The sequence below is a fragment of the Phragmites australis genome, chromosome 7 (genome assembly GCF_958298935.1).
Source record: "Phragmites australis chromosome 7, lpPhrAust1.1, whole genome shotgun sequence".
Lineage (NCBI taxonomy): Eukaryota > Viridiplantae > Streptophyta > Magnoliopsida > Poales > Poaceae > Phragmites > Phragmites australis.
Genome location: NC_084927.1, coordinates 2,849,796 through 2,921,884, shown reverse-complemented (window position 1 = coordinate 2,921,884; position 72,089 = coordinate 2,849,796). Strand labels below are relative to the sequence as shown.

Sequence of the window (72,089 nt, the reverse complement as noted above, 5' to 3'; positions counted from 1 at the left end):
AGATACCCCTTCTTTGATGTGAATTCCTCTGCCTGTGGCCACTTTGCGGACTCTCTCACCGCTTGCGTGCCCACTCCCACTATCCTCGGAATGAGTCGGTGCTCTCGCCTCTTGAGCGCGAGGATTACTCTTTTGTTTCTTCTTCCTCTCAAATGTGTGACCCTTCACAAAGCGATCTCCGGCCATTGCAAATAACCTGAGAGAGATAGAAAGAGTCGGTGGATATGAGGGAACACTAATGAATAGAGTGTTGCTGAAAATCAGGCAGACACCGGAGTATCCGGTGAACAAAAGTTGGATCTGATTTAGGGATAAGTTCTAGGAAGTATATGGAGCTATTCTACCAAGAGAAATCGATCCTAGACAAGGGCATTGATAGATCGGAAAGATTTGGGAAAAAGTACCTTTTGAGCAAAAATACTTTGGGGATTTTGATGAATAGAGATTTCTGGATATTCCGGCCTTGAATCCAAATGAGGAACTATGAAAATCTTGAAGCTCCTTGGTTGTTCCTTAAAAATCGCGGAGAGAGTAAGTTTGGGAGAGAGGAGATGAGAGTAGATGAATATGAGAAATTGTTCGGGCAAGGGGTTATATAAGAAATCTGGAGACACCGGAGACTCCGGTCCTAATACTATACCGGAGACTCCGGTGAAAACCGGACTGTCCGGTAACTGGAACCTGGACAGGAATCAGCTTGAGCAGTGAACAGTGTCAGGTCCGGATACTCCAGTGTACACTTGACATTCCGGCCCCTGGAACTGTTACAGAATAGATTGAAGGCTGAAATTTGGGGAGGAGTTTTCGGGAGAAAGCCGTTGGACATAAAGGACTAATTTGCTAAATGTGATCAGCTAACAAGCATCATTACATAACTATGATTACAAATTGCAAATCATGATCGAGAGATCGAAGAACCAAATAATTTTGAGAAAACCACTCAAAAATGTAGTTTTTGCAAACTCCTAGCTAAAAAAGCTACAAATCTATAACAAGCAAATGTATACAGCAGTTCAAGCCACGTTTCGAGAATCTAGGATATTTAATTCACTTCTCAACTCGCAAAACATTTGCTCGTCTAGTGGCTTAGTGAGAATATCGGCTAGTTATCTTTCGGTTCTCACATGGTGAATATCGATATCCCCTTTTGTTGCATGGTCTCTCAAGAAATGATGTCTAATGTCTATGTGCTTAGTTCTTGAGTATTGTACGGGATTGTTGACTATTTTAATGGCACTCTCATTATCACACAAATGTGGAATTTTGGATGTTTTGTGGCCATAATCTCTTAGTGTTTGCCTCATCCATAGGAGTTGAGCACAACAAGCTCCTGCGGCAACATATTCGGCTTCGACGGTAGATAGGGCTACGAAGTTTTGTTTCTTGGATGACCAAGACACTAAGGACCTACCCAAGAATTGGCAAGTTCCTGAAGTGCTTTTTCTATCTACTTTGCAACCGGCATAGTCGGAATCCGAATAGCCGATAAGGTTGAAGGATGACCTTTTAGGATATCATAAGCCAAGGTAAGGTGTATGAACTAAATATCGAAGAATCCTCTTAACGTCTATTAAATGACACTCTTTTGGAGCGGCTTGAAATCTTACACTCATGCACACACTAAGCACGATATCGGATCTAGATGCACAAAGATAAAGCAAAGAACCTATCATGGAGCGATATACCTTTTGATCCACGCTTTTGCCTTCTCCATTGAGATCAAGATGTCCATTAGTTTGCATAGGTGTCTTAATCGGTTTGGCATTCTCCATGTCAAACTTCTTGAGCATGTCTTTGATATACTTTGTTTGGCAAATGAAGGTTCCTTCCTTGAGTTGTTTGATTTGAAATTCGAGAAAGAACTTCAATTTCCCCATCATAGACATCTCAAATCTCTTTGTCATGATCCTACTAAAATCTTCACAAAATTATTGATTAGTAGAACCAAATATAATACCATCGACATATATTTGGCAAACAAATAAATCATTATCAACATTCTTGGTAAAAAGAGTAGAGTCGGCTTTGTCTATTTCAAAGCCCTTTTTGACAAGAAAATTGATAAGATATTCATACCATGCTCTAGGAGCTTGCTTTAGCCCATAGAGCGCCTTATGGAGTTTGTAAACATGTGCGGGATGCTTGAGATCTTCAAAGTCGGGCGGTTGCTCCACATATACCAATTCGGAGATTGGTCCATTGAAAAATGTACTCTTCACATCCATTTGATATAGCTTGAAATCATAGTGAGTAGCATAGGCTAATAATATACGAATTGACTCAAGCCTAGCTACGGGAGTATAAGTCTCACCAAAATCCAAACCTTTGATTTAAGTGAACCCTTGAGCAACCAATCGAGCTTTGTTCCTTGTTACTATCCTATTTTCATCTTGTTTGTTGCGGAAGACCTATTTTGTGCCAATCATATTTTGCTTTGGCCTTTCCACCAAGGACCAAACTTCATTTCTTTTAAAGTTGTTCAATTCTTCTTGCATGGCCATCACCCAATCCGGATCATCAAGAGCTTCTTCTACCTTCAAAGGCTCTAAAGAGGAAACAAAAGAGTAAAATTCACAAAAATTTGCAATTCTTGAACGAGTAGTTACCCCCTTTTGTATATCACCAAGTATGTTGTCAACAGGGTGATCTTTTTGGATGCTTTAATGAACGCGTGGATGTGGTACTTGAGATTGATGTTGAATATCTTCCACTTCATCATCCAAAAAGTTATTTGGGTCTTCGTAGTCTTGATTTTGGTCTTGTGGTCGTTTATCGTCTTGATCTTGAGTTGATGTTGATGGTTCCACTTGTATTGATGAAGATGGTTGATCTTGATCATTTTGAGTCTCTTGAACCTTTTGTTGCTCTAAAGGCTTGATTTCACCAATTGACATCTTCTTGATTGCTTCACTTGGTATTTTTTCGTCACCTAGCACATTAGGATCAACTTGCTCCACTTGGGAGCCATTAGATTCATCAAATATCATGTCTCTCGCAATTTCAACGCAACCGGTGGTTTTGTTGAAAATACGGTAGGCGTAGGCATTTGATCCATAACCAAGCATAAAACCTTCATCTACTTTTGGAGCAAATTTAGAACTTCTTGCCTTCTTGTTTAAAATAAAGCATTTGCTACCAAAAACTTTAAAGTAGGAAACGTTTGGTTTGTTACCGGTTAGAAGCTCATATGCAGTCTTGTTCAATATCTTGTGTAGATACAACCGGTCTTGTTCAATATCTTGTGTAGATATAACCGGTTGATGGCATGGCATGCGGTGTTGATTGCTTCCGTCCAAAATTGATCCGATACCTTGTATTCATCGAGCATTATTCTTGCGGACTCAATTAGAGTCCTATTCTTCCTCTCGACCACTTCATTTTGTTGAGGGGAGTAAGGAGCTGAGAATTCATGCTTGATTCTCTCTTCATCAAGAAACTCTTCAACTTGTATATTCTTGAACTCACTTCCGTTGTCGCTTCTCACACTCTTGATCTTCACTTCGAACTCATTTTGGGCTCTTCTTACAAACTTCTTAAAAATAACTTGTGTTTCGTCTTTATCATGCAAGAAGAATATCCAAGTGAAACATGAAAAGTCATCAACAATAACTAAACCATATTTGTTACCTCCAATACTTATGTAGGCAATCGGCCCAAATAAGTCCATGTGGAGGAGTTCCAATGGTCTTGCAGTTGTTATCACATTTTTCACGGGATGAGATGCTCCAACTTGCTTTCCCGCTTGACAAGCACTACAAATTCTATTTTTCTCAAAAGAAACATTTGTTAGTGCTAGGATGTGTTCGCCCTTTTGAAGTTTAAACAAATTCTATTTTTCTCAAAAGAAACATTTGTTAGTACTAGGATGTGTTCGCCCTTTTGAAGTTTAGACAAATTCCTCATGCCAACATGAGCTAGTCGGCGATGCTAAAGCCAACCCATGCTAGACTTAGCCATCAAGCAAGTTTTAGGCTTTACTTCATCCGTTGAAAAGTCAACAAGATAAAGTTTATCCTTCAACTTACCGGTGAAAGCTATTGCGGCGTCTTCCCTTCTAGAGACAATCACACCCTCATTGGTAAAAAGACAATTATAACATATCTCACATAATTGAGATACGGATAACAAATTGTAGTTAAGAGATTTAACTAACAAGACATTTGAAATAGAATGATCATTTGAGATGGCGATTTTACCTAGGCCTATTACCTCTCCTTTTCCATTATCGCCAAAAATGATGTTTTCATGAGGTCCTCCATTTTCTTCGAAAGAGGAAAACATACTCTTTTCTCCGGTCATGTGATTTGTACATCCACTATCAATAACCCAACTTGATCCACCGGAGGAGTATGCCTACAAAACAAAGTTATGCCTTTATTTTAGGTACCAAATTTGTTTGGTTCCTTTAGCGCTAGTCACAAGCACTTTTGGCATCCACATATTCCTTTTAACAATTCTATCTCTTGTGCGGGGACCAACATAGAGAGCAACCACTTTATCACGGTAGTCTCTCTTGAGCATATATGAGGCATAGAATGAGCATTGAGGAGCATGAGCCTTCGGTTGTCTTGTTTGAGCCGTATGATCAACTTGCTTGCCTCCTTTGACAAACTTGAGGCATTCCACTCCATTCAATAGCACACGACCATTTGGTTTGCTTGTGTATTGGTCAAATCCAAGACCTCTCTTTAGCTTGTTATCCTTGGCTTGGATGGTCTTGTAAAGTGCATCTTTTGATTTATAAGTTTTAATGCATCCATATTTGATCAAGGCATTTAGCCTCTCATTTTCCTTTTGTAACGCTTGCAAGGATTCAACATTAGTCGTACAAGCATTTATATCAAAGTTGAAACAACGAGAGCATCCATTGCTAGTAGATGCACTAGATAGTAAATTAGCTTCACTAGAGTTGGATGAGCCTTTCTTAAGAATATCAATTTGTGTTTCAAGAGTTTTATAATTTTCATCTAAACAAGATAATTTCTCTTGAAGCAAGAAATTGTTACTCTTAAGGTCGGCAATTGAGGAATTGGCCAAATCATAATCATTTGATAATTTCTTAACTTTTTCTTTCTCTTTAGCAAAGAGCTCCTCGAGTTTAAGGTTTCTCTCCTTTTCAAGGATGAGCAAGTCCTCTTGTCTCTCGAGGGTCTCTTCATGACTATCTATTGTATTCATTAGCTCCTTTATTTTAGCCATGATATTTTTATTCAAACCTTTAAATAAGCTATCACAATCATTATTATATTCACTATCACTATCTAAAAGCTTGGATTGAGATTTTACCTTACGGCTTTTAGCCATGAAGCACTTTGGGGAGTCGTCATCATCATCACTCATTAAGAGTGATTTTCTTGGTGTTGGCTCATGGATGGCAATGGTGGCGACTCCTTCATCATAGGAGTCGGAGTCGGAGTTTGAATCCCACTCTTCTCCAATGTGTACTTGGCCCGAATACTTCTTCTTGTATATCTTGTTCTTGTCCTTCTTGTATGGCTTGATCTTATTGTCTTCTTTGTCCTTTCCTTTCTTCTTGTTCGGACAATCGGCTATGAAGTGATCAACTTCGCCACATTTATAGCATGCCCTTCTTGATGTTCTCTTCTTGGGTATGCCTCTCTTATATTTTGAATAGCCTCCATTTCTCATGAACTTCTTGAATCTTTTCACAAAGAAGGCCATTTCTTCATCTTTGGAGCTTTCCTCTTCACTTGTACTTGATTTTTGAGCTTGTTTGCTTTTGCTTGCCTTGAATGCAACCTCCTTATTCTTTGAGGTTGAGCTTTGTTTTGCATGAATCTTCACTTCAGTTGCTTCTTCTTCCATGAGCTCATGAGCAAGGATCCTTCCAAGCATATCGCTTGGTGTAAGCCTCTTGTAGTCCCTTCTCTCTCGGATGAGTGTCACCAAAGTGGGGTTTCTAGGAGCAAATGCTCTAAGCAATCTCTTTACCACTTTGTGATCATTAATGTCCTCACTCCCGAGCCCTCTTAGCTTGTTCACAAGCACCATCATCCGATCATACATGGTTTGAGGAGTTTCATGATCTTCCATCACAAATCTTCCTAGCTTGCCCTCAAGCAGCTCTATCTTAGATTCTCTTACACTTGTTGTCCCTTCATGAGCAACTTGAAGAGTATCCCAAATTTGCTTGGCTTCTTCAAGTCCATCCACTTTATTGAATTCTTCCAGACTCAAAGCACTAAGCAATACACTTGTGGCTTGAGCATTGCGGTGCATATTTTGTTCTTCTCTTGAGGTGAGCTCTTGATCTTCCTCCGACAACTCAAATCCTGTGCAAACAATCTTCCAAATACTAGGATGAAGAGAGATTAAATGCATTTTCATTTTGTGTCTCCAAGCGGCATAATGTGTACCATCGAAAAATGGTGCACGCCCAGAAGGCACGGAGATATAGTTGTTTGAAGAATTTAAACGATCATAATTGAAAGGAACTTCACTTCCCTTTCCTTTACCATTACCGTCATCATTCTTCGATGGATCATCTTTAAAACCCCTCGGACTTCCTGATGTTGACATTATAATTTCCTCCAACCGGTGAAACCTTGTAGGAGGTTAGACTCTGATACCAATTGAAAGTGCCTAGAGGAGAGGTGAATAGGCTTTTTTGAAAATTAAAACTAAAACAACAGATTAAATCTGCCGGATACTCCGGTGAAGATCGGATACTCCAGTCTGGTCCGGAGTATCCGGTCTAGTCCGGAATCTCCGGTCTATACAAGAAATCAAGAACAACTACGAATTAAAGCGAGCAGCTAGAATCTAAAGTTGTAGCTAGGTCTACTAGTTATCACAGAGCTAAAATAACAATTAATACTAGTAAGATGATCACTAAGGCAATTTATATGAAAAATCACAAATTCACACGATTGAGTAAATTGCACAAATAAGAACGCGAGAGATTATCCTGGAGTTCGGCCACCTCACAAAAAAGTACCTACGTCTCCGTTGAGGAGCTCACAAAGAGCCGGGTCTTTTCCAACCTTATCCTCTTCTAGCGACCACAAAGATCAAGCTAGAATTTCCTTACTCAATTTGAAGTTGATTACAAACTTTCCGTGGCACTCCACAAAGATTGGGTGCTCTACGGGTGACGCCTTACAGTCTAGAAGCACAAAGCTTCAAGAGTAAAGATCACAGCGAATGCTCGAGGAAAAACTCAATGCTCAAGTGGCTTAAACTCTCTCCAAACACAAACTCACTAAATTTTACAAACTTTGCACTAGAGATGGTTGGAGGGACTTTGAATCTCTTAAAGTCCTCAAGGAGTCTAGAGTTCACCAGCAACAACAAGCCTTTAATGCCATAGGGTGTGGGAGTGTTTATAGCCCTCTCTAAAAAACTAGCCGTTACTGTTCTGTCAGACCTGACCGGAGTACCCGGTGAACACCAGAGTATCCGGCCCCAAATCCAAAAACGACGTCAGAACGGTCACAGAACGTGTCAGAAGTAGCCGTTACAATTCTGTTAAGTTACCGGAGTCTCCGGTGAACACTGGAGTCTCCGGTCCTGACAGGGCTTTCGAAATGACTAAGTCCGGAGACTTGCCGGACCCTCCGGCCTCCCCAGGTACCGGAGTATCCGGTGAACACCGGAGACTCCGGTCTTTTTATCAAAAAAGAATAAATGCTAACTGAGATACCCCTACCGGAGTCTCCCTCAGAAACTCCGGTTAAAACTTTTTCTCCTACCGGAGTATCCGGTGAACACCGGAGACTCCGGTCTTTTTAAATAAAAATAAATGCTTAACCTAGACTCTCTGGCGGAGTCTCCCTCAGAGACTCCGGCCTTAAAACTCACCAACTACCGGAGTATCCGGTGAACACCGGAGACTCCGGTCTTTTTTCAACAAAAATAAATCGGAACCGAGCACCCTCTGCCGGAGTCTACCTCGGAGACTCCGGACTAAATACTGAGTACTGGAGTATCCAGTGAACACCAGAGTATCCGGACTCAGTGAACTTTGCAGAACTAATCCGGTGTCTGTGGGTGAGTATGTCTCTCAACTTGTTGGTTCTAAAGGATATCTTGAGCATTGAGACACTAATCAAGCAATCAAATGCAACCCTCTTAATAGAGCGGTTATCCTAGACTCAATTTCAAAAATAAAAAAATTTAAATCCTATTGAGTACTCTTAGTTGCTTCTCCTTTCTTTTCGACGGGCGTCAAACGTCATATGTCTTCTCAACTAAGACTTCAACCTGTTCATAACTTAGATAAATATATTAGATCCTTAATCGTTTTGTCATTAATAAGCCAAAACCCACTTAGGAGGCCTAGATGCACTTTCACATTGCGGTGCTCTTCTTTGTACTCCAGCAACGAAGCAAGCCTCCTCCATCTCGACTCCTCCTATTGCCTCTCCCTCCGCGTCTGGTCCCTCTCCCTCCCTCCCTCCCCCCCTCTCTCTATCTCTCTAGCGACGACATGAGTACTCTCCCCCTCTCCCTCCCTCTAGGGTTTCTCTGCTCACACTTTTTTCTTTTTCTCATAGATCTTGCTGGGGAAGGGGAGCACACGCATATACGAGGAACACAAAGGAATCCATAGCTACATCAGGGTCGAAGGCTGCATCGGAGATGATTTTATTGTGCTAATCTTTTTTTTCTTCTTGTATAAAATCCTCTTTGCACGTTCACTTGAGCTTCGCATCTGCTCATATAAGCATATCATTAGCTTTCAGAGTAGTATATTTCATTTGGCACTTGGAATTATGATTCATGATCGGGTGCTTCATAGATGCATGCATACAAATTTTATTCCTGTAAATTATTGGTTCACATTTTTCCCTTACTTCCATTGTATGAAGAGCACCTACATATACATATTACAAATTGGTCCGTGGAATAGCCTAGTAATATTGGTCCCTATGCCCATGCTCATTACTGAAAATTTAAGAGGATAGTGACCATATATAGAAAGATCATAGTCCCTTAGTGATTCCATCGTATGCCCTCTTTAACTTTGTAAGGAAAAAAGGGAAATATCTGTTGCAATTAGTTATTCTTTCATTTATTGTATGATAAATGTTTAGCTCATTATACTATTAACATTATGATTTGTGTATACTAGCTAATACATTCTTGAGCGGAGTAGAGTTTAAATGTTTTGGTTTTGATATAAGATGGTATGATTGTCATGTGTGGGAATATTTGAAAGAGATATATTGCTTCTGAACTATACCCTGGCGGGTTGCAAACCTAGTCAGTGTATGATGTATTGTTCTATGTAATACACATTATTGTCTAGCTTTCTGGTTTTGTCCTTGTATTTCTTTCTCAGTGAAGTTCCATTTTACTATTAACTTGGCGATATATGATAGTAAGAATGATGATCAAAGTGATTCATGTTGTTGTAAACTGTAATCACATTTGATGATAATCGTATGACGTGATGGTTATTTTGTAAGGTTGTACACTTGTATATGAAAGTGCATCTAGGCCCTCTAAGTGGGTTTTGGCTTATTGATGACAAAATGATTAAGGATCTAATATGTTTATCTAAGTCATGAACAGGTCTTAGTCTCAATTGAGAAGACTTATGACGTTTGACGCCCCTCGAAAAGAAAAGAGAAGCAATGAGGAGTACTCAATGGGATTTAAATTTTTCTATCTTTGAAATCGAGTCTAGGGTAGCCGTTCTATTAAGAGGGTTGCATTTGATTGTTGGTATAGTGTCTCAATGCTCAAAATAACCTTTAGAACCAATAAGTTGAGAGACACACTCACCCACGGACACCGAGAAGTTAGACATAAGTTTACTGGGCCCGGAGACTCTGGTGTTCACCGGATACTCCGGTGTCGGTGAGTTTTTAGGCCGGAGTCTCAGAGGGAGACTCCGCCAGAGGTTGCTCGGCTAAGAATTTATTTTTGTTGGAAAAAGACTGGAGTCTCCGGTGTTCACCCGGATACTCCGGTATTTGACAGATTTTCAGCAACAGCCCTAACGTCAAAACATCTTCGCATCTTCCTAAATTCTTCTTTCTTTCTCAGGTGGTTCGTCATGGTCGGAGATCGTTTTGTGAAAGGTCACACTTTTGAGCAGAAGAAAAACAGAAAAGCGATCCTCGTGCTCAAGAGCCAAGAGCACCGGCTCATTCGGAGGATAGTGGGAGCGGACATGCGAGTGGTGAACGTGTTTATGGAATGATTTCCAAGCGGATTTTTACGAGACAGTGATTCTCTCAAAGAAGAAGCCTATTACCCACATGCAATGGATAGATTGGAACTACGTGGCACAGAAAAATGACCCTGTGTTTAATGAAGTCATAGCTGCATGTGAGAGCAAGAAGGTAAAGAATATAATGGCATTCAAATATGATTGGTGCGAAGAAGTCATCGCACAATTCTATGCCACAGTATGGTTCGATGGATCGGAGAATCCATTCATGCATTGGATGACCAAGGGAGAACAGTACAAGGTGAGCTTCAGAGGCTTTGCTCATCATTTCCGTTTTGATACTCGTGATACACATAAGGATCAAATTCACAACGAGCATCAACTCACCTTGGAAGAGCTCGGGTTCATGTATCTTAATCATGGAAGAGTTGAGTTTGGAAAACTCACCGGTATGAGGCCATTCTACAGATGCCTGAACTCTCTATTTCAACTCACATTGGCACCTAAAAGCGGGGATGCGACCATAGTGCAGAGCATCTCAAGGAATCTCCTTGCTACTATGTCCAATGATCATGCTCCTTTTAGTGTGACATATTTTCTTTGGGAAGAAATAGTGTTCAAATCAAAATCACCTTTCAAGAGTTGTGGATACGCTCCATACATCATATCAATCATCGAGTGTGTATCCAAGAAGACATTCGTGAAGGAAATCAAATATGAACCATATCGAATGAGGCCTCTAAACATCCGAGCTCCATCTCCTTCGCCATCTCCTCATCATGTTCCCCCGAGCTCAAGGAAAATTGCCTCGAGACATGCTCCTCCTCGAGGGTCATCTTTCATAAAGAGCGCTCTCATAGCTATCTTTAATGTGTGCACTCACAATGCGACACAGATCAAGGAGCAGAATGTCCGTCTGAAGAAAATGGAGAAACGCCAAAAGGCAATGTATGCCTCAATGAACCTTGAGCCGCCTTGCTCTCCTATCACTTCGGATGAAGCAGAGAGTGCACCCATTGAATTTGAGAATCCATGGGCTTGGTATGATGAAGCCCAAGCAGCTGCCGAGAGCTTTCAAGCTCAACCTAATGATGACTCCTCCGATACCGAAGACATTCCTGCAGCAAGCTCCTCTCCTGACGGCAACAATGATGGAAGTGAGGATGATGATGACGACGACGATGAAGAAAGCAGCGAATAGTTCCTCTCCTCTTTTTGGTGCTTGATGCCAAAGGGGGAGAGAGATCAGATTCTTAGTTTCCTTAGTTTCCTTCTTTTCTAGCTTTGGACTCTCTTTCTTTTCATCGCTGTTGGACATTGGGACTTATCTTTTGTGTGTAATGAACTATGTGCTTTATTCAAAATTTGTAAGACTCTTCATGTTAGTGTGTTGCCTGTTGTATTTATTAAATTAAGTGTGGTACATATCTTGTCATATGCATCTTGAATACTTGATATTGCATCCTACGGATCCTAGGATATAGGGGGAGCTCTTGCAAAAATTTTCTCTTGAATATGTGCATTTGAGTTTAACTCAAACCTAAATCAATGCACATATTTAGGGGGAGCTCGCCATATCTTCTAGAATTCAAAATCATTTTTCAAATATCTTTTGTAAGTTTTAATCGTGTTATCATCAATCACCAAAAAGGGGGAGATTGAAAGTGCATCTAAGCCCCTAAGTGGGTTTTAGCTTATTGATGACAAAACGATTAAGGATCTAATATGTTTATCTAAGTCATTAACATGTCTTAGTCTCAATTAAGAAGACTTATGACGGTTGACGCCCCTCAAAAAGAAAAGAGAAGCAATGAGGAGTACTCAATGGGATTTAAATTTTTTTATCTTTAAAATTGAGTCTAGGGTAGCCGTTCTATTAAGAACGGCTGCATTTGATTGCTGATATAGTGTCTCAATGCTTAAGATAACCTGTAGAACCAATAAGTTGAGAGACACACTTATCCACGGACACCGGGAAGTTAGACAGAAGTTTACTGGGCCCGGAGTCTCCGGTGTTCACCGGATACTCCGATCCTCAGTATTTAGGCCGAAGTCTCCGAGACAGACTCCGCCAGAAGGGGTTCGGTTCTAAATTTCTATTTGTTCGGAGTCTCCGGTGTTCACCGGATACTCCGGTGTCGGTGAGTTTTTAGGCTGGAGTCTCTGAGGGAGACTCCGCCAGAGGTTGCTCGGTTAAGCATTTATTTTTGTTGGAAAAAGATCGGAGTCTCTTCGGTGTTCACCGGATACTTCGGTAGGATAAAATGTTTTTACCGGAGTCTCCGAGGGAGACTTCGGCAAGGGTGGCTCGGTTAGTATTTAGTCTTTTATTAAAAAAGACCGGAGTCTCCGGTGTTCACTGGATACTCCGGTACCTGGAGAAGCCGGAGAGTCCAGAAAGTCTCCGGACTTTGTCTGAGTGGTAGCCCTGTCAGGACCGGAGACTCCGGTGTTTACCGGAGACTCCGGCTACTTAACAGAACAGTAATGGCTAGTTCTGACATAGTTCTGTGACCGTTCTGACGCTGTTTTGGATTTTAGACCGGAGACTCTGGTGTTCACCGGATACTCCGGGTTAGGTGTGTCAGAACAGTAACGGCTAGTTTTCGAGAGTGAGCTATATATACTTACACACCCCCAAGCATTAATGGCTTGCTGTTGCTGCTGAGCTCCACACTCATAAAGCCTTCCAAGAATATTCAAAGTCCCTCCAAACATCTATAGTGCTTAGTTTTGCATAAATTTAGTGAGATTGTGTTTGGAGTGAAGTTAACACTTGAGCATTGAGTTCTTCATCAAGCATTCGCTGTGATCATTTCTCTTGGAGCCTTGTGTTCCTAGATGGCAAGACGTCGCCCGTAGAGCACCCAATCTTTGTGGAGTGCCACGGGAAGTTTGTAGTCGACATCAATTTGAGTAAGGAAATTCTAGCTTGATCTTTATGGTCGCTAGAAGATGATAGGGTTGGAAAAGACTCGACTCTTTGTGAGCTTCTCAACGGAGACGTAGGTACTTATTTGTGAAGTGGCTGAACTCCGGGATAATCTCTTGTGGCTTCATTTGTGCAATTTATTTAGTTGTGTAGGTTTGAGATTTTTTTCATACAATTAGTCTTAGTGATCATCTTGCTAGTGTCTATTGTTGTTTAAGCTTTGTATTGTTAAGTAGATTTAGTATCTCCTTTTAGATTCTAGCTGTTCTCGTTAATTCTTAGTTATTCTCGAGATCTTGTATAGACCAGAGACTCCGGACAGACCGGAGTATCCGACCTTCACCGGAGTATTCGGCATCTGTTTAATCCGCTATTTAGTTTTAATTTTCAGAAAAGCCTATTCACCCCTCTCTAGGCACTTTTAAGTACATTCAGTATAGCATGACAAAGTTAATTCCTGAATGTGTTTGCTGCAAGGTGATTTTTTCCTAGTGACTGCTCCTGCTTCCTTGTATAATTTCTATTGCTCGATTTTCAGGTTGTTTCATCTTGATAAATGGAGCAGAAGAGAAGTAGAATGTGGCTAGATCTATATATGGTGAATACTGGATCTTCCGGAATCAAAGTACTTGAAACATGAGTTACTCATGTTTCCTGATGTGAATTATCTATGATATGCTCATATGCGAATTCCATATTGACAGGATGTTATACATGATATAGTTTAACTTTTGCATGAATTCAACTCATGTCTAATTTGATTTTAATTATCTATCATGATGTAGGAATGGAGAGAACCTAATTTGAATTTTGTGCAGATTTTAGTTACTCTTTTCTCAAAGTATTTATAGATAGAGAGAGCAATAATTTGAATGTATGTATGATATTATAACATTGGTGTAGATTTTTAATTTTTAATGATCTTGCAATGAGTTTCTCATATTACTATTTTCCTTGAATTCTCCTATTTTTTTTTCTTATTTTCTCAAAACTATTATTGTTTTCTGAGATTTTTATCCGTTCCAGTCCCGAACAATGGTAGGGAATGTGCGGGATTCCGCTAGGGAAATGAAGTGTCATCTAATATTATTCAATAAACAAATCAATCATCACATGCGAAAGAAAAGAAAAAACTGATACGGCCATTTACCCTGGTCTTTCTCTTTTTTTTTTTACCGTGGCGCCGCTCTGTACCTCTCGCACAGCTCAGGTCGGGGGATTGGAAAGGTAGAAAAATATAATGGCCAAAAGGTGAAGGAAAGAAAAAAAGAGAGATTCTAGCGTCCGGGTATATGATAGGCCGGATGTTTCAACTGTCCGTTATAATATTGAAAATTGAAGTCTGCAATATCTAAAACTAAAGTTTGCAATATTAAAAAATACACAAAATAGCACAAAAATATAGACTCAAAAAATTATTTAATTGAGTTAATTTCTATGTTTCGTATCTCTAATATTCAGATATTTAAATTTAATATTTTAGACATAATAAAAATTGGTTGCAGAAATTATTTTTATTTGTTGCACTCAATTTATGCATCAAAATAGTATACAGATCTAGATCTGAAAAAATTATTCATTCGGAGTTAATTCCTGTATTTTCGTATCTCCAATATTTCATATGTTTGAATGTAATAATTCAGATGTTATAAAAATCTATTGACATAGTTATTTTTATATTTATATTCAATATCCATCGTCCGTTTTTTATCCTTACACGTTTGGAGCAAGAGCATTACCGAAGGAAAAACCACAGCGAAGCAGGCAGGCAGGCAGGCAGCGTACAGCACAAGCCCAGCGAGGCATCGCATCCGCCGCTTTGCTTTGCTTTCCGCCGCGGCGCACGGCGACCGAAGAATTCTAATTCCTCCTCCCCGAAAAGCGAGAGGCCGAAGCAAGCATACAGAGGAGGAGTGGATTCGCCGGCGGCGGCGGCGGCAGAGCGGTTCCAGGGCCTTCCGGAGGGGACCCGCCGCGGCCTCGGTCGGGGCTATATATAAATGGCGGCCGAGGAGAGCGGCAGCGGCGTTGCGGGAGTGGGAGGAGGGGAAGCGGCGGCCGCTGCCAACGGAGATCGCTCCGGGAACAGCCCCTCCGCCGCCGCCGCGGTTGCGTCGTCCTCCGCAGGTGATCCCTGGCATCCTCCCTTCTCTCGCCTCGTCGGCTTTTGCTTTTGCTTGTGTTGGTGGGGTTGGGGTTCCGCGCCGCCGCCCTGGGGTGTTGTGCGTGAGGCAGGTGGGCGGGCGGGCGGGAGTTGGTTCGGTTTCGTCTCCACGGATAGACAAACCACCTGCTTCGATCCCTGCTCGTCCTCGGCTCCTCGCCGTCCGGGCTTGAATCTCTTCTCTGGTGGGCTGCCCGCTCGCTTTTGGGGAGCTCGTCTTGGCCCTCACTGGGGTTCTGGCGAAACAGTTGATCGTGATTTGTGCGTGCGCAGTGCGTCGTCTGGCCGTGGATCGTGGTTTGCGATGTGGGAGAGGAGGAGCAGGAACCCTATGCCGTATGGCGTGGCAAGTCTTGCTGTGCAATGTTGCATGACAGAATGATTTCGGTGCTGAGGAGTTGAGGTGTCGTTACTTTTAGTGCCAGCCCTGTCACCGATGGGATGATGTCCTGCGCGATGCAGGCTTTTCCCCCTTTGTGGCGGGTGGAAATTGCGTGTTTTGTTGGCTGCTAATTTTAGACATTGGCACGCCGACATCAGTCCCGGATAGTGGTCTTAGTTTCTGGTGGCCGTTTGTGCTGTGCTTTTTTTTTCTTTATGTAACAATGGTTTCTTGAACCTACTTGAAATGCTAGATTATGCTGAAACTGCTGTTACTGAAGAGATAAGGTAACCAGTTAGCCAAATCGGACGAAATTATTCCAATTTCATTTACATTGGTAGACAATGTTGCGATGGATTTGTGGCTATACAAGAAAGGATTAGATCCGAAATGATGATATACGTGATAGGGCAGGGGCAGGGGTAGCGTCAAGCTTGTCCAATATTGGTTGAGATGGTTTGGACATATTCAACGGAGGCCTCCAGAATCACCTGTGCATAACGGGATACTAAGGCGCGCTGCTAACGTGAAGAGAGGTAGGGGTCAACCAAACATAATATAGGAGGAGTCTGTAAAGAGAGATTTGAAGGAATGGAATATCCTCAAAGAACTATCCAATGGATAGAAGCATGTGGAAGTTAGCAATCCGCGTGCTAGAACCATAATTTATGCATCAGTCTCATTGTACCGTTATTACTTTTCCTATTTTCTACTATTACTAGTACCTTTATTATTATTATTGTTTGCTCAATGCTCATCATCTTTTTAGATGGATCTTGTGGGTTTCATCTCTAGCCTACCCCAACTTGCTTGGGCCAAAGGTTTTGTTGTTGTTGTTACATTGTTAGACAGGTCTGCACTTGTGTGTTGTAGCTTCTTTGATGGTGTCTCTGCTGGTTGCACAGTTTAACAGATGCAACATATGGTGATACTGCTTAGCTGAGACTTGCTTAAAATTTTATGACTTACTGAAACATGGCTGACATATAAATGTGGCATTTACCATGCTAGTCTTCTTAGAGTTGTTGGGATAACTTCATGATTTGTTGAAATGAAGTCAGTGGTCTAGACGTTACTTACTCCATGGTTTTAAACCAGCACATTCTTTTGTGACAGTATTGAACGATTGCTTTGGTCAACCAGTGTAAATTTAGTGGTTTGTGAGGAATACCGTCTTTTGATGGTATATGTTTTCTGATAAAATCTGGTCATTGCAAGCCATTTTTCTTTCTGCTGGCATGACTCTCATTTTTTTTTCAGTAGATGACAGAAGCCTCCCTAGATCAAGCACCATGCCAGGGGTGATTAACAATGATGAAATAACCAATGAACCTGCTGGCCCGTCGAATTTGGAAAGGTCAAGAACTGAGCGCCGTCGACAAAATCATCCAGCTGATGATCCCACTAAACAGTTATTTGATGAAAGGATTCCCATAAAAAAGAAGGTGCATATATGTTGGCCCTCATATTTATCTGTTGCTTCTCAGAAGCTTGTTTTCTTTTTTGTCATGAGGGCATCTAAATCACTTATTTATGTATGGACTAGTCATTACTAGTTGCATAACTTCTGTATGTAAGTGATCATTTTTAGAATTATATTTCTAAAAAACACACAACATCTATTTGGAACGATCAGTTACTCCATATTTCTAGATTTTAGGAATATATTTGGATACTTTGATGCAATGTATTTATGTAAAAAAAAAATAGTTTGACGCAATATGCTCAGGGAAAAAGTTAAAGGCTTCTTGGTTGGAAGATGCACTTTTTGGAGCATCTTCACTCTTCAGTGTAGTGGGTTGATTCATTGGCTGTCTAGTTGGAAGAAGTTACTTATAAATCTTCTAAATAAAAACTACCTTGTACTTCTAGGGCTGGTAATGGTAGACCTAAAGCTGAGCTTCGAGGTTTATGGGAAAACCTTAAGCTTAGATGAAATATGCTCATTCGTAGTAGGATCCTGTAGTTCAACTATAAATCCTTTTGTTTTCGTTGTCTCAAAATTGAGGATAATCTTGCAATCACTGGATACAAGGCTCTGAATGGAACACAAAGGGAATATGTGGAACTTATTACTGAAATAGTAATTATATGTCAATATAGATTGTTATGTGGGGACCGGCACAAGAAGAAGACTAGCACGGCTTGAGCCATTAGATAAGTGATTGCCAATTTACTTTCCAATCAAGATTGTTATGAAAATAGTAATTATGTGGGGTTGTTAGGAGTTTCTTTCATCTAACCATCTCTATATAAGAGAGGCGGCATTCATCAATAAAGGCAAGCAAGAAGATTCAATCTAGTTTTCTAGTTTCCTCTCTAAACTCCGTGGAGATGGGGCCTAACCTCGTCCTCCTGTGAGCAACGCTCCTCCATCCCATAACGCAAGTCTTGTTAAAATGTTACCTTACGCAATACATCCTATTTGCAAACTCTTCGTTTGATCCCAGAGTCACGTGTCTGACTTGCTGAGTCTCGAGTTAGCCTACTGCCTCATTTAGTCAGACTTCAGGAGGTGGAATCACTCGTTCATATATTTCCAGCGTAAGAGGACACTTTGTGTTTCAGTATGTTGCGATACACCATATGGTATAGCCTGAAACCATCAGAAGTCTAGATGATAAGTGATTTGTATTTGACTGCTGGAATTCTTAATATTTTTGCCACCTTACTTTTGACCCACCTTATGCAGCTCAAGATGTTAAATCGGCTTGCTACAGTGAAATGTGATGGAACTGTGGTTGTTGATGTGCCAAGTGGTCTGGAATCAGCTCCAGTTGGTGTTGGAACAGAGGATGACTATGGCGAAGTCGCCGTTGAGGACTCATTGGATGGAGCAGACATACCGTACAGGCCACCTATGCAAATAGTTATCCTTATCGTTGGTACACGAGGAGATGTGCAGCCATTTGTTGCTATAGGAAAACGCTTACAGGTTAGTCCTAGTCTAAATTTTTTGTGAATCAGATTCTCTCTCTCTCTCTCACACCCCTTTCTTTTGTTAATTAAGGTTAGCCTTTGTGTTTCTTCCAGCTACATGTCAGCGCATTTGTCATTTCTGACTTTTGTTGCAGGATTATGGACACCGTGTGAGATTAGCAACTCATGCCAACTTTAAGGAGTTTGTACTAACAGCTGGCTTGGAGTTTTACCCGCTTGGTGGAGATCCCAAGATACTCGCGGAATGTATGTCTTGTTTTTTGAAAAATTGATTTCCTTGTTTTACATAATTTGAATATTCATGTGTTTCGTACATTCATAACTTGAGCAGACATGGTGAAGAATAAAGGATTCCTACCTTCAGGGCCATCAGAAATTCCTATTCAAAGAAAACAGATTAAAGAAATTATATTTTCTTTGTCGTCTGCATGCAAAGATCCTGATCCTGACACTGGCATTCCTTTCAATGTGGATGCAATTATTGCGAACCCACCTGCGTATGGTCAGTATATCTTGTTTACTTTAACATAACTCTTTATGCTTTACTCTGTTTTTATTTTCTCTTATCGAAAGCAAATTCATTTGTTTAGATTGTACTCAACTACTCAAGACTAGGGCCAACTTGAGCAATTTTTTTTTGTTCCTGAGATAAATTCAGTACACAACCGTTAGTTAGTTTTACTTTTTTTGACTTGCGATTTATTCGACTGCAGACTAATTATTCTCTGTGTTCATCTTCATCACGCTAATCTTCCCCCTAGTCACACGATTTAGTAATACGGCATCTGTGAAGTCATGTTTCCTTTTCATCTTTCTTCTAGAGTTATGTCCTTTCATACAATCATACTATGGCTTGATTTTGATTTGGAATTATGGAAATATTGACATGCTATTCGTTTCACTTGCGAGACAGTTGTGTATAATCTGAAAGTACTTATCTATAAAACAACCTAAGCATCGCAAGTGGATGTACTTCCTGCTAGTTCCGCTTCGGTCAAGCTTAATTTTGCAGAGACCTGAGTATAAAGGAGGCTGTGCTTTGGCCAGGGCTAAAGTACAGTTCAGTTTGGGCCAAAACACACTGCCAAGGCCTAGCCTGTTAGAGGCATCAGCCCTCACCACAGTACAATTTTTTCAGCCAGGCCTTTTTTTCTTACAGATTTCTTATTTACTTAGCTGCTCAGTCCTGGTCTTATAAGGCAATTGGTCATTCCGAACTCCACTGTAGTACAAGCAAACTCTTATGAACTTGCAAATATATCTGAAATAATGCAAGCGAGATCCGATTGTTAGCAATAAGCCTTGATGTGTGCAGATTTTCAGCTAGCAGATTAGGGAGAATAATAGCTAATTAAAAGCAGTAATTGCTGTAGTTATTAGCTGTTTGAACCAGAGATTTTCAGCTAGCAAATTAGGAAGAATAATAGCCAATTAAAGCAGTAATTGCTGTAGTTATTAGCTGTTTGAACCAGGCCATATTGTAGTGATCAGCAATGTATAAATAGAGAAGAAAACAGAAAAGGCAGCAAGTCATTGCAGCACAAAAAATACCACTGTTAGTGTACGTGTGTCTTGGATGAGTTCCTGGGCTACCTGTGAGGCTGTAAGCCTTTCATCGATACCAGTCAATAGTACATTTAACGCCTCAATCTGCTACTTGATTACCTCCTCCTTGCATATTTTTATTTCTTGTGATCCAGACCTATATTAGTTCACTAGTATGAACATTTATAAGCCTGTTTATCCTGCTGACCTCAATATTGTTCAGGACATACGCATGTGGCTGAAGCACTAAAAGTACCCATTCATATATTCTTTACCATGCCATGGACGTGAGTCTCTGTTATCCTGCTTCCTCTTTGAAGAGCACAAATTAGCTGAGGAATATTGTCATTTGGGGATCTAACTTATGCTGCTTATTCAGGCCAACTAGTGAATTTCCTCATCCTCTTTCTCGTGTGAAGCAATCTGCTGGATATCGAGTAAGTTTACATTGTTTACTTATTTGCTTTGGAAAATCTACTTCCTCCCATCTCCCAACAGGCGTTTACCTTCCTAGATGATTGGAAAGTTTGTGGGAAGGATAAACGTGATACACAACTCAATAATCTATCATGCGAATTTCATTTTCTTGGTTAATCCGCAGATCAAGAAACCAAAATGGATCACTTTGGAAAATAGTGAGGAATTGCTAAGCAAAGTAAATGAAGTATTTGGGCATCTAATATCATTTATCTTCTGTACGTGATCTGTTAATCCTACATTGTTAAAAGTGGTTGGCACGACCAGTCTTAGATCTATCGGTGTGAAGCTACACGCTGATAAAGTTTTGGCTACAATTGCATCATTTATTTTGATGTGATATCAAAAATGAGATAGTTGCTCTTTATTCATGTCATTACAGTAACATTGTAGTTTTGTCGTTGTAGCGTTTTGCTTTTCATGGCTAAGAACATGTGCACAACCTTGGTTGCATTTGGTATGTATATTTGGAGATCTGCGGGGCCAACTTAATGAATTGCATGTCTCTCATGTAAAGATACTGAGTTCATCTTGTCAGTAGTTAAAGTGCACAATGCTATTAGCTTCACTCTTCACCTTTTGCGTCAGAAGCGACCCCAACCTTGTTAGCCCAAGGCATCTTTATGAAGATCTGTTCTTGATTTAGATGCTCTTTATAACATCTGATTTGATGCTTTGCCTTTACCATTGTTTCTACATTTGCAGCTTTCATACCAAATTGTGGACTCTATGATTTGGCTTGGAATACGGGATATGATCAATGAATTTAGAAAGAAAAAGTTGAAGCTGCGTCCCGTAACATACCTAAGTGGCGCACAGGGTTCTGGCAATGACGTTCCTCATGGATACATTTGGAGTCCTAACCTTGTCCCGAAACCAAAAGGTCTGTCATACTTATTGGCTGAGCTGAAATTTGCAACATTAACCTTGTCATTCTTTTACTGCATTAGTTGCCGAAGCATGCAGGTCTGAATCTGTATCTTTGATTTCTTTTCACCCCTTTTTCTGGTAGCAGCCAGTCATTAGATTGACATGTGAATCTTGAGATCTATTCTGAGATTCTGCATGTCAAAAATGACTATGTTTGCATAAAGTACATCTTAACGTGCATGGTAAAGTGATGTTAATACCAGATCCATTTGTCATTGGTTTGTAAATTTGGCCAAATAAATCTCCCTTCTCCCTTTACACATGGCGATGTGGACCAACCATTGCTACAGATGCATCTTTCTTTGAACAAAGTTAGCAATCACCAGTGTTAGACATATATTGCTATGTGCAATATCCCCATAGTATGAGGGTTTCTTTGCATATGGTAACCTATATATGTATATATATTGGTCCAGGCTCTTCAGGTAATACAAGTTGCTATTCTTAACATGGTAACAAAGCCAAAATTAGGGTTAGGTATCATCTTCTCCTTGCGTGTTGCAACTTCACACATATATTCTTTCTGGATACTACTCATCTACAGTAAATGTCGGATACCTCCGCCTCTCCCGTTGTCACCAGCTGCATGCTCGGGCGCCTCTGGATCTGTCGTCGACGAGCTGTTGACTCCTACGACTCTTTGCTCTGTTTCCTCTAACAGAGTCGGTCTCCTCCTGCCTCGAGTCATGTGTGTACATCTGTTCTAGAACAGACGCTAGGTAAAACAAAAAAAACGAAAAAAAGTAAAAAAAAAGAAAAAAAGAAAGAAAAATTGTAGCAGCATGTTGCTTCTTTTGCGCTCTCACTGTCGACTGTCGCTTCTTTTTTGCACTATCGCCGTCGCTTGTCGTTATTTGTTTGCGTGCTCGTTGCTTCCTTCGCGCTCTTACCATCACTCGCCGCTTTTCCCTTGCGCTCTTGCTGTTGTTTGTCACTTTATCAGGATGTTGTCGAGCACCGTTTCCGTTCCTCAGTGATCTTTGATGGTGCCAACTACCGGGACTTCGCGCAACATATGCGCATCCACATGTGTGCGCTTCATCTTTAGGGTGTTCTCTGTGGCGATGTTCCTTGTCCGCCTTCTCTAGAGCTGCCGACGGAGTCCGTACAACCATCTATTGACAAAGGAGACAAAGCAGCTATTGACATCGCCACCACTGCTTATGAGAAGGTTATCTCTGTTTATCAGGAAGCTTTGGAGCTGTACCGTGATAGGTTGTTTGACTGTGCTCAGTGGATGGATGTAGATGCTCGTGCCACGTCTGTTCTGGTTGCTAGTGTGGAGCCTAGGATGTCTTCTAAGATTGTTGGTTTCTCTACTGCACTTCAGATGCAGACTCATCTTTGTCAGATCTATGAGCCTTTTAGGGATGCTCTCTGTCTGTATGTTGTTCGCCAGGAGCAGTCTTTTCAGTAGGGTAATGCCACAATTGATGTGTTCTATGCTCAGATATCGGTTGTGTGGCGTCAGTCAGACTCTCTGTGTTGTTGGTTGTCACTCTTGTCAGTGTTGCTTGGATCTGCATGTTGAACGTGATTTTCGACGCCTCTACGAGTTCCTAACTCGCTTTGTCCTGAGTTTGAGCAGCGTCAGGCTCAGCTGCTTGCACGACATCCTCGTGTCACGCTTGTGGAGGCTCTTACAAAGATGCGCTCGTAGGAGACTCGTCTGCGTGGTTCTGGATTGTTTCCACTTTCTTCAGTGTTAGCTGCTCGTCCACTTGTTGTGCCTATGTCTTCGTCTACATCGCTGCCTGCTCCTCGTGCGACTCCTTCGCCTTCTACGACCTCTTTAGGTGGTGGTGGTTGCCCTCGCTGCGCCTACTGCAGCAAGGAAGGCCATGTTGAGGCGAATTGCTACCGAAAGAAGAAGCATCTTTGACGTTCCTCTAGTGCTTCTACCTCAGCTACCTCCTCTATTACTTCTTCGACTGACACTCAGTAGGAAATTGTGACGTTGCTTCGCCGCCTGGTTGCTACCTCTGGCTCTGCACTAACATGTTCTGCTGGTTCTACTACTTTCTCTTTTGTCACTGAGAGACTACCTTCTACGCAATCAGATACTTCACCTTGGATTCTTGACTTAGGAGCATTTTTTCATATGACTTCTAATTCTTCATAGTCTGTCTTTGCTTCATCCTCTTGATTCTCCTATTCATGTTGTTACCGTTGATGGTACTTGTCTTTCTGTTGCTGGCCGGTGCACCTTTAGCATTTTTAGTTTTAGCCATGATTCTCAACGTCTATGGGAGCTTGATTGGTTTCGTCTTCCTTCCGCTGCCTTCGTCGGTCTCTTTGCTTCCTCGACTTCTAGCTCTTTCCAGCAGTGGCATCAGCATTATCATTCTGATCATGTTTATGAGTTGCGTCTATCTTCATTAGTTCGTTGTGGTCTTTTAGAGTGTTTTAGGAGATGCGTCTTTAGATTGTCAAGGTTGTAAGCTTGTTAAACAGATTTGACTTCCTTATCCTCATAGTGAGTGTCTGAACATCCATTTGATATTGTTCACTCATGTTTGCGGTTTGGTTCTTTTTGTTTTGAAAGACGGTTATAGTCACTATATTATCTTTATAGATTTCTCTCGCCACGCTTGGATTTATTTCATGTCTTGTTGTAGCAAGGTATTATCTATATATAAGTGCTTTGCCACTATGATTCGCACTCAATTTGACACTCCCATTTGTGTTTTTCGTGCTGATTCTGTTGGCGAATTTCTTTCTGAGCATCTTCATTTCTTTCTTGCTGAACAGGGTACGTTGTCTCAATTCTTTTGTCCTGGAGCTCATGCTTAGAATGGCGTTGCTGAGTGCAAGCATCATCATCTTCTTGATACAACTCGCGTGCATATGATTGCCTCTTCCGTTTCACATTATTTTTGGGCTGGGGCGGTCTTCACTTTCACATACTTAGGCAACATCCAACCCTCTTAGACCATCTCCAACCATATTCCCTTCATTTCGTTCCCTTCCCGATTCCCTTCCCCGTTCTTATTCCCTTTATTTCCTCTTATCTCCAACAGCTTCCCCTCGAGGGGAATCGCGAAGAGAAAGGAGAGAGAATCCCGTCCTGAAGGGAATGACCCTGGGAATCCCGTCGTGACGGGAACCGTGAAGGGAAACCGTTGGAGCGCTGAAGGGAACGAAAATCCCGTCGTGAAGGGATTTTGGTCCCTGAAGGGAAACGGTTGGAGATGGTCTTATGCTCTCAAAGGTGGGATTCCTTTTGAGCATCTATATGGACGCCTTCCTGGCTACTCTTCTCTTCGTCTTTTTAGCTATGTTTGTTATGTTCTTGCCCTCCCTTGAATGTACCAAACCGATCTCTCAATCTGTTGAGTGTCTTTCTTGGTTACACTGTTGAGCATAAGGGTTATAGTTGTTGGGACCCTGTTGCTCGCCGGATGCGCATTTCATGGGATGTTACTTTTGATGAGTCTCGTCCTTTCTATCCTCGGACCTTATTCCACCTCTTTAGCTTACTTTTGATGAATCTCGTCCTTTCTATCCTCGGACCTCATTCCACTTCTTCAACCACTGTCTTTTCTCACTTTTCCTGTCACACCATCACTATTTCTTCTTCTCTTCCCCGAACACCATTGGTGCCTTCTCCTGCTGTGCCTTCTCCAGTGCCCCACGCTTTTGGCTTCCACCTCACATGCTCTTCCTCCTCCTGGTCTTGTTGAACCTTTTTTTTTTCACTACACTCATCGTTCCCGTGCTGTCTCACCTCGTGTTGTGCCGTTTCTGATGAGTCATCTCCTTCTGGTGATTCAGTTCCTCCTCTTCGCTATTCTCTTCGTGATCGCCATTCGATTAGATCTCCTAATCGTTTTGGCTTTGCTAGTGTTGTTCATGCCAAGCTGTTTTCTTACCGTGATGCTGTTGTTCATTAGGAATGGCAGCATGCGATGACAGGGTACCTTGCTGCTCTTAAGCGCAACGGCATGTGAGATCTTGTTCCTATTCCTCCACATGTTCGTCCTATGACGTGTAAGTGGGTCTATAAGGTTAAGACTTGCTCTGATAGTTCTCTTAAGCGCTATAAGGCTCGTCTTGTCGCCCGTGGTTTCCAGGAAGAGTACGGTCGTGACCATGACGAGACTTGCTCTGGTGGCTCACATGACCATCTATGCAGCACTGATACGGATACGAATATCTTATCGGGCCGATACGGATACGGGGATACATCATTTTTTTCAGAAAATCCAATACGCGGATACGTTTAATTTTTTTAATAAAAAACAGCAATAAGTGCAAGCACACATGTTCTATTTAAGGTCTATTACATAAATGCATAACATACTTAAAAGTCTGAAAGGCCGCACATCTATTCAAAGGTGAAATGAAACATCTGTCACTCAAATGGAAAGCACAAGAGAAATGTTGAGTGGCTGGCGGCTGCATCTACTTAAATAGCTTATATGCAATTTGGCGATAGCAATAATCAAGTTTAGCAATAGCTTATCTTTGGCAATAGCAATCATCAAATGGATTGGCAATTTGACATGATGAGTGATGAATTGATGGGAACTGTGAGTCCGTGACCGCAGGCATGAAATCAGGGCACGCTAGAGAAAAAAGGAAGAAAAGAGGGAGAGGAGAGGAACCAGATCCGGGTGCAGTGTCTGCTGTCCAGGCATGCAGGCGCAGTGTCCCGCGTCCCACGTCCAAGTGTGCAGGCGCGCGGGTGTAGTCCAGGCGTGTGGGCATCGCCGGCCTTTGGCTCGCCGTCGAGCATCTAGGTGTGAGGGAGCAGCGGCCAGTGGGGCAGCGGCTGTGGAGCACGGGGCGCGGGTGGTGTGAGGAGATGCGGGGCGCAAGCGACGTGAGGGAGCAGTCGTGTTGGGTGGGCTGCTATTAGGGTTGCTAACGGAAGGGGAGCGCCGATTTGGGCTGGGCTGTATCCAAGAAGTGTGTGAAGTATCCTGGATGTATCCACTATTTTTGTGATTTCATTTACAGATACTCTGCCAGTACGTATCCGTATTGGATACAACATCAGATATGGATACGACGCCTTTCTGCAGTATCTGTGTTTCATAGATGACCACAATGCTCACTCTTTTCGCTATTGCATCTGTGCGTCAGTGGTCTATCCCCAGCTTGATGTAAAAAATGCCTTTTTTAATGGTGAGTTGCGTGAGGAGGTTTACATACACCCACCGCCAGGGTATTCTGTTTTCGAGGGCATGGTTTGTCGTCTCCATCACTCTATGGCTTTAAGCAAGCCTCTTGAGTCTGGTTTGAGCATTTTTCTTCTGTGATCATTGCTGCTGATTTCTTTGCTAGTGCTCATGATCCTGCGCTCTTTGTTCACTGATGGTGAGCCTCTTTCGGATCCCACTGGCTATCATCATCCAGTTGGGAGTTTTGTTTACCTTGGTGTCATTCGTCCTGACATTTCTCATGCAGTGTACATCCCCATTCCGTTCGTTTCAACTCCCACTTAGCTCCACTATAGTCATCTCCTGCGTGAAACACGCAATCTTCGTGGGACTATCTCTCGTCGTCTCTTTTTTCCACGCTCCAGCTCTTTACAGCTTCGTGCTTATTCTGATACTACTTGGGCTAGTAATCCTTCTGATCGCCGGTCTATTTTTGCCTACTTTGTTTTTCTTGTTAGTTCTCTTATTGCTTGGAAGACAAAAAAACAGACCGCAATTTCTCGTTCTAGTGTAGAGGCTAAATTGCAAGCTATGACGTTGTTGACAACGAAGCTCAGTTGGTTACGGTGATTACTTAATGATTTTGGTGTTTCTTTTCCTTCACCTACTCTTTACTTAGACAGTACATGTGCTATCAGTATTGCTCACGATTCGGTGAAGCATGAGCTCACTAAGCATATTGGTGTTGATGCTTCTTACACATGGGCACATGTACAAGATGAGGTGATTGCTTTTCAGTATGGTCCTTCCGAGCTTCAGTTGGCTAATTTTTTCACAAAGGCACAAAATATAGCTCAACATAGGTTCTATTTCTCCAAACTCAGTGTGGTTAATCCCCCATGAGTTTGAGGTGGTATTACACACACACACATATATATATATTGCTCTGTGTAATATCCCTATAGTATGAGTTCTTTGCATATTGTAACATGTACATGATATATACTGGTCTAGAGCCTTCAGGAATACAAGTTGCTATTCCTAACAACCAGCACTCTATGTAAATGGGATATGTTTCACGTCATGGAGATGTTAAAGTAGGGCACCAAACTCATTGGTGGGCCCCCATGGCACCACAAGGTGGTGCATAGCTAGATGTTGGCCCTAGCAGTGGTTCACATGGCTAGGAGTTTTATCTCCGAGGGACTTCATCTTAGTTAGATTAATTCAGTCAGGAAGGATGTTTCTAAATTAGGATAGTTATCTCCTGTTGGTTCCAAAGTCATCTTTAGGCTCGTGTGTTAGGGTTAACTCTATTTAGATAGAGACATTGCAGTGTATTTGCTTCTTCCCCAACCCTCTCTCAACCTTATGTGCCGACTCCCTGGTACACGCTCACCTCCTTGGCTAAGCCATGGTGTCTTACTGACACTGGTGTAGTCCAGGACCCCGTCCATCCATCCAACTCTTATGGCCTATGCTCCCTCATGCAAGACCATAACAGCAACAAACCACGAAGATTGGAAAAGGAGAGACTAACAGGGTATCTGAAAAGGGTAAACTTGCTTGCTAAGTGGTTGAAGCAGAAAAAGAACTTGTATTTATGACTGTTCACGGTGCTAGAGTGATACTGTACCTGAGACGTAAGAGCACCCTTCCAGACTTCTTATTGTATAAAAGCATGCATAAAGTTATGACTACCTAACTAGTAGGTTAGTAGCATCACAATTGCTAAGATCAATGTAGTTTACAGGTGTCTGAAATTTCAGGGAATTATGTCATTCAAAGTATAACATCACAAATTGCTCGTTAAGCTATATTTAGGCTTTTTACTGCTCATTGTGTAAGGAACTTTCATACGTAGTTAATTTCATGGGAGACATGATATACTAGTGGAGTAGCTTATTGTTAGAGCACTTTCTTTGACGTTTTCAGATTCTGTTTTTCCACTAGCAAGTATTTTAAGATAGTTTTCATGTATTGGAGTGCAGATTGGGGCCCCAAGATTGATGTTGTTGGATTTTGCTTCCTTGATCTTGCTTCCAACTACGTACCTCCAGAATCACTTGTGAAATGGCTTGAAGCTGGTGACAAGCCCATATATGTTGGCTTTGGTAGCCTTGTAAGATCAGTTTGACCTTGGTTTATGTTACTTTATACAAACTTTTATCTCATTCGATCTGAAGACTGTATTGTTTGACCCATTGCCCAGTATTCTGGATACGCTGGAAGTTTTTGGTGACTTGCACTTGCGTATATAGTTTGTAACTTTGTACTTCAAACTACTCGACAAATTAGGGTTATTTGCATATGAATTTTTTTTGCAAATCATCCTAACATCAGTCATTGTACCATGTCAACTCCTAGTTGTCTTACTGCAGAAAACAGCTTCCCACATGCTATGTTCACTAGTTACGATACCCGCAAGCCGTAAATAGCTTGTCATCTAAAGCTTTGTAATCTTGCGGTAGAAGTTATTTGTGTGACTTATTGGTATGTGGATGTAAGGATATCATTTTCTTATGAAGACCAATGAATCTTTATGCAACAGAAGTATGCATGTGAAAAGTTCCATTTGTCTAGAAATGTATAAAAATGTCAAGTTCAAACACCGCTGATTTTGATAGCTACTCTGCAGTCAGAATCATGCTTTCATATTGACCCTAAAAGATAATCAAATTTGAGCAAATGGGTTAGCTCATGCTCACCATCACCCATCGACACCTTTTTCCATGTCTTACCTTTCAACTTTGTCAGTATGTCAAAATTCTGTAATTTGTTGCTTGATGCTCAAAGTGGCATGAACACCTCCAGATGTAGTACTAGTACCTAATCATTCTTTTCAAAATTGTGTTGTAACCTGTCGCTCTGAAAATATGATGGTTGCTTATAAAATGTCGTCTCCTTCAATTGTTTTTGGTATGATTATGTGTGGCCAAACTATGTTCTTTTATTGGTCATGCATATCGGTATGCTACAAAGTTAACTAATTATACACTTCAAGGATTAAAAATAATGATCCAGAGTTATGTGCCTTCTGTCCTTATCATTTTCTGAGGTTGTAGAGTATTATGAAGCCAAAGACATCATTTCTTTCCCCTTTTTGACAATTGACTTGTTTTTTCTCCTGATATACTAGCCAGTTCAAGAGCCACAAAAGATGACTGAAATCATTGTCAAAGCACTTGAAACTACTGGACAGAGAGGTATCATTAACAAAGGCTGGGGTGGCCTTGGAACCTGTAAGTTTATTTCCTTAGATTGTTGAGCTATTGGTTGTCTGGCATATATGCTGATTCTATTATGACGACTCTAGAACTTTTGGCAGTGGCAGAACCAAAAGATTTTGTATATCTACTGGACAACTGCCCTCATGACTGGCTTTTTCTGCAGTGCAAGGCAGTGGTAAGCCATTGCTTGTGACTTTTTGGTCCATCTCGCTTTTAGCATATTATGTTACCTTAACTAGTGATTACTAGTTCACAATCAATACTGAAATGTTGCCCAGTATTGAGAAACTAATAATTTTCATGTGTTACGTAATGCTACTTAAGTAATTTATCTTATTTTAGTAATAGAATTCGAGCATAACTTAAAGGTGTGGACACTTCCTGGTGTTAAGAACTACGTAAATTTTATGCTTTCCTCTTTTTTGTTTCTACCTCCATAGGTGCATCATGGTGGTGCTGGAACGACAGCTGCTGGCCTCAAGGCAGCAGTAAGCTCTCTCTCTGCTTTATTTTTTTCTTCTACTGTTCAGACTACATCTGGCATGTTTGCGATAGGATGAGTAAAAAATATGTTTAAAATACCTTTCTTACTACAATACTATTGCATGAGGTTTCTTGTACTTAATTTAGTTGTTTACTTTAAGTCTTCGTGATTTGCAGTGTCCTACAACTATTGTACCGTTCTTTGGTGACCAACCATTCTGGGGCGACCAGGTGCATGCTAGAGGGCTAGGACCTGCACCTATTCCAGTTGATCAGTTTGTTTTGCAGAAGTTGGTCGATGCTATAAAGTTCATGATGGAACCAGAGGTAAGTTCTGCAATTCTCGTGGTATATGTGGGCCAAAGAGTATAAATTTTCTTCTTGATGTTGCTGCTTTCCAGCATAATTTGCATGCTGGCAACTAGACTCGTACACTTTGTCTACCCTGTTAACCCACCAGAGCTTTGTACATATTTCTCATAAGAAGACTCGTTGTGACTTGTGACATACATATTACATCACTTGGTTAGTTGGTTTTAATCCTATTTGAGAACATCTCAAAAAAATAATCGTATTTCAGAATAAATAAATTCTTCAATTGAAACATTTAGTTTTTTAGATGCTAAACAATTAGTTGGTTCTGTATCTCTTGGCATTGTTTAGTTGGTTCTGTATCTCTCGGCATGGGGTCACTGTTCTTCTGGATTTACTTCACTGCATAAGCTTACACTCATACATATTACAATTAGAGCTCCTATGCCGCAGCAGAAGTAGCTGTCGGATGTGTTTTTGCTGTTAAGTTTGTAATAGTATCAATCTACGTTTAGTTCTGCTTAATTTAGCCTTGGAGTGATGTGTCCCTTGCACGTATTAAGACTAGTTGTGACTTGTGATGTGTTCACTGGGAGGCTGGGAACATGGTCAACATTAAGTTTTCAATTTTTCAATTCTTTGCATCTCTTCTCATTCCATTAACTTGCATGATATATATAATCCATCCAATATGATACAAAACGATCTTAAAACTGTGGTACAATGCTTCCTCCTAGATGGTATTATTTGATAAGGTGGGGAACTGGCTGGTACCCACTTATTCATCCTATTCCCTAGTTCCATACACCTTATATTTTTTTTTAGATGAAGGAATGTCTTTATTCCGGCCTTTGCATAAGGCATGCACCAAACAATTCATTATTACAACGTTGGAGCCGAAGGCTCTAGATGAAATGCCAACAAATTGGCTCACACTTCAGGGTTTAAAAACATGAATGAAGGAAAACTCAAGGACAAATCCTATTAGTAAACATCCACCCATGCTGGGTGAAATTCTCCATGATGGTCAACTCCAAGATACGGCATGCCCACTTCATCTTCATCCTTGCCGCCGCCTCCTTTTGTTGCAAAGCCTACAGTGTATTCTCCTTTTGTCCTTTTGTTGGCATGTTGCAAATTAACTATCCTGTTACGTACCGTTGCTAGCAAAAAGTCATGTCTGCAACAAAGCCTTTTAATCAGAAGTTTCAAACAGGCTTCCAAAACATTTGGGTGTCAGGATTGTTATTGCACCAGTAACCAGTGTTGTTTTGCACTTAGTACATGGTTTATCCATTTTCCCCTTAACAAATAATGGCATAAAAAATTTCGCATGTAATTTTAGGTGAAAGAAAAGGCTGTGGAGCTGTCCAAAGCCATGAAATCTGAAGACGGTGTGACGGGTGCTGTTAGGGCATTCCTCAGACATCTGCCTTCAAAAACAGAGGACGAGATTCCACCGCCATCGTCGAGCTTCCTGGAGTTCCTAGGCCCAGTAAGTAAATGTTTAGGCTGCTCTTAGTACAGAACACAACTATCACGATATACCATTCCTCCTTGTTCAAAGAAGAGTTGGCATCGTATCTTATGGATGATGCTCATGTTATTTTGTGCTCAAAGAATGGTACGCCCAATGTAAGAAGCTGTGGCCGGGAGATTCTTCTTCCATTTTACCATTTCCTCTTTTCCTTTTTCTGGGTATTTAATGTGTAAAGAGTGCTTGCATGCGGCCCGTAATTTTGATGTGCAAGTTTTCCCTTCTCGTATCCTCTCTCTTGAGTAATCATTTTTTGTCGGTTATTTTTCAAAGGAGAAATCAGTTGAACAATGCACACTAGTGGAGTGGTAGTTGGAGCCAACCTTCGCAAGTTCATCAATGCATATCCATGCTCCATGGCCGAGCAAGCTGCTCTGTGCCCGCCGGCCGCCGCACGGTCGTGGTATTCGTGTGCTCCGTGTGCTGCGTTGTACGAGCCAATCAGGTGTTCGAGTTCTATTTCTCAGTAAAATGGAGAGGATTGAGTTCATATCGATTAACAAAAGGACTCGTAGTTGTGCGACGTCTACTTGACTGGGCTAGTAGAGCAATCTCCCCAGCCTCCACCCTCTGTCTCCCACTACACCGCGCCGCCTGTTAATTTGCAGCTAGCTGCCGACGGCAGATTTCGATCAGACACCAGTTAAAGGTGTGTTTGTTTTCTGACGGAGTATTGTAGAGTTGTATTGTTTAGATGCATTTAAGTTAATTTTTTATTTGGTTAATCGAATCTGAGGTCGTATAAGTGGATGAAATAGTTGAGATTGTGATTAGACCGTTCACATGAAGATAATTTATTGAATCGAGATTTACTCTCGGGTCAGACTAAAAACATATATTTGTATTCGTTAGACTAGACTTATATTTGTATCCGTTGGACTAGATTGAAACCATATATACAAATAACAAAACATGTTTTTTTTATTATTATATGTATCTATCGGCCACACTAAAAAAAATTTAGACAACCAAACATATCCTCAATTGTTCTTCTGGGGCGGGCGGTGGCGGATCTCGCCTCCGTGCAATGCTGAGGCTTCTGCTGGCCATCTTTTTAGTGTCGCCTATGAGGAAGTGCAAATTAGGAAATAAGCAGAACTAGCATTTTTTTCTTCTAAAAGTTTTGCTTTAAGGATCGTGGAGACGTCCACCAGAGCAAAGCACTTTTACCTTAAACCAGCCTGCATGCGAAGGTTTAGATCCTTGATCTAGGTTTTATAGAGTTGTATCGTATAAAAAGATTAAAGAGAAATAAATTAAATGGAGTTATATTTGTTGAAAAGAAAAGTATTTGGTTACTTGTATTTGTCTGAACAAGCTGAGCTGAGTTTTTATTTGGTTAATTAAATTTGAGACCGCATAAGCAGATATAAAAATTGAGATTATGATTAGTTACTCGTATGAAGATGATTTTTGACACTGACAAAGTAGATCCGTCTGCAAGTGGATGTAGAGCCTACATTCGTCGAACCAGGCTACGGAGTGATGCTTGAATTGAGCTTTACTCCCGAACTAAGATGAGGCTGCATCTTACATCCGTCGGATCAGACTAAAACAGTAAGTATAAATAATCAAACACGCTCCTATCTAAAATTATACATATTCACGGATTAAGCTAAATAAGATTTAGATAACCAAACATACCAAAATTATTGGTAACCGGAACAACATTGTGCCCAATGGGGGCACATGCCACGGCCCACTCATTTTTTAGTTCATTTTGGTTCTTTGTACTTTACGGAGAAAAATCACACTTATTAAGTTTCTAATGGCAACGCCCCACTTAGAACTACCGCCTGGGTCGCCCCTGAGCCGGAGCATTGTTGATTTTGCATCTCTTAGTGTAGACACATTGAAAGTAAGGGCATCTATGATAATTAGAGACGTTCTAGCTTTTAGTGAGAGAACATACTTTTTAAAATTTATATAAATCTCGTCATTTATAATTCTTTATATTTAATATAGAAGAGAGTAATAAGGTGGGACATGTCCGTATTACAAGTAATGTGAGACATATCCATATTAAGTACGAGCTCTTTACACTCTCACATAAGAACCAGTACTATCTTTAACTATTAAATTTGTCTCTTAGAGATACCCTAAGCCCTTCATTGTCTAAGAATAGATGCCTAAGGACAGTAAGAAGGAACAGGTTCGTTTATTGAGTAAATGATACCGCAATTTTCAAGATTATTCTATGCAACACTATCTACGTACTTGTCTATCTATTATTAATTACAAAATACATAGTAAAGAACACTGGCTCTGCTCTTGTTTACCTCCACGATGAATCCAATCCAACACATACCTATCAAATCGAGCAACACACTCAGATGACGATTTCAATGCGAGGCTTGCCGACTTCGGTTTGCCAAAGGTTCCTTGAAGAAACTAGGGCACTGGGTGGAGATAATGATCCTATGTAAGGGTGAAAATGGTAACGATAATTCTCATTTTACCGAGGGCTGTTTTCGAAAACCGCCGATTGTTCGAGCCGGAATCAATATTTTTTGAAAACAATATCTGTGTCACTAAAAAGACCCGAAAACAGTATCGTAAACGATTTTGGGCACTTATGGCCGTTTAGTCGGTTTTTTGTTTTGGGCCGGAAATTTCTATCGGTAATTACCGATTCGGCCCGCCTAAGTCTTTGGGATCTAGTCTTTGGTTCTCTCTTGGCCCACTTAAAATCGTTGTCTCAACATACCGACAAAATCTCATATAAGGACTCGGCCCACCTAAGTCACCGATCTATCTCGTATTCTCATATGACGTATTGGTCGAAGTCCGAATCGAACCCAAAATTGTGTTAAACATATCAATTGAACTTGTTTTATTAAATATTTCTTGTCATTTGTCTTATCATATAAGATGTGACATATTGTTATATACTTATATAGACTGTAGTGATGTGTTACTTCATTGTGCTTGTCGTATGAGATTTGTGACTTGTGAGCTACAGATTGATGTTTCTGTTCAGAATTATTGATTTCCGATCGATATCGACATATTACCGATCCGATAATACCGTTTTCGATTTTTCGATACAATTGATGCTGTATTCATTTATGATATTATCGCTTCCAATTTCATTTCCAGGGAACAATGAAACTGAAAACGATTTTAGCAATTTTTTCAACCATTTTCACCTCTAATAGCTAGCCAATTAGATAGTTGGTTGAGGCCTTTAGTACTTTTGTTAATCTCCGGTGAGATTCTTTAGGTCGTGCAGAATCCCACCACCACCAACACCGCCTACATCCTTTGGGAGAACATCAAGACCTTGTTCTGTGAACTGACAGCAAGGAGACGCCGTCCTTGTACGCCGGTGCCGAGTTCTGCACTCTGTACCATGGCGACACGACGGTCATGGCCTACTGCACCAAGCCGAAGCAGCTCGCTGATACTCTCCGCGATCTCGGCTCGCCGGCGACGAACAAGGATCTCGCCTACAACATGTTCTGTGGCCTTAACCCGCGCTTGCAACACATCATTCCGTCGACCACAATGCAACCCATTTTCCCTTCCTTCCATCAGGTGCCATCTTCCTTGCTTCTTGAAGACAAATTCAGGTGTTTAATAAAATTGACAGGCAGGCCAGGGGTTGGGCAGTGTTTGTCTAAGAAACAAGAAAATATGATCTGTTTGTCATCCTCATCTAGACCACTGAGGATTTAGATTTAGATATTGGATGCACCAAAACACAGGTATGTATATAGCCTTTATATGTACAGATTTAAGATTCTATACACCCCTGAAATATAGGTATATATAGCATCTACATGTTCTTATCTGTACATGTCAGTTCATAAAAAGTGGAGTATCTATGTACGTCTGTTGGAGAGATCTAATTTCAATGCGTAGGAAATTGAGTACCTCTGCTTTTCAACGTTGTAGTAAGTAACACTGACTAATAATTTTGATAGTAATATATCCTAGAAAGTATAGATATATTGTATTTTGAAAGTATCTAGATAAAAGAACGGTAAAGCTAGCGCCTGGACGTCCGATATATCGAACGTTGCAACTGCCTGTCGCAACATTGAAGACTAATGTCTGCAACATTTGAAATTAACGTTCGCAACATAAAAAAATGCACCAAAAATTCTCATAGATCCGGACAAAAAAATTATCTATTTGAGTTAATTCATATATTCCGAGATGGAACATACGAAAATAACTTCTGGAAAAAAAAAATTCCATAACATCCGAAACATTCAATTTGAACGTTTGAAACATTATAGATGCGAAAATATAGAAATTAACTCGAATGGATAATTTTTCGGGTCCGAATCTGTACACAAGAGATTCCTGGATGCAACATTCTCGAAGAACTTCTGCAACAAATTTTCATAACATCTCAAACATGAAATTTGAATGTCTAAAACTTTAAAGATATATAGGTTTTAACTCGAATGGATAATTTTTTGGGATCCAGATCTATACGTAAGAGATTCCCGGGATGAAACATACAGAAATAACTACAATAACAAATTTTCATAACGTCTGAAATATTAAATTTGAATGTCTGAAATATTGGAGATACGAAAATATTTTTAGACCGGCCCAATGATACTGTGGGTTGAGCGGGCCATCCGTCTGATGCATGGGACGTGTCAAGGGGAGCATTTCCGATAAAAGAAAATCTAACTCTCATGGTGATGCTATTTCATTCGCACATAATCAATCTATATAAATTCTTTAGGTATTAGCGGGGAGAGTAAAGAAAATCTAACTCTCAAATAATAAAGCATTTTGTATTTTCAACTGAGTTGGAGAGAACTCTTGAGTTACATGACGCTAGCATCTATATTTATCTGCGTATCTTGAACACTACTCACCCGTTTTATACGTATTATTTCTTGACATTGACACATTCTTCAATATGAAACTTTGACTGCTACTTTTCATATAAAAATGGTAATAGAAAACATGCAAAATTACTAAGTTATAAAAAGGGAATTCATAACCGATGCAATGATATTATTTTCATATTAACAACCCAAATAGTACTTTTAAATTAAAGGTCAAAGCGAGAGATATTTGACTGCACGTTTTGGAGGGCGCTTCGAATGATTTTTATTGTGACATATTACATGATGATAATATTAATTGTAGTATCGTAAAGCATTTTGAGACTTATATGATTGGTGAGGTTCAGATAGTTTGATTGCACACGCTGGGCAAATTTGGGAATTTAGACAATATACGCGACCTTATTTGTGAAACTAGACAACATGTTGACGTATTTGTAAATCTAGCACTCGTATTCGGTAACTCAAAATCCGAAATTTGGCTTGCGGTAACTCAAATCCTGAAAACACCCCAGGCCCACAGATTTTGGCAACTCAGGTGCCGAATACGGCACTGTGCACCGTATTCGGCACCTCAGTTGCTGAAATCTCCTCGTATTCGGCAACTGAGGTGCCGAATACGGTGCACAGTGCCGTATTCGGCACCTGAGTTGCCGAAACAAGCCGGCCGACGTCCCGTCCCTCTTTTGGCCGCGTTACATCAATCTTTTTTGCGTCACGTCAATCATTTTTTCCTTCCCGTGATGCTTTCGGCTGGTGAATTATTCATGCATGTGCTCATCTTTGTTTTGGCGCCACACGCGGAGAGGTGTCCTTGCTGCTGAATAAATTGAGGTCGCTAGAGGAGAAGGGAGCACCAGAGGGAGCAGCAGCAGAGCAGAGAAGGGAGAAGAGAAGGGAGCAGCAGAGGAGGAACGCGAGGAGCATCAGCAGAGGAGCAGTAGCTCGAGTATAGAAAGCAGCAGAAGAGGAGCAACGTGAGCACTTAATTAGCTTTCGTACCGGTTAGTTCTTAGATTACCTATTTAATACTTAGGTTAGTAATAGTATTTAGAGTAATTAGCTTATTTGGTTAGTCCATTTCGAAGTAGATTAGTTCTTTCGGGAGTAGATTGTTTAATCCGTTCAATTACATTTATTTAATTATATTAATTTGATAAATTAGAGTACTTTGATTATATAAATTAGATTATTTAATTACGTTATTAGAGTACTTAGAGTTTTTAATTAGAGTACTTAGTTTATTTAATTAGAGTACTTAGATTATACAAATTAGATTATTTAATTACATTATTAAATTACTTAGATTATTTAATTAGATTATACAAATTAGATTATTTAATTACGTTATTAGATTACTTAGATTATTTAATTAGATTATTTAATTACGTTATTAGATTACTTAGATTATTTAATTAGAGTACTTAGTTTATTTAATTAGAGTACTTAGATTATACAAATTAGATTATTTAATTACGTTATTAGATTACTTAGATTATTTAATTAGAGTACTTAGTTTATTTAATTAGATTATATGAATTAAATTATTTGATAAATTAGAGTACTTAGATTAATTAGTTACAATGCTTAGTTTGATTATATGAATTTGATTAGTCTATATAATTAGATTATTTAATTAGTTTGATATCATGAATTTCTTTCAGCATCGTAATTAGATTGTGTCCTTAGTATAATTATATGAATATCATTATCCAGTAAAATTAGAAAAAATTACGTGTACCTTTGTTTAGCAGATACAATATCATGAAGCTTGTAATATATTCTAATTTATTGTTCACCTATTTGTTGAACCATGAAGCCTTAAATCATTATCATGGCTCATGGTGGTCTTCCCGAGCTTCTTCAGCAGTGGTACGACGAGAACCATAGGGGAAGGATGATATTCACAGGACAGCAGGTACCACGTTTATATGTGCTATTTTATTGCCACGATAATTTCGAACTAACTCTGTACATGTATTGGATACCTCTTGCAGTTGGGTCCGTTGTGAGCCCGGAGTGTTCACAAGATTAAGGAGTTAGTCCCTCGATTCCACGAGCCACTCGCACGGGCAGGACTACTACCTTTCGCTCTCATGATAGCCGGAGCTCCCATGGTGGGCGGTGGTAGGACACCTCACGTAAATTCATGTTATTAAATTAAATAAAGAATCTAATCACACTTACTAATAAAATTCATATAACCCAACTAAACAAATAATCTAAATACTCTAATTTATCAAAATAATATAATTAATCAAATGTACTTGAATGAATTTAACAATATACTTACGAAGGGATTAATATACTTCTGAACGGACTAAGAAAAATATAATTACAATTACTAATTAACTACGTAATCTAAGAACTTACCTGAAGGAAATTGAGCGCAGCTGCTGCTCGCGTTGATCCTCTCCGGCTGCCCCTATGCTCGAGCTGCTTCTCCTAGCGTTGCTCCGCTGCTGCTCTCTTCTCTCCAATGCTCCTCTCTTCTCTTCTCCCTTCTCTCCTCTGCTGCTCTCATCTCCTCTGCCAGCCAACGCATTTTATAAGCACAAAAGCATCAACAACCCTGGCACGCACACACAGAAAGCATCGACACGACGCGACGTGACAAGACGCACGGCTTTCGGTAACTCAGGTGACGAATACGGCACTGTGCACCGTATTCGGCACCTCAGTTGCCGAATACGGGGAGATTTCGGCAAATGAGGTGCCGAATACGGTGCACAGTGCTGTATTCGGCACCTGAGTTGCCGAAATTTGTGGGCCCGAGGTGTTTTAGGAATTTGAGTTACCGCAAGCCAAATTTCGGATTTTGAGTTACCGAATACGAGTGCTAGATTTACAAATACGTCAACATGTTGTCTAATTTCGCAAATACGGTCACGTATATTGTCTAAATTCGCAAATTTGCCCACACGCTGGCACACGCATGCAACCAAAGATTGTTTTATTGCGAATTGACGTCTGATAGATCGGACGCTTCAACTGCACGTTGTAAGATCGAAAACTGACGTCTGCAATATCTAAAATCAACGTTCACAACATCAAAAAATGCACCAAAATAGCACATAAATTTGGACATGAAAAATTATTCAATTGAGTTAATTCCTATATTTCGTATCTCTAATGTTTCCTATATTTTGACCGACCCTTCACGCGGTCTGACCGCTAGCGCACAGAGGCTCCCTTAAGTGGTCAATCGCCTCTCTCCCTCACTCCCTCTTCACCCATTGTCTCTCTCTCTTGCCTTGCCAAAACCCTAGGGAGAGAGTGTGATCCGTTCGTCGCATTTGAAGGCCGAAGATCAAAAGTGGGAACTCCCACGAGCTTGCCAGAGGACTTCCCTAAGCTTCTTCTCCCTTTCCTCCCTCTCGGAGGGGTTTCCTCATCATTTCTTCATCCGCGAGCTCATTCACCTCCGGGAGTACAATCCTTGGATCGAAGCTTCCCCGGAGGATTCCAATCCAATACAAAATTCCTCTATACTGAGGTAAACATCCCCCTACCATTTTCTCGTCGATTCCTAGCTCTAGCCGGCCGCCGTTTTGATTTGGACTGAAAATCCCTAGGAAAGTTAGGTCTAGATCTCATTTTGGGGTTTTTACATGTTCGGACTGTTCATATCATCAGAATGATCACGTAAAATGTTTCCCTAGTCTTGTTGAGTGCTTTTGTGCCCTTCGTCACTGAAGGTTTCTCCAGAGTCCTCGCTGGTGACCCTGCAAAGATGCTACCTATAGAGTCTCATGGTTTGACCGCTAGATGGCTGTCTAACCGCCGACATACCGTCGGTCTGACCGCTAGACGCCAAAACTCTCTATAGGTCGGCGGTCAAACCGCCACTTCCATGCCAGTCTGACCGCCAGCCATTCAAGGATATATGTAATTTGGTTACATTGTCCGGGGCTTCAAACTTTGAAACCCTAATGTCGAAGGTTAATCCCTGACAATGATTCCCGGGTGTACTGATCGATTGGTGCGTGAACAATGCTTGCGGTGTTCGTGTGCCTTTGATGAACTAAAGAACACGGGGGTTATCCAGGTTCAGACCTCCTGAAGGATAACAGACCTACGTCCTATGTATTTTGTTATCATAGTTTGTAAACTGGTTACAGATGATCTTTCTCAACTCCTCCTTTCTTAATATAATAGAAAGATGGAGAACATACAAGTGTGCTATGTTTAGCAAATCCATGCCTGGCTAGATATTTTACTCTTAGATCAATATTATGGAGAGTCGGATGAACCCAACTTGCCCTGAGAGCTTTGCCTCTCCATCCCATCCGTGGAACACCGCCGCACCTGTCTCCCCCGGTCGCCCGACCTGTCCCATCACCGTGCGCCGTAAGTTTGTCTGCCAAGCCATCCCCTCCCTACGCTCCGTGAGTCTACCTGCAAAATTATCCACTTGCCTAGTCATTTTGCAGATCCTGTCCCATCCATCGTGTGATGCAAGTCGGTCCGTAACACCACACTCCGTAGCATTTAATGCTATGGGACAAGGTGCTGCCCATCTGCACGGGCCACGACTTTGTGATTAGACAGGTTAGGTATGGACATCCTGCGACCAGCAAGGGCTGATCGCGGGACCATATTATATCGTAAGGAGGCTGGCTGTGCAAGCCTTGCGCTGGTCGTGTGAGCCATGGACTGGTCACTCGATATGCCAGAGTTTAGAAAAAATCCCTTACTAGTTGCCACATCCCTCGTGGGGCCCGTTAGTCGGAATGCCTCCTTACTTAGTACTCCGACAGTAGCCCCCAAGCTTCCCCATGGTTATGGTCAGGTCTGGTCGCACCACTTGGGCTCTGTGGGTACATAGTCCTTCCAGAGAGTGATCGTTGATGCCGTTTAGCTTTTAGAGTTTGACTCTAAACTTCACGTCACGTGGGGAGGTTAAGCGTCTTGAAAAAGAAAGAGAGAGAAACATTGATTATCATTGGGATAGAGGGACTTTTGGTTCCCCATGTGCACCCCCTTAGATTTCGAGCGGTTTGTATGCCACGCCGATTGAGGTTCCCAATACTTCCCGAGAGTGAGGTGTTTAAGACGAGATACGTATAAGAAGCTAAAGTGTTGGTGTCCAGACGCAGCCACACATGCATGGTTTTGACCGGGAAGCAGTCGTAAGCCCCCAAGGTAGTAAATGATAGGATCGTGGACATTCCCTGTGGTAGTTCCACCCTTCACCCCAAACGTGAATCATTGGCTGGCCAGGCTATAAAAGTAGGAGTTCACCCAACTGGCCACCCATAAAAGTTTTTGCAAGGTGATAAGGCAACTATTCTTGTGGATCATGGAGTCCTCCTCCCATTCCTCACTGGGAAGGTTGATGATCTTGGAGGATTTGGCAAGGGCCGAGTCAGCTCTGACGCCAGCTCCGCTTGCTGTGGTGCCCCTCAGGGCAGACAATCTCAAATTTCTTCTTGCAGAGTTGGATCCCACCATCGTCGTGCTTCCCTCATTACAGAGAGGGTCTCCCCCTGTCGCTCTCACTCGATCTTCGACCAATGCGGTTGCCTCGGTCGAGATTATTGACATCTCCGACGACGAGGTGGGGGGGGGGGGGTTATCGATCGGGACCTTCTAGAGGACAAGACCGACAGAGAGGAGAAGGCGGAGGAGGTGCAGAAGGAGGGTCAGTCGGGTTTCCCAGCACTGGTCAGTAGCTTTGGCAGGGTCTTTGCGCCGGGCACCCTCCCTGGCCCCTATGTAGGCCGTCGTTCGATTCCCGAGCGACCAACTACCGCCCCAAGAAAGAGTACAAGAGGTTTCTTGACTCGTTCAAGGGTAAATAGGGGTCCGCATACTTTGAAATTCTTGGAGGTGGTGGATCTTTACGATATGCAAGGGTTAGACAGAACCTTTCCGTCAACATGGCTCTAGCCACTCGAGTCAAGAGGAAAAGAACAATCATGTAATAGGATAGTTAGCCCGGTCGAATGTAATCGACCCGCTTGTAACCAATCTTTTCCATGAATAAAAATGTTCTGACCCTTTCTGATGGCCTCGCTGATGGCTGGAAGACCACTCGGGAGCCCTACGGGTTTTGGACCGTCTGGTCCTAACTGGTCCTAACCATTGTTTGGAGTGTTCAGAGAGTTTTCCCTATGTTGTCACGGCGAATAGGCTCCGACTGGTTCGCCCTGCTCGCTAGTTAGGCTTTCAAAATGTGGGATGACCCTTAGAACGACAAGTCCTTTGGCGAGGACCAGCGCCTAGCCCGAAGGGGGACTTTTGACCTTACGGTCGTTGTCCTGAGCTATTTGTATCTTTGACATTGCACGAGTAGCGATCCCACACCGTTCATGAGCCTTCAACTATTTTGTTGTTTTAACTTCTTGGTACCCAGGTCGCATAGTGGCTGTCTAGTGTTATTGTGTGCAGCGGTCGGAGAGCCAATCTGGTTCGCTGGTGGTTGTGAAATCCTAAAATACAGAGAGTCTGGTCTTTTAAAAAAAACTTACAAGTTATATTCCACTCTCATCCGAAAGGTTCTGCAAAATAGGGAAACATGCTTGTCTCCGGGCAACCCTACAAATAGAACATGCGTAGCAGGGCGATGTTGCAGGAGTTGTGTAATTCACATTCATCCTCTATGGCTAGCTTGACCGCACCAGGTCGGGTGACATCAGCTACTCTGTAGGGCTCTTCTCACTTGGAGGAGAGTTTATTCCAACCGGCCTTATTCTAAATTTGCCTAAGGGAGGTCACCTACAACCAGTCTTCGTTCTCACACCTTGTGGTTGTGATAGTGTCTGAGGCTTTGCTCGAATTAGGGCACGCTCGCAGAACTCTTCAATCAGGTTTACATCATCCTCTCATCGTGCCACCTGGTTGTTGTCCAAGTAGTTGGCCACTCGGGGCGATTGAAAGGTGATCTTAGAGGGAAGAATTACCTCTACGCTAAAAACAAGGAAGAAAGGGGGTTCAGCAGTAGGCCTACTGGGAGTCATTTGCAACGACCAAAGTACTGTGGGTAATTCGTCCACCTAGAGTCTTGAATAGCTTTTAAGCCGATGAAAGACCCGAGTTTTAATCCCTTGCAGTATCATCCCATTAGCCCTTTTGACCTCTCCGTTGCTCTGTGGGTGTGCCACTGACGTATAACAAACTTAGGTTCTGATCTCTTCGTAGTAGTCCTGGAAAGCATTACTAGCGAACTGAGTCCCGTTGTTCGTGATTATGCGATTTGGACTGCCAAACCACACTACCAGCCCCTGTATGAACTTAATCACTGTTGCGATAGTGATCTTCCTGATGAGCTCAACCTCTATCCACTTGGTGAATTTGTCGATTGCCACAAATAGGAATTCAAAATTGCCTGGGGCTTTAGGGTATGGTCCTACAATATCAAGCCCCCAAACAACGAAAGGCCAAGAGAGTGGTATGATATGCAGTGCTTGGGTTGATAGGTTGGTATGTCGGCCATGATACTGACATGACTCGCACCGTTTCACCAGCTCACAAGCATCCTGGAGGGCAGTGGGCTAATAAAATCCTTGTCAGAACATTTTTCCGACCAGAGCACGGTACAAAATGTGGCTTCAACATATGCCTCCATGGATATCAGAGAGCACTGTGCATCCTTCTTCCTGAGTGATGCACTTCAGTAAAAGGCCATTGCTCCCTCGGCAGTAAAGGTGTCCCTCTACCAGGGAGTATCTGCGGGCTTGCTGTGAGAACTTTTCTGTTGATGCATCATCATCAGGGATTGCTTGATTCTAAAGGTAGTCCGAGATCTGATCCATCCAGGTCATACCTGAATTGAGCAGGGTGACTACATGATGGCGACCTGCGGTCGACGACACTGAAAGAGGCATTGCCTCCAAAGGTGTTACCTCTGGTGCTCCGTTTTCAAGTGGAGCATCCCCTTCACCTTGGCCCGAGACCATAGTGGATGGTCGTGTGAGTCTTTTTCTTTAAAGATTCTGATCGAGACATGTTCACGAGAAGAAGCTAGATGGGCCAGCTCATCGGTTAGGAAATTGTTCTTACGAGGGACGTGCTTGACTTCAAAACCAAAAAAACATCGCTCTAGTCTTCTCACTTTGATAAAGTATGCCACCATTATCGGATCAGAGTACTGAAACTCCTTTTGCACTTGGTTAACAACCAATAGCGAGTCCCCTGTCGCTAACATACATTTAATCCTAAGTGCGGAGGCTGCTCGCATTCCAGACAAGAAGCCCTCGTATTCCGTAATATTATTAGTGGTTGGAAAATATAATTGAACTACGTACCTGAAAGTGCCTAGAGGGGGGGGGGGGGTGAATATGCTTTTCTGAAAATTAAAACTAAAACAGCGGATTAAATCTGCCGGATACTCCGGTGAAGGTCGGATACTCCGGTCTGGTCCGGAGTATCCGGTCTAGTCCGGAGTCTCCGGTCTATACAGGAAGTCAAGAACAACTACGAATTAAAGCGAGCAGCTAGAATCTAAAGTTGTAGCTAGGTCTACTAGTTATCACAGAGCTAAAATAACAATTAATACTAGTAAGATGATCACTAAGGCAATTTATATGAAAAATCACAAATTCACACGATTGAGTAAATTGCACAAACAAAAACGCGAGAGATTATCCCGGAGTTCGGCCACCTCAGAAAGAAGTGCCTACGTCTCCGTTGAGGAGCTCACAAAGAGCCAGGTCTTTTCCAACCCTATCCTCTTCTAGCGACCACAAAGATCAAGCTAGAATTTTCTTACTCAATTTGAAGTTGATTACAAACTTCCCGTGGCACTCCATAAAGATTGGGTGCCCTATGGGCGCCGCCTTGCCGTCTAGAAGCACAAAGCTTCAAGAGTAAAGATCACAGTGAATGCTCGAGGAAGAACTCAATGCTCAAGTGGCTTAAACCCTCTCCAAACCCAAACTCACTAAATTTTGCAAACTTTGCACTAGAGGTGGTTGGAGGGACTTTGAATGCTCTTAAAGTGCTCAAAGAGTCTAGAGTTCACTAGCAACAACAAGCCTTAAATGCCATGGGGTGTGGGAGTATTTATAGTCATCTCTCAAAAAACTAGCAGTTACTGTTCCGTCAGATCTGACCGGAGTATCCGGTGAACACCGGAGTATCCGGCCCCAAATCCAAAAATGGCGTCAGAACGGTCACAGAACGTGTCAGAACTAGTTGTTACAATTCTGTTAAGTTACCGGAGTCTCCGGTCCTGACAGGGCTTTCGAAAAGACTAAGTCCGGAGACTTGCTGGACCCTCCGGCCTCTCCAGGTACCGGAGTATCCGGTGAACACCGGAGACTCTGGCCTTTTTATAAAAAAAGAATAAATGCTAACTGAGACACCCTTGCCGGAGTCTCCCTCGGAAACTCCGGTTAAAACTTTTTCTCCTACCGGAGTATCCGGTGAACACCGGAGACTCCGATCTTTTTCAGTAAAAATAAAGACTTAACCGAGACTCTCTAGCGGAGTCTCCTTCGGAGACTCCGGCCTTAAAACTCACCAACTACCAGAGTATCCGGTGAACACCGGAGACTCCGGTCTTTTTCAACAAAAATAAATCGGAACCGAGCACCCTCTGCCGGAGTCTACCTTGGAGACTCCGGACTAAATACTGAGTACCGGAGTATCCGGTGAACACCAGAGTATCCGGACTCAGTGAACTTTGCAGAACTAACCCGGTGTCCGTGGGTGAGTGTGTCTCTCAACTTGTTGGTTATAAAGGATATCTTGAGCATTGAGACACTAATCAAGCAATCAAATGCAACCCTCTTAATAGAGCGGCTATCCTAAACTCAATTTTAAAAAAATAAAAGAATTTAAATCCTATTGAGTACTCCTAGTTGCTTCTCCTTTCTTTTCGACGGGCGTCAAACGTCATATGTCTTCTCAACTAAGATTTAAACCTGTTCATAACTTAGATAAACATATTAGATCCTTAATCATTTTATCATCAATAAGCCAAAACCCACTTAGGGGGCTTAGATGCACTTTCAATCTCCCCCTTTTTGGTGATTGATGACAACACGATTAAAGCTTACAAAAGGATATTTGAAACAGGATTTTGAATTCTAGAAGATATGGTGAGCTCCCCCTAAATGTGTGCATTGATTTAAGATTAAGTTATACTCAAATGCACATATTCAAGATTTAAATTCGCAAGAGCTCCCCCTATATCCTAGAATCCGTGGGATGCAATATTAAGTAAACAAGATGCATATGGCAAGATATGAATCGCACTTAATTTAATAAAATACGACAATCATCACACTAACATAAAAGTCTTACAAATTCAAATGAAGCACATAGTTCATCACACAAACAATAGAGTCCAAATGTCCAACAACGATTAAGGATGAAACAGAGTCCAAAGCTAGAAAATTAAGGAAACTAAGAATTGGATAACTCTCTCTCCCCCTTTGGCATCAAGCACCAAAAAGAGAGAGAACCTAATCGCTGCTGGCTTCTTCATCGTCATCGGCGTCATCATCATCATCTTCATCATCACTTCCATCATTGTCGTTGCCAGGAACGGCGTCGTTGGAGTCATCTTGAGCTTGAGCTTGAGGGCTCTCTGCAGCTGCTTGGGCTTCATCATACCATGCCCATGGATTTTCAAATTCAACCGGTGCACTTTCCGCTTCATCCGAAGCGATGGGTGAACAAGATGGCTGAAGGTTCATGAAGGCGTACATAGCTTTCTGACGCTTCTCCATTTTTTTTAAACGAACACCTTGCTCCTTGATCTGAGTAGCATTATGAGTGCACACTCTGAAAATGGCTTTGAGAGCACTTTTGATAAAATATGACCCTCGAGGAGGAGCACATCTCGAGGTAAACTTCCTTGAGCTTGGTGGAGCATGAGGAGGTGATGGCGAGGGAGATGGAGCTCGGATGTTCAGGGGTCTCATCCGATAGGGTTCATGCTTTATCTCCTTTACAAAGGTTTTCTTGGACACTCTCTCAATGATAGACGTGATGTAGGGAGCGTATCCACAACTTTTGATGGACGATTTGGATGTAAACACAATTTCTTCCCAAAGGAAATACGCCACACTGAAGGGAGCATGGTCATTGGACATGGCGGCGAGGAGATTCCTAGAGATGCTCTGCACAGTTGTTGCATCCCTGCTCTTTGGTGCCAAAGTGAGTCGAAACAAGGAGTTTAAGCAATGGTAGAATGGTCTCATTCCTGTAAGTTTTCCAAACTCGACTCGTCCATGATTTAGATACATGAACCCAAGCTCTTCCAAAGTAAGCTGATTCTCATTATGGATTTGATCTTTGGATGTGTCTCGAGTATCAAAATGAAAATGATGAGCAAATCCTCTGAAGCTTATTTTGTACTTGACTCCCTCTGTCATCCAATGCATAAAGGGATTCTCCGATCCCTCGAACCACACGGTGGCATAAAATTGTGCGATAACTTCCTCGCAACAATCATACTTGAAAGCCATTATGTTTTTGACTTTCTTGCTCTCACAAGAAGCGATGACTTCATTGAACACGGGATCATCTTTATGAGCCATGTAATTCCAATCAATCCACTGCATATGTGTAATTGGCTTCTTCTTTGCTAAGATCACCGTTTCATAAAAATCTGCTTGGAAGTCATTCCAAAAGCGATGGCCTGTGACATTTTTCTCATAGTCATATGGATTGTTTAATCTCTCATTGACCACCCTGGATACATGCCTCATGTAGTTCATCGTTTGTTTTGGAGTGTTAAAGATGGTGGTAGTCCTTAGTGGTCTATGGAGTTTCAAGGGTCCAATTACTTTATCAGCTTGCTCTTCTTCCTCATCTTCCTCGGACTCAGAACTGTTTTCTGTAGTGATGCCTTTGCCTCTCTCTTCTCGAGAAGGCATCCCACCTCTTCCCCTTCCTGCTGTCACCCTGGCTACACCCTTTCCACGACCACTTTCGTGGCCCCTCATTACTTTACTTTTGGTCCGACATAGAGTGACAACATCTCTTTGATAATCTTTAGTAGATGCCCCTTCTTCGATGTGAATTCCTCTGCCTGTGGCCACTTTGTGGACTCTCTCACCGCTTGCGTGCCCACTCCTACTATCCTCGGAATGAGCCGGTGCTCTCGCCTCTTGAGCGTGAGGATCACTCTTTTGTTTCTTCTTCCTCTCAAATGTGTGACCCTTCACAAAGCGATCTCCGGCCATTGCAAATAACCTGAGAGAGATAGAAAGAGTCGGTGGATACGAGGGAACACTAATGAATAGAGTGTTGCTGAAAATCAGGCAGACACCGGAGTATCCGGTATTCAGCCCGAGAAATCCCCCAAAACCTAGGGTTTTGGAAGATTCGGTCGACAAGAGTTGAATCTGATTTAGGAATAAGTTCTAGGAAGTATATGGAGCTATTCTACCAAAGGAAATCGATCCTAGACAAGGGCATTGATAGATCGGGAAGATTTGGGAAAAGGTACCTTTTGAGCAAAAATACTCCGGGGATTTTGATGAATAGAGATTTTCGGATATTCCAGCCTTGAATCCAAGTGAGGAACTATGAAAATCTTGAAGCTCCTTGGTTGTTCCTCAAAAATCGCTGGAGAGAGTAAGTTTGGGAGAGAGGAGTTGAGAGTAGATGAATATGAGAAACTGTTCGGGGCAGGGGGTTATATAAGAAATCTGGAGACACCGGAGACTCCGGTGAAGACCGGAGACTCCGGTCCTGATACTGTACCGGAGACTCCGGTGAAGACCAGACTATCCGGTAACTGGAACCGAGACAGGAATCAGCTTGAGCAGTGAACAGTGTCAGGTTCGGATACTTCGGTGAACACTGGACATTCTGGCACCTGGAACTGTTACAGAATAGATTGAAGGTTGAAATTTGGGGAGGAATTTTTTCGGGAGAAAAACGTTGGACATAAAGGACTAATTTGCAAAATGTGGTTAGCCAACAAGCATCATTACATAACTATGATCACAAATTGCAAATCATGATCGAGAGATCAAAGAACCAAATAATTTTGAGAAAATCACTCAAAAATGCAGTTTTCGCAAACTCCTAGCTAAGAAAGCTACAAATCTATAACAAGCAAATATATGCAACAGTTCAAGCCACATTTTGAGAATCTGGGATATTTAATTCACTTCTCAACTCACAAAACCTTTGCTCATCTAGTGGCTTAGTGAGGATATCGGCTAGTTGTCTCTCGGTTCTCACATGGCGAATATCGATATCCCCTTTTGTTGCATGGTCTCTCAAGAAATGATGTGTAATGTCTATGTGCTTGGTTCTTGAGTGTTGTACGAGATTGTTGGCTATTTTGATGGCACTCTCATTATCATACAAAAGTGGAGTTTTGGATGTTTTGTGGCCATAATCTCTTAGTGTTTGCCTCATTCATAGGAGTTGAGCACAACAAGCTCCCGCGGCAACATATTCGGCTTCGGCGGTAGATAGGGCTACGGAGTTTTATTTCTTGGATGACCAAGACACTAAGGACCTACCCAAGAATTGGCAAGTCCCCGAAGTGCTTTTTCTATCTACTTCACAACCGACATAGTCGGAATCCGAATAGCTGATAGGGTCGAAGGATGACTCTTTAGGATACCATAAGCCAAGGTAAGGTGTATGAACTACATATCGAAGAATCCTCTTAACGGCCATTAAATGACACTCTTTTGGAGCGGCTTGAAATCTTGCACACATGCACACACTAAGCATGATATCGGGCCTAGATGCACAAAGATAAAGCAAAGAACATATCATGGAGTGATATACCTTTTGATCCACGCTTTTGCCTTCTCTATTGAGATCAAGATGTCCATTAGTTTGCATATGTGTCTTGATCGGTTTGGCATTCTCCATGTAAAACTTCTTGAGCATGTCTTTGATATACTTTGTTTGGCAAATGAAGGTTCCTTCCTTGAGTTGTTTGATTTGAAATCCGAGAAAGAACTTCAATTCCCCCATCATATACATCTCAAATCTCTTTGTCATGATCCTACTAAAATCTTCACAAAATTGTTGATTAGTAGAACCAAATATAATGTCATCGACATATATTTGGCAAACAAATAAATCATTATCAACATTATTGGTAAAAAGAGTAGAGTCGGCTTTGCCTATTTTAAAGCCCTTTTTGACAAGAAAATTCCTAAGGCATTCATACCATGCTCTAGGAGCTTGCTTTAGCCCATAGAGCGCCTTATGGAGTTTGTAAACATGTGCGGGATGCTTGGGATCTTCAAAGCCGGGCGGTTTCTCCATATATACCAATTCGGAGATTGATCCATTGAGAAATGCACTCTTCACATCCATTTGATATAGCTTGAAATCATGGTGAGTAGCATAGGCTAATAATATACGAATTGACTCAAGCCTAGCTACGGGAGCATAAGTCTCACCAAAATCCAAACCTTCGATTTGAGTGAACCCTTGAGCAACCAATCGAGCTTTGTTCCTTGTTACTATCCCATTTTCATCTTGTTTGTTGCGAAAGACCCATTTTGTGCCAATCACATTTTGCTTTGGCCTTTCCACCAAGGACCAAACTTCATTTCTTTTGAAGTTGTTCAATTTTTCTTGCATGTCCATCACCCAATCCGGATCATCAAGAGCTTCTTCTACCTTCAAAGGCTCCAAAGAGGAAACAAAAGAGTAAAATTCACAAAAATTTGCAATTTTTGAACGAGTAGTTACCCCCTTTTGTATATCACCAAGTATGTTGTCCACGGGGTGATATCTTTGGATGCTTTGATGAACGCGCGGGTGTGGTACTTGAGATTGATGTTGAATATCTCCCTCTTCATCATCCAAAAAGTTATTTGAGTCTTCATAATCTTGATTTTGATCTTGTGGTCGTTTGTCGCCTTGATCTTGAGTTGATGTTGATGGTTCCACTTGCATTGATGAGGATGGTTGATCTTGATCATTTTCAGTCTCTTGAAGCTTTTGTTCATCTAAAGGCTTGATTTCACCAATTGCCATTTTCTTGATTGCTTCGCTTGGTATTTGTTCATCACCTAGCACATTAGGATCAACTTGCTCCACTTGGGAGCCATTAGATTCATCAAATATCACGTCTCTCGCAATTTCAAAGCAACCGGTGGTTTTGTTGAAAATACGGTAGGCGTAGGCATTTGATCTATAACCAAGCATAAAACCTTCATCTACTTTTGGAGCAAATTTAGAACTTCTTCCCTTCTTGTTTGAAATAAAGCATTTGCTACCAAAAACTTTAAAGTAGGAAATGTTTGGTTTGTTACCGGTTAGAAGCTCATATGTGGTCTTGTTCAATATCTTGTGTAGATACAACCGGTTGATGGCATGGCATGCGGTGTTGATTGCTTCCGCCCAAAATTGATCCGATACCTTGTATTCATCAAGCATTGTTCTTGCAGACTCAATTTGAGTCCTATTCTTCCTCTCGACCACTCCATTTTGTTGAGGGGAGTAAGGAGCCGAGAATTCATGCTTTATTCCCTCTTCATCAAGAAACTCTTCAACTTGTATATTCTTGAACTCACTTCCGTTGTCGCTTCTCACTCTCTTGATCTTCACTTCGAACTTATTTTGGGCTCTTCTTACAAACTTCTTGAAAATAGCTTGTGTTTCGCTTTTATCATGCAAGAAGAATACCCAAGTGAAACGTGAAAAGTCATCAACAATAACTAAACCATATTTGTTACCTCCAATACTTATGTAGGCAATCGGCCCAAATAAGTCCATGTGGAGGAGTTCCAATGGTCTTGTAGTTGTCATCACATTTTTCATGGGATGAGATGCTTCAACTTGCTTTCCCGCTTGACAAGCACTACAAATTCTATTTTTCTCAAAAGAAACATTTGTTAGTCCTAGGATGTGTTCACCCTTTTGAAGTTTAGACAAATTTCTCATACCAACATGAGCTAGTCGGCGATGCCAAAGCCAATCCATGCTAGACTTAGCCATCAAGCAAGTTTTAGGCTTCACTTCATCCGTTGAAAAGTCAACAAGATAAGGTTTACCCTTCAACTTACCGGTGAAAGCTATCGAGGCGTCTTCCCTTTTAGAGACAATCACACCCTCATTGGTAAAAAGATAATTATAACCTATCTCACATAATTGAGATACGGATAACTAATTGTAATTAAGAGATTTGACTAACAAGACATTTGAAATAGAAGATCATTTGAGATGGCAATTTTACCTAGGCCTATTACCTCTCCTTTTTCATTATCGCCAAAAATGATGTTTTCATGAGGTCCTCCATTTTCTTCAAAAGAGGAAAACATACTCTTTTCTCCGGTCATGTGATTTGTACATCCACTATCAATGACCCAACTTGATCCACCGGAGGAGTATGCCTACAAAACAAAGTTATGCCTTTATTTTAGGTACCCAAATTTGTTTGGATCCTTTAGCGTTAGTCACAAGCACTTTTGGCACCCACACATTCCTTTTAACAATTCTATCTCTTGTGTGGAGACCAACATAGAGAGCAACCACTTTACCACGGTGGTCTCTCTTGAGCATATATGAGGTATAGAATGAGCATTGAGGAGCATGAGCCTTTGGTTGTCTTGTTTGAGCCGTGTGATCAACTTGCTTGCCTCCTTTGACAAACTGGAGGCATTCCACTCCATTCAATAGCACACGACCATTTGGTTTGCTCGTGTATTGGTCAAATCCAAGACATCTCTTTAACTTGTTATCCTTGGCTTGGATGGTCTTGTAAAGTGCATCTTTTGATTTATAAGTTTTGATGCATCCATATTTGACCAAGGTATTTAGCCTCTCATTCTCCTTTTGTAACGCTTGCAAGGATTCAACATTAGTCGTACAAGCATTTATATCAAAGTTGAAACAACAAGAGCATCCATTGCTAGTAGATGCACTAGATAGTAAATTAGCTTCACTAGAGTTGGATAAGCCTTTCTTAAGGATATCAATTTGTGTTTCAAGAGTTTTATAATTTTCATCTAAACAAGATAATTTCTCTTGAAGTAAGAAATTGTTACTCTTAAGGTCGGCAATTGAGGAATTGGCCAAATCATAATCATTTGATAATTTCTCAACTTTTTTCTTCTCTTTAGCAAAGAGCTCCTCGAGTTTAAGGTTTCTCTCCTTTTGAAGGATGAGTAAGTCCTCTTGTCTCTCGAGGGTCTCTTCATGACTATCTATTGTATCCATTAGCTTCTTTATTTTAGCCATGACATTTTTATTCAAACCTTTAAATAAGCTATCACAATCACTATCATATTCACTATCACTATCTAAAAGCTTGGATTGAGATTTTACCTTGAGGCTTTTAGCCATGAAGCACTTTGGGGAGTCATCATCATCATCACTCATTAAGAGTTATTTTCTTGGTGTTAGCTCATGGATGGCAATGGTGGTGACTCCTTCATCATCGGAGTCGGAGTCGGAGTTTGAATCCCACTCTTCTCCAATGTGTGCTTGGCGTGAATACTTGTTCTTGTATATCTTGTTCTTGTCCTTCTTGTATGGCTTGATCTTATTGTCTTCTTTGTCCTTTCCTTTCTTCTTATTCGGACAATCGGCTATGAAGTGACCAACTTCGCCATATTCATAGCATGCCCTTCTTGATGTTCTCTTCTTGGGCATGTCTCTCTTGTATTTTGAGTAGCCTCCCTTTCTCATGAACTTCTTGAATCTTTTTACAAAGAAGGCTATTTCTTCATCTTCGGAGCTTTCCTCTTCACTTGTACTTGATTCTTGAGCTTGCTTGCTTTTGCTTGCCTTGAATGCAACCTCCTTGTTCTTTGAGGTTGAGCTTTGTTTTGCATGAATCTTCACTTCATTTGCTTCTTCTTCCATGAGCTCATGAGCAAGGATCCTTCCAAGCACATCGCTTGGTGTAAGCCTCTTGTAGTCCCTTCTCTCTTGGAGGAGTGTCACCAAAGTGGGATTTCTAGGAGCAAATGCTCTAAGCAATCTCTTTACCACTTTGTGATCATCAATGTTCTCACTCCCGAGCCATCTTAGCTTGTTCACAAGCACCATCATCCGATCATACATGGCTTGAGGAGTTTCATGATCTTCCATCACAAATCTTCCTAGCTTGCCCTCAAGCAGCTCTATCTTGGATTCTCTTACACTTGTTGTCCCTTCATGAGCAACTTGAAGAGTATCCCAAATTTGCTTGGCTTCTTCAAGTCCATCCACTTTATTGAATTCTTTCGGACTCAGCACTAAGCAATACACTTGTGGCTTGAGCATTGCGGTGCATATTTTGTTCTTCGCTTGAGGTGAGCTCTTGATCTTCCTCTGGCAATTCAAATCATGTGCAAACAATCTTCCGGCAATTTAAATGCATTTTTATTTTGTGCCTCCAAGCGGTATAATGTGTACCATCGAAAAATGGTGCACGCCCGGAAGGCACGGAGATATAGTTGCTTGAAGAATTTAAACGATCATAATTGAAAGGGACTTCACTTCCCTTTCCTTTACCATTACCGTCATCATTCTTCGATGGATCATCTTTAAAACCGCTCGGACTTCCGGATGTCGACATTATAATTTCCTCCAAGCGGTGCAGCCTTGTAGGAGGTTAGGCTCTGATACCAATTGAAAGTGCCTAGAGGGGGGGTGCATAGTCTTTTCTGAAAATTTAAAGTAAAACAGTGGATTAAATCTACCGGATACTCCGGTAAAGGTCGGATACTCCGGTCTGGTCCGGAGTATCTGGTCAAGTCCGAAGTCTCCGGTCTATACAGGAAATCAAGAACAACTACGAATTAAAGCGAGCAGCTAGAATCTAAAGTTGTAGCTAGGTCTACTAGTTATCACAGAGCTAAAATAACAATTAATACTAGTAAGATGATCACTAAGGCAATTTATATGAAAAATAACAAATTCACACGATTGAGTAAATTGCACAAATAAGAACGCGAGAGATTATCCCGGAGTTCGACCACCTCACAAAGAAGTGCCTATGTCTCTGTTGAGGAGCTCACAAAGAGCCGGGTCTTTTCCAACCCTATCCTCTTCTAGCGACCACAAAGATCAAGCTAGAATTTCCTTACTCAATTTGAAGTTGATTACAAACTTTCCGTGGCACTCCACAAAGATTAGGTGCTCTACGGGCGACGCCTTGCCGTCTAGAAGCACAAAGCTTCAAGAGTAAAGATCACAGTGAATGCTTGAGAAGAACTCAATGCTCAAGTGGCTTAAACCCTCTCCAAACCCAAACTCACTAAGTTTTGCAAACTTTGCACTAGAGGTGGTTGGAGGGACTTTGAATGCTCTTAAAGTGCTCAAGGAGTCTAGAGTTCACCAGCAATAGCAAGCCTTAAGTGCTCAAGGAGTACCCGAGGAGGTCACCGGTTGGCGAGGTCATGAACACTCCAGCCCCTGCTCCCTTCAGCGTGAATGATCCATCGAAGTGCATGGTACAGTGCTCGTTTGCCTCTAGTCGCTGTTCCAGCTCGGGCTCAAAGGACACCCACTTGGCCATAAAATAGACTAGCGCCTTAGACTTGATAGCCGTTCGGGGGATGAACTAAAGGTCAAACTCCCTAAGGTCCATTGCTCACTTTGTTGTTCTTCTTGCCATATCCCTATTGTGGAGAATTTCTCTAATCGGAAGTGAGGAGATTAACCTTAATTTTATAGGTTTGGAAGTAGTGTTTGAGCTTGCGAGAGGCCATCAGAATGGCGTATAGAAGCTTCTGAGCCTGTGGGTATCGAGCCTTTGCGTTGTGTAGGACCTCACTAATGTAGTGTACTAGTCGCTGAAGACCTTCTCACTCTATGACTAGTACCGCGCTCACGACTTATGGGGTAGCTGCAACATAGAGCAAGAGCTCCTCGTCTAGTCGAGGTGCGGTCAGTACAGGATGGGAGAAGATGTACCTTTTTAGATCTTGGAGGGCTGTTTCCGCTTCTGGGGTCCATTGGAAGTGCTCGCTCTTCTTCTGGAGCTTGAAAAGCGGCAATGCTTTCTCTCCCAGCCTTGAGATGAACCTACTCAAAGCTGCTACACATCATGTTAGTTTTTGGACTTCTTTTTAGCTTGGTCAAGGATTTCATCCGGTTGATGGCTCTGATCTTGTCAGGGTTTGCCTCTATTCCTTGATTGGAAATGAGGAACCCGAGCAACTTCTGTGATGGGACTCTAAACGTGCACTTCTCAAGGTTTAGCTTCATGTGGTACTTTCGAAGGTTTTCGAACGATTCCTAGAGGTCTGCGACCAGGTCTTCCTTGGTTCTACTCTTTACGACCACATCATCAACATACGCCTCGATGTTTCTACTGAGCTGTGGTTAAAGAATGAGCTAAATACAACATTGGTAAGTGGCACCGATGCTTTTCAAACCGAAAGATATTTTTACATAACAAAAAACCCCAAAGTGTGTCACAAAAGCAGTCTTCTCCTTATCTTCTCTATACATGCTAATCTGGTGGTACCCTAAATGGGCATCTAAGAAGCTAAGAAGATCGCTGCCAGCAGTTGAGTCAACAAGCTGGTCCATCCGGGTTAGAGGGAAGAGATCTTCGAACACGCCTTGTTGAGGTCAGTGAAGTCGACGCACATCCTCCACTTACCATTATGTTTTCGGACCATGACTGGATTAGCCAGCCACTTTGGGTATTGTATTTCTCGGATGAAGCCAACTTCTAGGATCTTGTCGATCTCCTTAAGAAGTGTTTCCTTTTGGTCGACTACGAACCAACATGCTCTTTGTTTGACCAGTCACACATCAGGTCACATGGACAACATGTTCTCGATCACATCCCTGGGGACTTCGGGCATATCAGATGGATTCCATGAAAAGACATCTGCGTTCGCCCAGAGGAAATTGATGAGCACGAGTTCCTATTTGGGGTCCAGATCGACCCCTATCTTGACCGTTCTGGTCGGGTCAGAGTCGTCAAGGCATATTGACTTGAGCCACTTGTCCTGGCTGGCAGCCATGTGAACCTTCATCGGGTGGTGACTAGGCGTAGCATTCTTTGACTGCGACCCGGGAGTTATCTAGACCATGTCGATGCTCCTCTTATTGTAGTGCAGGGCCCTCGTTGCACCGCAAAAGATGGTGATGACCCCGATCGGACCAGGGATCTTAATCACCTGATATGCGTAGTGGGCGACGACCATGAACTAGGCCATCACTGGTCGCCCTCTGATCACGTTATAAGCAGTCTCGAAGTCTACCACATCAAACATGACCTTTTTAGTTCTGAAATTACTTGGCGAACCGAAAGTGACGAGCAGGTTGACCCACCCCAAGGGCTTAGCCGAAGAGCCTAGGGTAATCCCAAAGAAGGGGGGAGACAGTTTCAACATGCTCCTTGGGATTTACAGGGCGTCCAGAGCGTCAGCGAAGAGGTGGTTGATGGAGCTCCCTCCATCGATAAGCACATGACCCAGTCGGATGCTTTGAACGGTGGGTTCGTCCATAATAGGGTAGCAACTAGGTCGCTTGACACTCCTGGGGTGGTCGGCCTAACTGAAGGTAAGGGGTACCTCTGACGACTTCAGGCGTGGGCTTGGACTTGGTGTGGTCGCCCATACTTTCCGAACCACCGACTTGTATTCCATGTTCGAGGAATATGTCATGGCGCCCCAAAAAATGTGGTGGACCATGTGATTGGCCTGTTGGTACCCCAATGCCGACTGGTCGGGGTCAGCCCCATCCTCACCATCCTCGTCGTGCTTAGATTTACACTTTCCAAGGTCCTTGTCGATGATGCCCCACACAACCTTACACTCGGTCATGTCATGGGTATCTATGAGCTGGATCAGGTAGTAGCCACGACCCTTCTTCCCCTCCATTTTCTCGAAGCACCAGCATGGTCAGCCGCTCTGCTTGACCGACATGACATTGAACGGTCCCTCCTTGCATTTTTTCTTCTTTTTTTTTTGCTTCCGGCCGACCCCTTTGGAGGACGCAAGCTGGTCAGAGGTTGGCCATGACCTGGCATCAATCTTATGCTCTCGGGCCTCGATGGCTTGTGTGCACTTGTCTGTGAGCTCGAAGAGCTCAATAGTATTTTAGGTTTACTTTTGTGGCCAGCTTCTCGACCATCTTTTGGTCTGCGACCCCTCTCTTGAATGCTATGATCACGGATTCATCTGTGATCCTTAGAATGGTGTTTCGGTGCTCGGTGAAGCGCTAGATGAAGTCTCGCAACAACTCACCTTGTCACTGCCTGACTTGGTATAGGTCGTCCTCGACCCTAGGTCGGGCATAGGACCCCTAGAAGTTGGTGACAAATTGGTCACATAGATTCTCTCAGGAGCGAACTGACTCGTGAGGGAGGTTCATAAGCTAGGATCGGGCTGAACCGGTCAAGGCGGTTGGGAAGTAGTTGACCATGGCTTTTTTATGGCCTCCCGCGTCCTGTACCATGGTGGTGTAGATCTGCAGGAATTTCTTGAGGTTGGTTGAGCCATCATACTTTTTGGCTAGGATCGGTATAAACTTGTCTACCCAGCGCACCTCTCACTGCTGGGCTGATAGGGCATTGCACCCTATTCCATAATGGGGAGTCACCCGCTGATGGGCGACAATGCGTGCTCGGGGAGAGAGACGACGGTCACATAATCCTAGGGATGGGATGGAGGAATCTGATGCCTCCCTACATGGGGGAGGCGTGTGGTATGGCTGCTTGCCTTTTCTTGCTCTCATCGGGCATGGTCCTCCTGCTCTCACATGGCCACCTAGCTCTAGATTATGCCACGGAGGTCGCGTTGGCGTAGAGAGTCACACAGATCAGAGGGTTAGTTGTCCTGACATGGCGGGGGTCTTCGAGCGCTCCCTGTTACCAAGGGAGGACATGATCTTTTCTGTCGTGGGGGCTGCCATAATTCTTAGCGATCGTGACCTTCACAAGTCCTAGCAACGGACGTGGTGTTTGCCATCGTAGTTGGGCGTTGGGCGGTCTCAACCAGGAGGGTAACGTCACGCAACCATAGCACAACTGGTGAACCCTCCGGTACTGCTACCGGTGGGTGACTAAGTAGCATTTGCATGGTCTGCAGATTTGTTGCAAGTGTCATGGCCTCATAGTCGAGCTGCCGAGCGTGAAGTGGCGACATATCGTGAGGGGGGGGGAACCCCTGACATTCGTGTGGTGTGACGGCCTTGGTGATGCCACCGCCAAAGATCGGGTCCTCTATGGCAGCTCCTCCGGGTGATGCTATGGTGGTTGGGGCTGTGCCAGAGCATCCACGTGTCTGGCGCCGTCCTGGTTCCCCTCTGGGTGCGTGGCCTGAGGATTATTGTCGGCACTTGAAATACGGGAGCCTCCGCTGTCCCCTGTTGCATGAACTGTCATGCAAACTTCCTGTTCAGCATCAAACTCCGATTCGATGTCCCATTTTTGGAGCACACCAGGCTCATCTAAGTCGTATCCCATGACGAACACCTCGTAGTGACCGGGGTCCTCGGAACGAGACTCAGTGGTTACCGTAGATCCGGCCATGGGTAGCCTAATCTAATCTTCAACACCTACCGAAATGCAGAAATGCGCGCCCCTACCTGGCATGCCAACTGTCGAGGGTTAATCCCTGACAATGATTCTGGGGTGTACCGGTCGGTGGGCGCGTGAACAACGCTTGCAGTGTTCGTGTGTTTGTGATAAACTAAAGAACACGGGGGTTATCTAGGTTTAGGCCTTCCAAAGGATAACAACCCTACATCCTGTGTATTTTGTTATCACAGTTTGTGAACTAGTTACATATGATCTTTCTCGACTCCTCCTCCTTTCTTTATATACTAAAAACAAGGAGAACTTACAAGTAGGCCCTGCTTAGTAGACCTATGCTTGGCTAGATATTCTACTCTTAGATCATTATCATGGAGATTTGGGTGAACCCAACTTGCCCTGAGAGCTCTGCTTGTCCATCCCATCCGTGGAACACCGTTGCACCTTCCTCCCTCGGTCGCCCGGCCTATCCCATCACCGTGCGCCACAAGTTCATCTGCTAAGTCATCTCGTCCCTACGCTCTGTGAGTCTACCTGCAAAATTACCCACTTGTCTGGTCGTTCTGCAGATCATGTCCCAGCCGTCGTGTGGCGTAAGTCGGTCCGTAACACCCCACTCCATAGCAATTAATGTTACAGGACAGGGCATTGCCCATCTGCGCTGGCCACAACTTTGTTTGTTGAAGGAGGTGCTTCGGGAAGGAAAATACTTGTGTAGACACCCATAAATGCGATTAGACAGGTTAGGTATGGGCGTCCTACGACCTGCAAGGGCTGGTCGCATGACCATATTATATCGCAAGGAGGTTGACTGCGCAAGCGTTGCACTGGTCGTGCGAGACATGTATTGGTCGCTCGTTGGGCCAGGGTTCGGAAAAAAATCCCCCACCGGTTGTCACATCCCTCGTGGGGCCCGTTAGCTGGAATGCCCCCTTACTCAATACTCCGACACCTAATCTGTTAGCAGTCTTTTGCAAATGTTATTGAAACACGACACTCTATTATTATCCAAGCATGCATCAGTTGCACATTTTCCATTGTTCATTTGTTTATGCAATGCAATTCTTGATTCGTTTAGAGAGCGTTACGCCGGCGATCCAAGCGAGTGAAGGCGGCACCAATCTACTAGAGTTCTGTGAGTGCTATGTAGGTAGTATCAGTCAAACCCCGGAGCAGCAAGGCAGGCATCTAAGCATATTGCACCCTTTTTGTTGAATTGAATGGAGTCTAAATTGTTAAGTCTTTGCTTAGGTATGTTTGCATGTTTAGCGAGTCATTGTCGGGCTTATATGGGTAGAACCTATGCTGATTGCATTACCTCTACCTTGACTTGTTGATTATTTATATCCTTGTACCCTTGATAACATTGTTGATGTCTAACTTAAGAGTTATTCAAAATGCTTAGCAATGCATAGGTCTTCGATAGAAGTTGAGCGATGGCGCAACTATTGTTCGCGAGCTTAGGGCTTACTTATTGTTTACAAACACAATGACAATGATGTGGGTTGTATGAGATGTGAGGATGAGACGAGATGTGGGCGCTGCTAGGGGTATCTTCTTCACCGAAGGAGTTCAGGAGAGAAGCCTAGGTGCCATAGACCGCTTGCATCGTTTAAGCACCATCCGTCGGTGTTGTTGGCTTTAGCACTTTCCGTACAACCACATATTCGGATAATGGATGAATGAACTGAGTATCATACGTCATGTTGACACTTGCATTGCGGCCCTATGATGAGTAAGAAAAATAAAGGAGAAGCTAGGTGACGGGGAGCCGGAGGTGTCCAGGACACGCTCATGGTAACCCTGGTGTCATAGGGTTATGTGCAAGTGGGTAGTTCTGGGTATGAGAAAGGTTATCTCAGGGGCCAAGAGGATGAACTCGAGTCATGTGGGTAAAGTTGTACCCCCTGTAGGGTGTAAAAACAATTTGAATTGCCGCGCTCTCGGTCATGAGCATGCTTCTATCCATCCGCATCGGTCGTAGAGTTTCCAGATTTGGGTTGATTGGTATGGTATGTCGGGTTTGGTCGTTAAGCATTATTGATTACATGAGATGATTACTTTTACATTTATGTGCAGGTTGATGTTGCAGGTAGCTGTGCCTTGAGTTAAGTATAGATGCTCACACATAGAAGTCTAGGTTGCTTATGCATATGTATTTACTTAACTTTGTGGCCTACTCCTTTCTAATGACTTAAATGCATAATCCTTGGAGTCGGGTTATTTATATGTACTCATTATGGATTAAGTCTTACGAGTACCTTCGTACTCACGCTGCTCTTTCAGGTTCTACCTTCCTAGGAGGTTTTTGACTAACCCCAGTACTAAGCCATCCATCTTCTATTCTTCTCATATGTAGGTGGCAGGCAGAGGCCTAGAGAACAAGTGGCTCATCGACTCTTGGAGTCGGGTTATTTATATGTACTCATTATGGATTAAGTCTTACGAGTACCTTCGTACTCACGCTGCTCTTTCAGGTTCTACCTTCCTAGGAGGTTTTTGACTAACCCCAGTACTGAGCCATCCATCTTCTATTCTTCTCATATGTAGGTGGCAGGCGGAGGCCTGGAGAACAAGTGGCTCATCGACTCCGGTTGTTCACGCCACATGACCGGAGATTCATCATGGTTCTCCAGCCTCACCCCCGTGAAGCGACACGAGTACATCACATTCGGGGATGATCGAAAAGGAAGGGTGAAAGTCAAATGTATGGTAAGGGTGAATGAGAGTTTCACTCTCAAGGATGTAGCTTTGATGGAGCATCTGGGATACAACATTCTCTCTATATCTCAGTTGTAGGATGAGGACTTGGAAGTGCATTCGAAACGTGATACTTATCGAGTTCTTGACTCTTCTGGCGCTTTGATTTGCAAAATTTCTCGAGTTGGGAGAGTTTTTGGAGCTAATTTTTCTGAGTCTTCTGATTCTTCTCAGTGTTCACTTGCTCAACCTTCTTCTGAGCTTTGGATGTGGCATAGGATACTAGGGAATATGAGCTTTGATTTGCTTACTCGTTTGAGTGCCCTAGGCTTTATACGAGGATTGCCCAAGTTCAAGTTTGAGAAGAACCTTGTGTGTGCTCCTTGTCGGCATGGCAAGATGGTTGCCGCTTCTCACCCACCAGTCAATCTGGTGATGACTGAACGACCGGGATAACTTCTCCATATGGACACTGTTGGTCCTTCTCGGGTTCATTCGGTGGGTGGGAAGTAGTATGTTCTTGTCATTATTGATGATTTCTCTCGCTACTCTTGGGTCTTCTTTCTTGTGAGAAAGGATGAAGTGTTCTCACACTTTCGGAGCTTAGCTTTGAGATTGTTCAAGGAACTCCCTGGTGCATTGAAAGAAATTCGCAGTGATAATGGCACCGAGTTCAAGAACTATCTCTTTGATGCTTTCTGTCTTGAGCATGGCATTGAGCATCAATTTTCTGCCCCATGCGTTCCTCAACAGAATGGTGTGTTTGATAGGAAGAACATAACTTTAGTGGGGATGTCTAGGACGATGCTCAATGAGCATATGACTCCCAGGAGGTTTTGGGCTGAGGCCATAAGCACAACGTGCTACATCTCCAAACAGATTTTCTTACGCTCGATCTTGAATTTGACTTCTTATGAGTTGCGCTTTGGGAGGAAGCTGAAGGTTTCACATTTGAGAGTATTTAGTTGCAAATGCTTCGTCCTAAAGCGTTGCAATCTTGATAAGTTCGACTTGCGTTCTTCTGATGGTATTTTCTTGGGGTATTCTCCTCATGGTCATTCTTACAGGGTCCTTAATCTTAACACTAATACCATCATGGAGTCCTGTGATGTGACCTTTGATGAATCAACCCCTTGTGCCAGCCCTATCTTTAAGTGTGCAGGTGATCAGGAGATGAGTGAAAACATCTTTGTAGATGGCGACCTTCCAGCTTTCGGGGATGACAAGGATGATCCGCTACTTCCTACTACTACACTCGCTCTCGAGCTGGTTCCTGCCTCCTCGACACCGGCAGAGGGTCTTGAAGCCTCTACTTCTACTTCAACTGCTTTCGAGCCTACACCAGCAGTGTTTGAAGGGGAGGTCATCTCGCAGTGCGAAGCCCCTCAACACATTCAGTGGCGACATCCCCATAGCTGATGATCGGTGACCTTTGTGGGAGGGTAACTAGGTCCAAATCTGCTTCTTATGCTCATTTCACTAATTCTACATTTGTTGCTTCCTTTGAGCCCCATGATGTTGGACATGCTTTATCTGATTCGAGTTGGGTCAATGCTATGCATGAAGAGCTTGAAAACTTTGAGAGAAACCAAGTTTAGGTCATAGTAGAGCCACCCCCAAATGCTCACACCATAGACATCAAATGGATTTTAAAAAAAAAACAGGGGAAGATGGGTCTGTAGTAAGAAACCAGGTTAGACTAGTAGTTCAGGGTTTCACTCAGGTAGAGGGGATAGACTTTTGAGAGACCTTTGCACCAGTAGCTAGACTAGAAGCCATTAGGATCCTCCTTGCTTTTGCGGCATCCCGAGGTTTCAAGTTGTACCAAATGGATGTCAAGAGTGCTTTTCTTAATGATTTCATAGATGAAGAGGTCTATGTCAAGCAATCCCCAGGTTTTGAGCACCCCAAATATCCTCATAAAGTATACAAGCTTCAGAAAGTATGGGCTTAAACAGGCACCTAGGGCTTGGTATGATAGGCTTAAGTCTTTATTGCTAGGGCACGGGTATGTGATGGGTCAGCTGATAAAACACTCTTAGGTATGGCAATGATTTTTTACTTGTTCAGATTTACGTGGATGATATTATTTTTGGTGGCTCTTCTCATGCATTTGTGGCCAAGTTTGCAGAAACTATGGACAGGGAGTTCGAGATGTCGATGATGGGTGAGCTCAACTTCTTCCTTAGGCTGTAAATCAAGCAATGCAAGCAAGGTACATTCGCCCACCAGACGAAGTACACCAAGGATTTGCTGAAGAAGTTCGACATGAGCGATACAAAGCCATTGACGACACCGATGGCTACCTCAACCGTGATTGATCCGGATGACGATGGCGAGGAGGTGACTAGCAGGAGTACAGGAGCATGATCGGCTCCCTACTGTACCTGATGGCGACAAGACCTGACATCCACTTCGTTGTCTGCTTGTGTGCTCGCTTCCGGGCTTCACCGAGAACGTCCCATCGTCAAGCGGTGAAATGCATTCTGAGGTATCTTAAGCACACTCTCGAGTATGGCCTTTGATTTTCTGCATCCTCTTCACTTTCTCTTCGTGGCTTTTCAGATACGAATTTTGTTGGTTGTAGAATTGACCGGAAGAGTACATTCGTACTTGTCATTTCTTGGGTACTTCTCTTGTGTGTTGGTCTTCTCACAAGCAGTTTAACGTTGCGCAATCTACTGCTGAAGTTGAATATGTAGCTGTTGCTCATATATTTTGTGGATGGTTGCTACCTTGAGAGATTTTGGGTTACATTTCAGGAGTGTGCCACTTTTGTGTGACAACACCAGTGCCATAAGCTTAGCCAATAACACAGTTCAACACTCCAGAACTGAACACTTAGATGTGAGATTCCACTTCCTGAGAGACCATAATGAGAAAGTAGACATTGAGTTGAGCTACATAGATACCCAACACCAGCTAGCCGATATCTTTACCAAGCCTCTAGATGCAACAAGGTTTGCCTTTCTGAGGAGAGAGCTTGGTGTGTGCCATCCCTATAGCATTGTGTGAGGGGGAGTTGCCTCTATACATACTCTATCTTACTTTATTGCATTTGCGTTGCATAGCATTTTGTAATATAATCATGTTAGCAAGCTTCACTTATATGTTCTTTGCACTTTCTTGTAGTAGTTGTGAATTTGTGCTAACTGTAGTGGATGTATAACAATTTGTGCAAGCTTAGGCTCTTATTGAAACATGGCATAAAATATGTTGAGTAAGTTTGTCTTTTCTAAGAATGAATTTGAAATGTGAACATAATCTCTTGTTACCCTTAAGAATTTGCTTTAGTTTGATCAGTGCTTAAATTAGGGCTAGTTCTGTGAAAAGTTTGTGCTAGGCTGCTTTGTTCAGTTCAGCGGATTGGGGGTCTTTGACTTTTATTTATGTAAATGTTTAGCCCATGATTAACCTTTGGGAGAGCATATGCTCTTTTGTGTGGCAAATGCATAACTTGTTTTGGCTTTGTGAAAAATTACATATCTTAAATTCTATGTTGAGTTAATAAAATGAATGATCAAGTTTTGAGGTAAAATTGAATCCAATATAGTGGGTTAAAGCTTCATGTGGTTTGCCAAAGAAGTGAACCCATGGTTGCTTAAAACTCACTTGGGGATAGTTAAATGATCGGATGAGAAAGTTAACTTGTGCTTTTTAATGTGCTAAGAATGTTCTTTTTCATGTTGTCAAACTAAGGCTTAGATTGATATGTGGGTGTTTGCATAGTCCGTCGGGTTGAATTTGGTTGCCTAGTTTGAACTTGACATAACACTAGTTTCTCTAATCTTTGCACTGATTATAAACTGTGGATGTTTTTGTGGTGACATCTTTTGGATAATTGAACAACATGATCAAAACTTGCTTCACTCCCGGTGCTTGTGGCATGAACTCACTTCGAGACTTTGTACGCCTTTGAGTTATATTATTTACTTCTCATAGTGCTTTGACATCTCTAGTTCTTGCAAGTGCTTTATGATCTATATGTGAAACTTTATAGGTTTGCATTTCATTTGCACATCTTTTGCATAGTCTGTTATCCTTGATGTTTCAAAGGGGAGAAAATATGCCCAAAGATATTATGCACAAATATTCAACAAAGGAGAGAAAATTGCATTTATCTAGAAATGAAAGGGGGAAAATGGAAATTGTGCAATCATCAAGGAGGAGCATGTGTTTTTGGGTTTTTGAGTTTTTTCTTGCTCTTTTGAGGTTTTTGGCCCATCTTTACCTCTCTTAGGGCTTTTGCAACCTTTCTTATGCCAAGTGACATATTTTGCTTTTTCTTGAGTTTTTGGTCACTTGGATGAGCTTATCTTGTTTTAATTTCTTCAAATCAAAATCTTTGTGTTTTGAGGGTTGTCAATGCACTCATCAAGGGGGAGATTGAGAAACCAAGTTGAAATGTGTCTTGATTTACTTGTGATGAATGATTGATATTGTCATTTATTTGGTTTGATGATCTTTGGTTTTGCATGAGCTTTGATGTGATTTGAATTGATTTGGGATTTCATTTGAGCATATTGGTTATGGACTAATTGGAATTGGAGTTGGAGATATGTGTTTGCTTATCTCATGTTGTGCAGGTGATGGATGCAACTTGGCAGTCGACGGCGGGATAATCGGGGCCAAGCGGAGTGCTTGGTGCCAGACGATCAAGGAGGTCGGGCGGAATCAAGGGTGATCCTAGATGAACACGTGGAGGTTAAGCAAAGCATTGAAGGCAGATGGAGACGACGTGTTGACAAAGTCAAGTGAAGGGGATGTCGGTGCAAGTGACAAGCGGCATGAGGTATCGGGAGTAGAGAGACTTGCCGGTGATCAGGATCGCATGACGGAGTACACGCGTCGACATCGAAGCTCTTGCTTGAAGTGTAAGTAAGGCGGTGAGTCACGCTTTGAGAAGCGTACAGGCGGTTTCGCGGTTTGGCCTCAAAACCGTGGGAGGACTGGAGGAGTACGTGGCACCATCGCGAAGCTTGCATCGAGACGAAGCTAAGTTATGAAGGCGCCACGGCCGTTCGATGAATGGAGAAGAAAATAGACCAAAATACCCTCGGTGATAAGTAGGAGTGTACTACAAGAGAGAAGTATTTTAGAAAAAAGCTAGAAAACTTACGGATCAAGTTTTCTAGGCCTATAAATAGAGGGGTAGGGCTATGAGAGAGTTTAAACGAGTCACTTGAGCCCCTCTTGTGCCACCCATTTGAGAGCTTAGAGCTAGTGTTTTAGAGGAGAGAATGATGAATGCTTAGCCTATATAATAGGTGAGAGTTTTGAGAGATAAATCTTTGTAATCCATTTAAAATAGGGTTGACCTTTTTGATTAATGAAGTTTATGTTTTTGCATATGCTTGAATTACCCTCCTTCTAGTTTCTCTATTGGTTCAGTTTTTCGGTTTTCGGTTTTGATTTTCATTTTGGTTTTTGGGCTGAAATTTCAGCACCTTGTGAGGTTATTCTTCTTGCTGCTAGAGCCATAAAATTCACATACACATGCTTATGTGATAGGGTGTTGAATTCTCTTGCCTCTAGACAATCAATTTGAAGAGTTTCGTTGCTCGGTGTTTATCTTTTCTTGTTTATTTACAAGTTGTGATCTTTCGAGTGCTAAGACACATGGATTGATTTAAATGAAACCTATGGTTCATATACCATCTATGGAGTCGTGTTGCCTCGATTTTCTCTTGTTAAAACTTCTCTTTATTTATACTTCTGTTTGAGTTTTGAGGTGTGTTGGGTGATCCAAATAGGAGAATACTATCGATTTCGCAAGAAATTTATTGAGGTGCATATTCATCCCCATCTAGTCACCAATCTCGTTCCTACACATTTTTTTTTATTTTCTAACAATGTGATCCTATCTGCACGATCTTCATTGAAGATCCGGCGCAAAGGTGAAACGTGGGATCGAACCCTCGTCGGGCTTGGCTCCACGTGAAATGTTGCCCCCACACTCCATACATGACTGCATGGGAGCCCAGAAATTCATCTGTCCGGGGATCGAACCCGGAGCTCCCGAGTGCTACTTGAGCCAGCTGATCACTCGTGCTGCTACTCGTTCGCAATACGTATTAACCCTTAAACAGGGAAGAATCACAACAGTTGTTACCGGGCTCAATGTGCCACCACAATCCACTTTGGACAAAAGGGGAGATTATGGTGGAGCCGGTGCACCACATAGGGCATCCATACAAGCGCTACGTTGACAGTCAATGCAACAAAAGGGAATAAGAAAATATATAAAACTTGTAGATGTGAAATCGTAACAAAATGACTTGCAAGTGGTTTATAAAAAATCCCTAACTGCAGGTGGGTTTTTGTAATTTTTCATAACAATTATGGCCTTCAGGCGCAACACGCGAGAAAAAGAAAACCTAAAAAGATACATTCATACATGCACGGCAGTAAAAAATCAAATCATAACCCTTTCTTTTCACAGTGCATAAATATAATTTTACTCGACTGACATATATTTTGTTTTTGATAAGTAATGGATTATATTTGAAACAAAACAACTCCCGATTCCACATGAAAACGGTCGGAAGAAATCATGTCTCGTCCCGTTCCGTTTTCTTTATTTCTTGAGATCCCTTTCAGCTTTTCGAGACTTGCAGAAAAACGGGACACTTAATTCATAAACAGGGCCGAAAACAGTTTTATTATTTTTCCGACCGTATTGTCAGAATCCCTTTTCAAACACGAATTTCTCACGGAATTACCGTTTTTCAATTGAGACCACATGCCACGGCTCAAAGCCCCAAACTAGCCCACTAGCCTACTTCCCCCCGCCCACGCGCGCCAGCCTACCCCTTCATACCGGAGCGACAGACCGTGACGGGCGAACTGGCGTGGCAGGGGGGGCGAGTGAAACATTAGGTGGCGAGTGGTTTCAACGGAAGCTCTAGCCGGTCCCAGCTGAACGAGTACAGCATGAGAGAAGAGAGGTCCAAAAGTTTGGTTAGGTTACTAGGCCGATTCAACCAATAGTTTGGTGCTTGTGGATTTTAGGTTCCTTACCAATAGGACAGTCTAACCGTAATGTTTGTGTTCGTAGAAGATTGCAGCCAGGCTCTTGTTCTGTGAAAAAGCCTTTTGTCCTTATGATTCAGCTAGTGTGCATGAGCTTTGTTGTTTGAAAGGGTCATGTTAGCAATGCAGAAGTTTTTTCAGCGATAAATGTATTTTAGCAAACCTTTTAGATGTATAATCGTTTGATAATTTTGTGAAGTACAAAAATAAACTTAGGTGTAGCTACTTGCTACAAACGGACATTAGAATAAAACGGTATAACGGTGAAATCGAGAGCTCTCCCATTGCAAACATACTAATGGTCAAAAATGAGATTACACAATGAACTTTTGAGAACCCCGACGCCCAAGCAATTGAACCCGACTCGAATTCTGAACAAGAAATAAAACAAGATTAATAAACGTACAGACCGCTACACGACTCAGTTGTATAATTGACCAACGAGTATGTTTGCCTACTTATTCTGATACAACAGCTGTATTCTCACTCTGCAGGGAAAAAATAATCACAAGGACAAATATTGACAATAAAAGCTTTGCGTGCCAGCCTCATGCTGCTTACAGGACAGACATCGGAACGCTGAATTGCAAATAAGATCTGATGGTCTTGTGAGAACGATTAGGAACTGGCAGCAACGGGATCTACATTCTGCAGCAGTTTACAATAAGGCAAAAATTCGGAGGGTCACTTCCTGTTCGTTCATCACCATTAGCTTTGTGTTTGACGGTGAATTTGCAGTATCCAATCGACATAACTGCTTGTTCCAGCCATTTGGTCCTCAACAAGGTTAGACAGAAGCAAAAAGCCTTCTCTTGGCTGTTCACCCTGTCGCACAACACGGCATAGCTGGTAATAAGATGGATCCTTCTCCCGTAGGATTCTTAGTATTTTCATGAAATTTCTTGAGTACTCGTTGCCACATTCTCTCAACTGAATCTGCAAGATACCCCACATTAGTGCAAGTGGGGATCCAAATAATGTGGTATTTCCGAGTTAAACATTAAGTATTTAAGTGACTAAATACAATCCTACAAGAGCATACCCAAGCTACCTTGAAATCCAAGATGTAATAATCCTTAGCCAGCAGTATCATTACAGGGTAGAAATGGTGTACCTTTGATAGATCAGGGAAGTTTGCCAAGCTGACTCCAAGAATGTTGTTCACGAGTTCAGGTGGGAGCATCCTACCTAACCATACTAGGAAAGTGAAGCCATCATCAAGGAGGTATACACCTCCAGTATCTAAACACTGCATGGTTAGTGGCAATCGCTTCAAGGAACCATCGATCCTATCTGGTTCCTGCAAAACTCGAAGATCATTTTGATTAGCGATTGGCAAACCTGCCTAAACCACAGAAACATAAGACTTAACTTCAAATATACCATGAAAATAGTTGGCAAATGATATATTTTGTTTCAGTTAATGATAATAATGTCTGAAGGAATCTATAGCGTTTTAAGTCATCAAGAAACTTCATTTCAAAAGCATGATAACTAAGGTCTTACCAAACAAGCTCAATAGACTAATCAGATCTTGTGCAAGTGAACATACTGGAAGTCAATTTTTGTTCGTTTCGTATTTGATTTGAGTGTACTGGAGGCAGTAACTCTAGAAGCAACACACTGGCTAAACGCAACTAAATCAGCTTAGTGGAAAGTAAATACAACATACCATTGTCAATGCTTCATCAATCCTATACAGAGAAGGGTAGATAAAATTGAGCAGCTTTTTTACAGGCAGTATCATCATGCTGAAACCAGCAGCACAACGCTCATCAAGAGAGACATCTGCGTAACCTCCACGGAGAGCAAGAGATTTGCAGATGGCAAGGATGTATAATGGTAAGAATCTTAAAGATTCTGGATAAATCAGTCTCCCTCCTATTCGGTGTTGTACAACATATAGGTTCCGATATTCCTTCAAACTTCTCACAAGCTTTAACTGTAATTGTTGTCGAACACTGTCCAACTTATCAGCCAGTGAATTTTCAACAGCT

At 42.2% G+C, this 72,089-nt stretch overlaps 2 protein-coding genes across 3 annotated transcripts in view; one reads left to right on the top strand and one right to left on the bottom strand.

The window, feature by feature from the left end:
* Nucleotides 1-14,818: 14,818 nt before the first annotated feature.
* LOC133923875 (sterol 3-beta-glucosyltransferase UGT80A2-like) lies at nucleotides 14,819-32,403 on the top strand. Of its 2 annotated transcripts, none has more exons than XM_062369157.1 (14): nucleotides 14,819-15,200; nucleotides 16,883-17,064; nucleotides 18,312-18,554; nucleotides 18,694-18,805; nucleotides 18,891-19,061; nucleotides 20,328-20,391; nucleotides 20,484-20,541; nucleotides 21,287-21,464; nucleotides 28,608-28,738; nucleotides 29,756-29,858; nucleotides 29,945-30,021; nucleotides 30,287-30,334; nucleotides 30,507-30,656; nucleotides 31,987-32,403. In XM_062369157.1, the coding sequence occupies exons 1-14, from the start codon at nucleotides 15,074-15,076 to the stop codon at nucleotides 32,161-32,163; spliced, it is 1,821 nt and encodes a 606-aa protein (XP_062225141.1). In that variant the 5' UTR covers nucleotides 14,819-15,073; the 3' UTR covers nucleotides 32,164-32,403. The 2 variants fall into 2 exon arrangements, with proteins under 2 accessions (XP_062225141.1, XP_062225140.1); XM_062369156.1 differs by having other exon boundaries at nucleotides 16,880-17,064.
* A 38,016-nt stretch (nucleotides 32,404-70,419) lies between these two features.
* The window catches only part of LOC133923874 (protein transport protein SEC24 A-like), a 6,746-nt gene continuing 5,076 nt past the window's right edge, over nucleotides 70,420-72,089 (bottom strand). Inside the window, exons 11-13 of the mRNA XM_062369155.1 lie at nucleotides 71,765-72,087; nucleotides 71,207-71,392; nucleotides 70,420-71,028 (exon numbers count right to left, since the gene is read on the bottom strand). Of these exons, the coding sequence (XP_062225139.1) occupies nucleotides 70,801-71,028; nucleotides 71,207-71,392; nucleotides 71,765-72,087 (737 nt within the window). The 3' untranslated portion in view covers nucleotides 70,420-70,800. The remainder of the gene's footprint in view (nucleotides 71,029-71,206; nucleotides 71,393-71,764; nucleotides 72,088-72,089) is intronic.

Coding starts and splice junctions, on each gene's coding strand:
- LOC133923875 (XM_062369156.1), top strand. CDS start 15,074: ATGGCGGCCGAGGAGAGCGGCAGCGGCGTTGCGGGAGTGGGAGGAGGG. Junction 19,062..20,327: donor TGCGAACCCACCTGCGTATG/GTCAGTATATCT, acceptor AATATTGTTCAG/GACATACGCATGTGGCTGAA. Junction 30,657..31,986: donor AGTTCATGATGGAACCAGAG/GTAAGTTCTGCA, acceptor ATGTAATTTTAG/GTGAAAGAAAAGGCTGTGGA.